The following is a 65,274-nucleotide window of genomic DNA, read 5'->3' as shown; positions in this document are numbered from 1 at the left end:
ATTAAAAAGCAGCAGCTAAAACTGCAGCTAGGGAAAGAAGGGAGATAAATTGTACCTGCACCCAACTACCTGGCAGGAGAAGGGCAGAGCCACCTCCCTCTGACCCTGCTCAGAATTGCCTTTCACATCATCTTTTCCCCTGTTGATACAGAAGTCTGAGACATTTAGTCATGAAAACTTGTCCTAGGGAATAAAACACAACTTAGATTACATTGAGGGAAGACAAAACTGAGTTCTCTGAAGTCATTCTCTCCCTTAACCTGAAGTGATTTAGCATCTTTGGGGAAAAACAAAATGAAGTGAATAAGTGAATAGGGCCCTCTACCCAAAAAGGCAAAGTAACGGATTACCTACAGGACACTTGGGGTTTTTCCTGTAGAGCTTTAGAAACTTGTATGGGTATGAAAATTATTAAAGTGTAGGTCTTCTCTTGACACCTTAGTTCAGTTCTTAGCATATCATAGCTTTTAGTACTCTCATTGAAATCGCATTGTATCGTGAGGATTATCTTCATCTTCAGGATCTTGTCAAAGGCTTCTGAATGGCAAGTTCTTGTAAATGTACTGTAACTCTAGAGGCTGAATTGCCCTCTTATAAGGCCTGTTTCACCTGCCATCAAAAGATGAAAGTAGAAATCAAAGTAGAAAGAGCATGTCTTGTAGAACATTTTACTAATTAAGTGCGTGATTTAGTAAAAACTTAAAATCTTCTTTTGCCATTGCTTTCACTGCAACAGAGTCACAAGCTGGGAGCACTGTCTGCATTCAGGCTGCCTTATACTCACTTGTTACAGAGAAGTGTCACTGTATAGGAGGAAATTTCAGAGCAATTATTAATCAGTGAAAACACAGAAAATACTAAAGTAATAGATTTTGTTATCAAAACCTCTTCACAGTGAAATGAGATTTCACTCTAACTGTTGAAGCATAATTTCCAAAAGCTCATCAGAATACCTGTGTGATGGTTTAGCCCCTGCCGGGGTCTGAGACCACCCGGCCGCTGCCCCTCCCCCACAAAGGGAGTGAAATACAAAGCCCCAAGACTGAGATAAGGAAAGGTTTAATACAGCAGTGCAACAGCAACACAACAAACAACAACAATAACAATAACAGTAATAGTGATAACAATAAACAGAGCAAAATATATACCGATACAGCAGTGAGAGAACCGGCTGTGCCAACCCAGGCGATCACCGATTCTTCCCACACTCGCGCCAGGATGTGATGTCAGCATGGCATATGAATAACCCAGCTAGAGCTTCCCCCCCACTGCTGGGGAAACTTAACCCTATCCTGGCTAAACCAGGACAACCCGAAATTATATTAGGAAGTGACTGGACCTTTGGTAAATACAATTTTTGCATTCTGCACCACCAGCTTTGTGCTTCATTCATTCTGTTTCTATTTTTACGTATTTTACATAACCATTGCAGTCACAGAATACACTTCCCATCACTTTGACGTAATCGTGGTTTTAAATGTTGACATAGTAAATAATGAATGCTTGCATGTGCACCGTAAAAGTAAAATTTTACTTAGTCCTGATTCTTCCCTGTGCTTTGTGGAGTGCAGAGGTTTCTCGCAGAGTCTGCAGAACCACGGCTCCACTATAAAACTGAAGGAATCTTGTGAGAGAAACTCAGGGTTTTCACTGAAGAAGTGAGCATTACAGCGCCAGGAAGTTTAAGACAAGGGAATGTAACGGAAGTACACTTATGTACTTTTGCATGCTAATAGCAACCACCACCACTGGCGAGTGAATTAGCTGGGTTTGTTCATAACAGTCTCTGTTAGTCAAGGAGCAGTTACAGGACACGTGCAGCTTCCTTTCCACCCCACAAGCAGTTCCTACCTGTGGTTTTTCATTTAATAATCCTGTACACTGAACCTGTGAGCGCCATTGCACACTGCGGCTCCGAGGCCAGTGTGGAGGCTGCAAAGAGGCCTCCTCGTGGGAAGCTTCAGTTCAGGTAACTGATCCAGGGGATAAGGAACATCCTCTGACTTTGTGGGTGACTGGTTTTGCAGTGTAGGCATTGCGATTGCAACCTACAAAAACCAAGGCAGTAAGCATAAGTCAAAAAACAACTACAAAAGGAGTTTCAGATTCCATACTGGATCACTAAGCTCCTGCATTGGGAAATTTTACATCAGTACTTTCATGTGGTTTAAAACACAGTCTCGAAAATAGTGGCTGCCTCAGGCTTACTGTACACGTACCTAATCAGGTTAAATGCCCATGTGGGAAGAAAGCACATTTTCCAAACTAGTTCAATATTAATGACAGTTTATTCAACCCACTTTGATTTCCACTGGAGCGCAGTTATTCGTTTCTCTGAATGGTATGTCTCCATTCTTGTCTTAAATCTTTTGAGGGGCTCTTGAAAGGGGAATGCTAACATTTGTCTTCAATACAAAAGACAGATATGATTTTGGCTGTACCGGTTTTTTAAACTGTTTTACTGCCATTAATTACATGGGCCTCTGATCTCATCAGTGTCACTGATGTTTTGCACAGCTTAATACTGTAAATGCTAATGGATGCTAAGTGTACACTGAGAAGGGACTAGACTCTTAACAGGAATATCTATTAAAATTAATTAGGAGATATTTAAACCAACGTTGAAGATGTATTTGCTTATTGAATTGAAAGTCTTCTCTCTCACATTTGAGGAAGTGGATAGCGTCCCCCACACAAGGATCCATCCATTTTTCCCCAACGTTTACTTTTTCTATTACTCGTAAGTCACACATTTGTTAGCTGCATTACTGGTTGCACAAACTAATCGTCTTGTCTGAGAGTTTTGGGTTGTGGGGGTTTTTTGAACTATTATTTCTTTGCATAAATGTAAGATTCCAGATAAATCTTTCATAGATGCCTTACAATGAACGGTAGGAGTACTAACAATTAATTCTGCAGTAAGCAGAGATCTTTTATTCTACAGTCACTTATAAAAAGATGTATGTGTATTTCAAGCTGCAAGGACAGTTTTCATCTGTCTTTGTTTCATGCTGGATTGCTCAAGAACATTCCTTAATTTTTTTTGTTTGTTATCTAGAGATGTCTAAAATTGAAGTTTCTGCAGGACTATGGTATCATTTCTCAAAAGTACATTAAATAACAATTTGAATTAAGACATAACAGATCTTTCTGATCAGCATTAGAATCATATGATTGAGAAATGGTACCATACTCCTACAGAAACTTTAATCTTTAGCTATCTCCAGCTAAGACTTAAAAAGAGAAGAAATTGTGCCACTTTTCTATGACATAAATATGCACTGTGTTTAAGTTGTGAAGTTCACATTGTTCTTTGGAGCTTGTTAATTGTCGCAATCTTAAATTTTGATGACACTTTCACAAGAGAAAAATAATTAAGTTTTAAGGCTGTGCATTAGTTTATAATGACCTTATAATACTTGAAAGGAAGAATATCACAACAACAACAACAAAAAGAGCATTTGGATTTACAATTCAATTCATATTACACATTCTAATGGTAACTCCAAACAGTTCTGAATCAACAGACTAATATGTGGTAGACATAAACCAGATGGAGAAATCTATAAAAATTTTCTGTAGTTATAAATTATTTTAGGAGGAGGGAAGCTTAGCTTAATGGTGTATAGGCTATAACTGTTACGTCCAAAAGAGTTTCCTCAACATGATAAGAATCAAATAACATAAAACAGGTTCTTGTGGCCTGAGCACTGGCTGAAAGAGCCTTAGAGATACGAGAAAAGAGTACCAATTTTTCTTACGGCTATCACTATTTCTGGTATTTCCTTCCTTCTTTACTTTCACAGACCCACAGTTTCATACGCAATAGAAAGAAAAGCTCTGCATATGTGTCTTAATAAGAATTTCTTGGGCAGTGAAATCTGGCTGCATCTGGGAGTATGGCTGATGCTGCAATGACACATGCCCTGGGCTGCCTAGGAGTGTACTTTACAAAAGCAGTCTTCAGTGACGAGCTGCAGATGCACCCTTCAAAGAGATTTAACAGTGAGAAGGAAAGGCAGTGGCTGTAGTTACATAGTTCATCTCACAAATATTGGTGTGATGGTTGGTGTCCAGAACAAACATTGAGCTTCAAATGAGGATGGCAACCTTTGGCTAGGAGGAAGGCTTTGATGATGATGGTCTGGTGACGCAGTGTCACATGCAAACATACCAGTTTGTCAGCAGCTGGGCAGCTACAACAACTTCCGCATTCCTCATGATCCCTCAAGGAATCGCTTTTGTCTCAGCCCTCTCCCACACATTTCAAATATCGGTGTCATGGATAATGTTTTAAAAGCTCATAAACCGTACACTGCCCAGAGTGTAAAGATACAACCTGAGGGGAGTCAGAAAGCTCCTCAGGGCAGTAACCCCGTACCTGCTGTGTTCAGCAGGCCTGGGTGAGGCTCAAAAAAATCAGGAATTAATGCCACAGCTGCTGCATCTAGCAATCCCTCCAGTGTAGATCAGCTCGCTAGAGTGAGTCTCCAATTATAATAAAGGGGTTTTGTTCATTTGAGCTAAATTGCTCTCATTAGTGGTGGACAAAAAGCCCTTTTTCTGGCCTGAGCACTGGCCACAGGTGTGTGGAGCACCATGCTACTCCCCATGTGTAAAGGTAAGGCCCCACCGGTTGTGGCCATGACAGCAAAGTCTATCTAAAATAAGCCACAGGCGGGTGCACGCCACACTCCACGTAATTGAATTTTTTGTCTCTCCTAGCAACCTTCCCTCAAGGCGAGGCAGAGGCAGATTGTGGCGGGAAAACCTCCCCCGCGTCGGGCCCGTCGGCGTCGCCGGGCCGAAGCCGAGCGCCAGCCTGGGAAGGTGCTGCCGGGTGATTGGCTCGGGCGCTCGCGGGCCGAGCCGCGATTGGCTCAGGCCGCACGGAGGGGGCCCTCGATTGGCGGGGCTAGCTGCCCGCCGTCCCGCCCACCCCCGCGCCGCAGCGCCTTGTTGAGGTCGCGCGGTGCGCACGGGGATTGGGCCAGGCCGGGCCGGGCCACGCCTTGCTGCGCTCTGATTGGCTCGGCCGGAACGGCGGCACCTGCTCCTCGGCGTCCGGCGCGCATGCGCGGCCGGCGGTGCTCAGGGAGCCGCGGCCGGGTTTGGCTAACGGACCGCGGAGGGGACCTCGCTGCCGGTAAATCCGCGGGCAGGGGCTGGGGTGGACCGGCTGCCGCTGCGGCCGCCTCTCGTCCTACGCCGGGGGGATGCTCTGTGCGTTGCGGTGTTTGATAACTAGGGCGGGGGGGAGAGCGGCGGCCGCCTGGGCCCGCGGCGGCGGGAGGGTGCGTGTGGGCCCCCTGCAGCGCCCGTCCCCTTCCCGGCAGGTGCGAGGGCGGGTGTCCGGCGGCGCTCCGCGTGTGGTGGTGGGTCAGCGGCCGTGTGGGGGCTCCTCGCGTTACTGGCAGCTCGGGAGGGCGGGAAGCGCGAGCCTGGGCTGTGGGCGCCTCCGGCTCGCCCGCCCCTCCCGGCCGGTGGCCCCGGCGGTGGGTTTTGGGGGAGCCTCGTCGGAGGAGCGCGGCCCCCGTGGCTACGCGGGGCGGGGGCAGCTGGAGGGGGGTGCTCCGGCGGCGGCCGGTCCTCCTTTCGCGGTGTTCTGAAAAGCCGTCCTCCTATAAAAATGCGGGAAGCGGGTTCGTGCTGAGCACTGCCTGAACGCCGAACGGCCGCTGGACTCAAACTCTTTTTGTTTTTTTGTTGTTTGTTTTTCAAATTGGAAAAACAGCCTCTTCCTGGAGCTTTCACTCAGATTAACTAGTAACGAAATAGCTTGAGTAATGGCTAAATTACACATTCATTTCAGTACAATGTTTTTAACGCTTCATCAAAAGATAGGAAAGTACAATTTTCACACAAAATAAAAAGTTGTGTAAGAACTCCTGGATGCTTTTCATGGAGCAGTTTGAGCTCGATGTGTCTTTGGTCAGGTTGATGCCAGTGCAACTCTGTGGGTGAGGAGTAAGGCAGCACGTGGTTATGGGTGGAACAAGGGGGGGTGTGTGTGGGGAAAACCCCACTTTCTGTTGCCCTGGATGGAATTGGTGCTTGGCCGTAGGAAAAGCCCCTGTGTTGGTACCGGATGCAGGAGCTTTAGACCTGAGTGAGAAAGGCTGTTAATGGCAGTGGTACTCCCTTCTGTTTGAGAACACAGAACTCGGAGAGAGTTTTGTGAAAAAGGCATGACCCTCTTCAGAGCCCAGGGAAAAGTTCTGAAAGATCCTGACCTCTGGTTAGATCTGCATCAAGTGGAATAACAGTGCCATTAATTTAATGGGTAGAATATGCAACAGACATGGTGCAGAGGTCTGAAGATTTGACATGCTTGCGCTGTGCAACCACCTGCAGAAATCAAATCGTTCTGGTGGGAAGAGACCCCAGGAGGTCTCTACTCCAATCTGCTGCTCTCGGCAGGGTCAGCTTGGAGGCCAGTTCAGGTTGCTCAGAGCTTTATCTCGTTGGTCTTGGAAAACCCCAAGGACTGAGACTGGGTGGCCTGTACCGCTGCTTGCCTGCCTTCATGGGGAAAAAAAATTCTAATACTCAGAATGTTCTTTCAGTTTATGCTTGTTGTCTTTTCTAAATACTAGTACGTGTCTCAGAAACAGTGGCTCGTTGCTTTAGGTGCAATATTATGCTGATGTTGCAGCACTGTTGCTGGTCCCAAGAGCATGCTTTGCAATAGTACTGCTGGCTCACATGTCTCTTCTGATGCATAGATGTGTGGTAGTTACCCATGTTCCCATGGTAAAGCGTGATCAAGATGTGCAAAAATTAAGTTTAAAATTACGGATCTGAACTTATATATATATATATGACAGAATTGTCAGTGTATTTATCTAGAGAAAGCTGAATATAAGCTGCCCATCCCAAAAGGAACAATTGGGAAGCCCGTTTTGGAGGTGAATTATTACTGGATGAATTTCTGTGACTCAACTTCTATGATTACATCTTTTCAAACTGAAGAACGGTTATCCAGTTCTCTCATGAGTCATACTATACCTATATCACATTCCTGATTGAAGCTACTGTCAAGATGTATGGCTTTACAATTACCTATTTGCAGTAGCTCCCTGAAGGGTGGTTTGTAAACATGTTCAGTGTTTGTGTGAGTGCCATAGACTGGAATAACTTAATTTGTTCTGCTGAGGAACTTTTAACAGTGGGGATCCTTATGGCATGTTTTTATGGACACCTTGAGTAAAGAATAAGAAGTTTTTCAGAGGTCTTCATGTGTTAATTAGGAAAGTTCAGTAGGTTTTAAAGACAATTAAATGTGTAGTGTGAAGTTCTATTTTGAGAGAAGAAACTCTTCTTCAGCTTAGTTGAAAGATTTATTTTACATTCTCAGACTGTAGTGCTGGCAGAGTTCACAAAAGTAAAAGATGTAATGGTCTTGTTTAAAACCATCTTTGCCTGGCAATTGAGTGATAACTGTAATTGTTCTTGATAATCCCAGAAACACTGAAATATGTTATTCTAAAAGTGTGTCAAAAAGTCAAAGATCAAAAGGGTGCCTTCTCTTCTTGGAGGGAAAATTAAGAGATATAATTGAAGACTGAATGAAATTAGGAGTGTCCTAGGCTAGGATTGGGGGATAGTGATAAGACTTGTCATGAAGTGAAAGCATTAGGAGTTCTGGAAGTGAAGTGCATGGAAAGGTGAGTACTAGTCGGATTTCTTGGATGCCCTTGCTAGTCTGAGTATGGGACAAAAGTGGATGCAGCTAATTACAGTAAAATTGTGGCTACATAAGTGAAAGGCATTTTGGATCGTATGCAAAATACACCTGAAATGTATTGACAAAGAAACATGTATCTCCATCTGCTTTAGGAGAAGAGGGGCAGATGATCTGCGTGACAAACTAGCTGAAGTAAGGTAGGCAAGTTTTATACTGAAAAAGCAAGTTTAATACCTGATTAATAAATGCCACTTTAGCTAAGAGCTAAGGAGTCCCGGAAGGTATTGATACGAAATTGGTCAGCTGTTTGTCCTAATACAATGATAAACAAGAAAATGGGGGTGGTGAAAAGAAGTGTGACAGCCTCCAGACAAAGGTGTTCAAAAGTACGCCAAAAGATTGAATGTTCACATATGATAAACTGAATGACTTTAAATCTTCAGGGCAAGATTATTTTAAGTTCTAGAATTGGCCAGGGAAGTCTATGAATTAACAATATCTGTAGTTTTTAACTAAAATTAAAAAAAACCCAAAAAAACAAAAACCACAAAAACCCAAAAAAACCCTAGTAAAACTTGCAGATAACTTCTGAGATGTATCACTGTAATAACTGAGAAAAGAGGGAACTATAGACTCCAGCAAAATGCATGGCATGGTGAAAAATGCTGCAAAGAATGACATGGACTCTGGATAATAGTGGGGGAGCAAAAAAAGAATGGTAACATAATTAATGTCGTTTTGTGGGAAATTGGTGTTTGTCCCAAGAAGGGAGGCATTTGATGATTTCCTAATCTTGATGTGTAATCTTGGTGTGTGAAACACTTCCTTGCAATACTTCTGGGTTTTGGCTCTAAATATAATCAGTGCAGTCAATATTGAACTAATAGATTTTAAAAGGAATAAGGAAAAAATAATTTGATTTACTTTCTGACATTTGTAGTACAGTCATACAGGGATGTGGGGTTTTTTAGCCCTGATACTGTTTGATCTCTGTATGTGTTACTTGATATAACTTGCAGGTGTTATAAACTGAATGATGAATAATTATTGTTGTGATTCTAATGTTTGAATTGCTTAGCAAATCTGACAAAGCCAGGAAGAAAGAGACTCACAGTTCCAGTATAAGGTGGTATCTTGAATTGCTGGAATATTTAGGGTTGTAGTGGTAAACAATTTAATCTCTAGAGTGATGATGTGACTAAGAAGGTTTCTGCTTTCTCAGATGCAGAAAGCACCTCAGTAGCAGAATATTTAATATGATTAGTAGTGGCTAGAAGTAATGCAAGGTTTGAGAATGTCTTACAATGGCAAACTAAATATCAGTATTTGCCTTTCTTTTTAAACGTACTATGGATAGAAATTAGTAAGAACCAAAGGATAAATACCTGTGCAGTGTTATCTAGAATCTATTTTCCTTCTATTTCCAAATTCAGGCAAAAGCATTTTTGGTAAGACCATTGAGTAAACTTGCGTAAGCATATGCTTGATAGTACACTGCCTCAAACCACTGCATACTCTTCATACAAAACTGGGTTTGTATATGTTACAGGTGTGAAGCAAAAAATACTGGACACAATCTACTCTTTTTTTTCAGCAGATTAGATTGAGAGGCTGGGGTAGGTACGTGCTATTGATACTAACACACAGATTAAAGATTTTTCAGGTTTCCCTGAAATTAGAAAAATATTTACATTTAAGCTTAAACTTTTGTGCTTACTGGGTAATTTTGAAACAAATATTTTCTGAAACAATCTTATACTTTCTTTTGACACTTACAGATGGAGTTGATATAAACTCCGCACTCATCTAAATGTAGGCAAGCCAAATACAAATGAGTAATTCTGGTGATGGGTAATAATACATCCTAAATTTATCAGTTGTCTTTTCCCTAATGAAAGGGATGTTACTTTTTGTTGCACTGTAGAGACTGATTAAATTTTATTAGTTGTTCAGATTGTTAAGGAATGAGAAAAATTAAAGCGGTCTTACTTAGTTCTTAAAAACGCTGTGGGAATACAATGGAAGATTGGTGATGAGGACTGTAAACATGCTCAAGTGACTTGCAGCTGGGTTGTCAAAAAATACATATATCATACTAGTTGTTGATTAGCCTTGTGTGCTTGATGGGTAGGATGTCTGCGTTTAGGTAACACAGGCCTGTGAGAGACTTGGAGGCACCTTATCGAACATCCTTGAGATTTCTGCCCTGCTTTAGGAAAGATAAAAGCACAGGGGAAAAGTACACCTGCAAAAATCCCTGATAGATACAGGTGAAAGCAGCAGGTTGGAGATCTTTCCTTTCTTCTCTTTCTGTCTAGCAAGGACCAAGCTCCACGGTGCCTGTGTGCTTCTGCCCAGGTGCTGCTGAGGAGATCTCCCAGGTTGTGAGATAACGAGAATAAATTTACTCTTTGCATTTAATCTGTGGTTTTGTGATTGTTCTTTCATCCTGCCCGTGCAAATGGTTATATACTGCAGTCAAATTCTTGCTAGATTTGTGGCCTGGCAAGATAAGGGAACAGGCCACAAGCACTTCCATAGGAACAGCAGGAAGAGAAAAAAGAGTCTGAGCCAGGGCTGTGTAGTAAGAAATTTTTCAAATTAAGATATAGCACTTTACTAAAATACTATAGTGACAATAATTTATGATATTTATTTCTTACTATTTTAATGCACTACTTCTTTTGTAGATAAAGTCTGGGGTAAAATTGAAATAGTATAGATAATATCCTTGCAATGATATTTAAAATTTAAAACTTTCAGTTCTTCAGATAACCAGGATGCACTTCCAGTGGGACTGGCTGTGCTTAGGTGTTCTGATAATTAGCTCAGTGACTGCAGAAACTGAAAACGAAGAAACTCTGGATGTAGATGTTGAAGTGGAGGATTTTGACAAGCAGTCTCAAGAAGCTGATATTGACAGAGATACATCTTCCTTAGGGGTAAGCTTGCAGAAGTCTTTATTTAAAGCTTGTTTAATTATAAGATATATGGTTATAACTAGTAGACAAATCTGTGGACAAATGCTTTTAAAAAAGAGTTAACACGCAGTTGACTGAGTGGGGTGTCAGACCCACCAGTTTGAGTTTTTCAGTTGCTGTGTGTGAGATGTAGGACAAGCTTAATGAATGATTCTACTATGCCAAAGTGTAAAATCAGATCTCCTGCCTGTGGTAGATAGTCACGAAGAAAGTTTTGCTAGTCTGTGCTTCAATCTAGATACAGAACCTTTTGTTGTAAGTCCTAACCTGAGATTTCTAGAGAAGAAAGCAGAAAGCATCTTGGTCTTACTGAGATTTTGACTTTAGACCACTTTCGTGATTTCATTCATCACAGCTGCCCTTTGACACCATCTTTATTCCCAGAAAATCTTTCTGCATTTGTTATGCTGTACTTCATAATAGATGTGGGCAATATTCATAAATTGTTTTTTCAACTTTTTACTGTGTAGCCCAACTGTAATGTGCTAAGTAGACAGGAAAACTGAAGAGTGGAAAACATGTATAGAAAGAAGTAGAGAGGAAGCAGAGAATTGGTGCAAGTTCTGTATTTTTTCTGGGTTTTTGTTACACACAAGATGTGTGACTACTTAAGTTATGAGCTTTGAACACAGGAAGCAATTTTTAAAATTTACAGATGTGAAATTGCTTACTGTTGGAGAGATGCACCCAAACTGTAGAAATGGTGGGGCGGGTACACAGGTGGGCGGGAAGGTGTTTTATGCTGCTAGATGTTTCTAATGAACAAAATCTGGTGATCTCTGGGTGGACTACTTCTGGAGGTATGATGGTGTATTTCAGATTTATGTTAGAGCATGTATCTGTATGTGTCTTCTAGATTGTGTACCAGACTCCTAAGCCAACTGGGGAAGTGTATTTTACAGAAACCTTTGATGGAGTATTGGCCGGGTAAGTTTATGCCTTAAAACTATACACTTCTACTTTCAGCAGTTTAGCTTCTAGTGGCAGGACTTATTTTGTATTCATTTTTCTGCTAGTATCTTTATAAAAATTAATTTTTACAGGGGTTAGAATTGGGAAGGCTGGTAATACTTGCTCCAGATGCATCATAATGTTAAGTCAGGCAGTTAACATTTCGGGTATGTTGCTATTTTTTGTCTTTTAAGGAAGCTTTTAATAAACTCTGGGTTAATGGACATTAAGAAAAATAGTATTATGTAAGGATTTGGCCAGCTGAGTTTAACTAGCTGCAAGGTGAATTGCGTAGCCATTACACTGCAGTCACAAACTCTTTCTTCCTCTTGACATGCGCTTAGGTGTGTGTAGGAAGGCAGCGCCTTCAGCGTTATAGATAAAACCTCTATTGGGGAAGGCATTTTTTAGCAGATATTTTATTAATTTATTGTACTGCCTCCCATACTCAATAAGAGTTAGGTATTTATGAGACTACTGAAGTGTTCCTAGGTAGTTTGACCTTACTGCATTGAAATTTTAGAAAAATGTTCAGGTTTATCTCAATTCTTAAGCCAGAAATTTTTACAAGTTTTCTTCCAACAGTATAGCGGTGTAAGGTGTAACTGTTACTGGGTGTTGCTCAATGAAAAGGTGTGTATTGTGAGCTATAGTCAGTTGCCACCAACACACTGTCAGTAAGAGTGAATATAATTTATTTCTGGAATAGACTTGGCTTTCAGTCCTCTTTCTAGCTCAGATGTGTAAAGGGTGTAGAATATCAAAGAAAATCAATTGAGTACCAAATGTCGTCTGCATGATCACTAACTTTTCTTTTTTGAATAAAGCCAGGTTGGCATACTGTCACTGGCTCAAGTTAAGTAAGCATGCATCCAGGCAGAACCTGTGAATGCAGTAGAAATCTCTTTAGTAAGATCTGGTGTGATGAGTTGTTAGAGTACTTTGTTGTTATGAGAAAAGGTTTTAAAATGTGAAAGTAAGTCTCTGGTTTTTAATGACAAATCAGGTCTGGTTACTGGTATATTTCTTTCCTGTATACTTTGGTGCTCTGGAACAAAAGGGCTATCTCCTGATTTGTGAAGAATTGTGAAAAAAGGTGTTTTCATATGTTACTAAAATTGATGGAAAAAACCCCTCTTTCTCCTGTGAAAAGCCAGAGAGGTGAAAGGAGAGGCAATAGGATATGTTCATTATGGTAGAACTTAAAGCTACCTGTTTTTTACTTCCTGTGAGAAGTCTGAGATCCAGTTACTGTAGGAGTGAGGTTATATCATCATAAGACATATTGAGGGTGCACAATTTAAACTGTAAACAAAATAACATGGTAGCTGACACCAGTAACTTTTGTAAGAGTGAATCTTCCTTCCTTTTTCTGATTGTTTCTATACTGTTCTCTTCTGTAGAGTTACAGGGAACTTCAGGCCACTGAACATTAATCTGTCATTACTCACATTTTTGTTCATTCATATTTTCTTATTTTTTGTTACATATTTAGACCAAATGTAGAAGGAAAATAAGTTAAGCTCCCGTCTTCAGTGTATCACTTGTCTTAATGATACATCACTTCTAAATGTTAAGAAGTGCAGTACAAAAGCAGTACCAATGATGACAGGAAAAATTATTAAATAGAAGAGGTGATAATGGTTGTTAAAAAAAAAAAAGAAAACCAAACAACTGAAAAACTTGTCTAACAAATGCAAAAACTTAACTGGGATACTTGAATGATATAATTCATCCCAACTTCTAGCTTTCTGAGATCTGTTCAAAGATTAGCTTGTCTTCCTACTAAATCTAATATTCAAAGCTGTAGCTACAATGCTTGGGATTTTTTGGTCTAGCTGTACATAATTTACATAAGAGTAACAAGTATGGAATGAAGATACATGAGAAAATAAGCAGCATGTTGCCTTTCTTCCCTAAAATTGAGAAAAAGAGTACATATAAATAGACTGAGTAAATCACCAGAATAGAGTAGCTTTTTTGAGAATGGACTTTGAAAATCTTCTGCACGACTTGTAGAGATCTTTTATTTCCTCATTGGTCTTTCTCCTGGTAGACCAAGGATCTAATGATGCCATTTATATTGTGGAGCTTTTCCAGCATCTCTGTTAACAGTGAACAAATCTGACTGAAATTCAAGCAGAAAAGATACTCATCCCTGAAATAGTCCATGCAGAGGATAGTTCAGAATGAATGAAAATAGTTCTTTGCAGAATTAATCATGAGAATGTAGTATTTTATGTGATAGAATGAAGAGTTCAGTGGCACTGTTGGCTTAAGATATTGCTGTGCAGGGCTTGGAATAGAACCACTGTATGAGCAGATGAGGGTGGATTGCCCTTTTTTCTGCCCCCCCCTTTTTTTTTTCCTCCTCCAAATCAACACTTTGTGTGTAGGGTATGTGCACATCTTTTTGGTAAAATCAATTTGGTAAACTGAGTTTGCCTTCTTCATAGTATCAAGAAGATCAGGAGTTTGCTTTGTTGGGATCCCCTACGTGCAGTATGACTGGAATCTGTTCAGTGCATAATTGCATTTGTCATTTGGACACTTGTCCCTCTTCCTTTTGTCCTCTGCTGTGCATGTGTACTGTTATGGTCAGATAGTGTTAAGGTTTCTTTGGGTGATTTTTTTTTTCTTTGTCATATTGAAGGTTTTACACTCAAACCTTGCTATTTTCTGTGTATCTTTGACGTTATATGCTTACATAATACTGTAACATTTTGCCAAACTTAGCTTGTATAAAAACCTGAAGTTTATTCAGAATATTTGAATTACTTTATAGAGTTATAATTGTATATTCGTTTACATGCTTAGGAAGTATTTTGAAATGCTATTTTAGACTAACTTATTTTAATTTTTCTCTTCATGTTCTTTGAACTACACACAGTTCCATGATGCTGACTGTCAAAATCATTATCACAGGTTCACAGCCTGGAAGCAAAAGCTGGTTTTGCTGTGCTTATTAAATAATACAGCTGTGCACAGATAGTTCAATGACTGGTACACTTTTTGATTTAGGTGGGTGTTGTCTAAAACCAAGAAGGAAGACACAGATGATAACATTGCTAAATATGATGGTAAGCAGTTTTAATGTTAACTTCCACTATATAGTTTCTGATGTTCTGTTGCTCTTTGAGGAATAGCTACCCCTTACACTGAACTTAGCTTTGAAAACCTAGATGACTTAGGTCAAAAATGGTAGTTTATATAATGACTGTTATCCTGACACTGAGATGTGAAATGTTGCTCATTGGGTTACTTAGCATGAGGATAATTTTTTTGTCATCCCAACAATCTATTGCAGCGAATGATACTAGAACACCTTCTGGCACCTGAACACTCAGTATTGATGGTTTATCAATAGTGCTTCCTGAGAACTACTTTCTATGAAATTGTCAGAGATTTACCACTTCAATTTCAGTTGTTAAACGTGTTTCTAAAGCAGCATGTTCCTACTGATTTGTGACTTGGTCTCCCAGGCTAGTCTCTGAAACAAAAAAAGTTAAACTGAATGATGTTTTTCTTTTAAAATACTTTTTCAGGTTTTCTGTGTTTGAATGTAGGGTTCTCCAGTGGTTCTTGTACAGTTTATTCCTACAGTAGTCTAAAAATAATTTGGAAAGTAATAATGAAGTTGTTTAGATGGTTTTTATCATTGGGGTTTGCATTTGACTTATAAATTCCTAGGCTAGCATTGCCTGCGTGAATGTAACTTTAAACCATTTGACAAATGTGTGATGTGTGGCAATAATTTTGCAACCTGAATTTATTTCATTCAAGAGAAAGTGGGGAAAACAGAAGAAGTTTCTGCTGCAAAAGTATTTCCTACTGCTCTTATGTCAAATCAGTTAATGTTAATAGAAAGTGGTAAGCAAACGTAACTTCTAAGAATTCGGTGTGCAAAACAACACAGAAGAGATGTTTTTAGGTTTAGCAGTTACCAGAAATATCTGATAAAAATAAAGAAGTTGCAGGGGACATATCCATACAGATGAGGTGCTTATGAGAACTGAGGTCTCTCTGATTACTTGACCTCATATTAGATAGAAAACATCTCTCATGTCAAAACAGTTGTATTTGTTGGACAATTCAACATGAACAAAGTCTGGGCTGAACAGACTTTTGAACTATTTTCCAATTTAATTTTTCTTTCTGGTCTTGTTGTTTTGTCTGGCATTATTGCTTGGTCTTAGTTTCCAGGAAGGAACACTACTGAAGAGGAGGGAATTTTCCTCCCTTGTTTAACAGTGTCATCTTCAAAATATTGAGAGCTAGCATTATCTTAATTGGCTAGAACTAATACCTTTCTGGTGAAATAGGAGAGTGGGCTTTTCTGTATAGAGCTATGCATACCCAAAGCGTAGGCATCTTTTTAATTATCTGCCAGTGTTTCAAGGCTGAAATAGATTTTTACAATAAAACTCATTAAATATGAAACAGAGCTTTGAAGCAGTCTCTATATTAGCAATGCAAGCATTAGGCTTAAATAAAGTGACATATCTAAAATGTATTGATTCTTTCATACAATATTGCAATTAAGCACAAATCCAGTGGATGTTCACACATGCTACAGGTTTGTGTAATAAACGTAATTAAATTTTGTGATGTAAAAACATTGTTAAATGTGTATGTTTTTTCTATTCTATTTCATTGTTTTATGGTGGATTATAGTAGGGATGTGGTTTACTACTTTGGAGTCCATGGCTGTTTGGTTTTTTTCTCAGTTGGAAAATTCTGTTTTACACCTAAAGCTGAGGTTTTGATGATTTTATTTTTTTGGCTATAACAGTTATGAAACTGGGATTTTTACTGCTGTAGAAACAGCTACTTGGGGAAAGAAAAAAAAAAAATAAGCTTGTCCCTTCTTGCTACAACTACTTGCACTCATTTTCCCTAAGCTTGCTTTCCTCCTTGCTGTCTGAGCCACAACATTGGGTTAGATGGATCTTTGGCATGACACAGTTTTTATTTTATCATCTAACTGTGGAGCTGGAATTCTAGTGGCTTCTAATACTTGAAGAGTACTGGTTAAAACATTCTGTCACTGATTTGATAAAAAGATGTGAGCAGCAAATTTGTGTACCATGATTATTTTTTTTGGTATTTGAGTGCTGTGGAGAATTAGTTTGGGGAAGTGTAAAGTGGACTTGAGTAATGTTTTGTAGCCATGGTAGAATTACCAGTAATGAATTGGATGATTATTGTTTAACTTCTGACATCAGGTGTCAAGATTTCTTCCCTGCTTTGGAAACTAGTCTTTATTTACTGTTAACTCTTTGTTTTCAACAAGGCTATGATTTCTTTACTTTAGCCTACATTTTTTATCTAAGACTCGTGTGTGTGTGTGTGTTTTAGGAAGATGGGAAGTAGAAGAGCTGAAAGAAAACACAGTGCCTGGAGACAGAGGATTAGTGTTAAAATCGGTGGCAAAGCATCATGCAATATCAGCTATGCTAACAAAAGCATTCATTTTTGATAAGAAACCTTTGATTGTTCAGTAAGTAGCCCCTCAGATTTCTTACTTAATATTTATTATTATTAAAATCTTTAAGTCAAGAAAGTAATGTGAAGCCATGTAGAAAATACTGACTTCTATATAGCATTGATCTATCATATTCAGAGGTATCGGAACTGTAAGTATGAATGATTTAATAATCAAGATTGTAGTACAGATGTTAAGAATTGATATTTAAACTCTTTTTGAAATATTTTTGGACAGAAATCTAGTATTTTACAAGATTGCTGAAAAAGCTAATTAATTTTCATTCTTACTCTAAAAGATCTAAATCATATGTAGTTTGAGTACAGTGTTTTTTCACTTACAGAATACTTCTGCGTAGCAACTTGAGTCTTGAACGTGTTATAGCACTATTAGTGATGATGAGCACCATGGCAATATGACTAATTTTTTTCTCTTATTCAGACTTGCTTTGTTGTACTTAGACACATCCAAATAACTCTTGTGGTTAAATTCAGTGTGTCATATGGGCGGTTTCAAAGATGGCACAAACTTTCTAGAACTCTTGCCCATTTCTACTTTGCTTTGATGTTTGCATGTTGGTTGATACCAACTTGAAACTTTTCTTACTGGTGGTACCAACTGTAGCAATTGCTACCATGGCATCTTTTGACTGACATTGCTGCTGTATCAGCTTGTGTGTCAATTAAACCTTTTGGTCCTGTGGAAGTGTTTTGACAGTAGTGACTTATACACAGGCTTAATGTATTCACGATTAGAAGTTAATTTGTCTGATATTCGGAATGTTTTCTTTAACTTGCTCTTTGCCTAGATACGAAGTGAATTTTCAAGAAGGCATTGACTGTGGTGGTGCATATATTAAACTTCTCTCCAGTAGTGATGACTTGAATCTGGTATGTCCTCTTATTTAACATTTGCTATCCGTGGTTTGTTTGAGGAATGCGTAATTGTTCTTGTGAAATGTCAATAAGAAATTAATTCCTAATGCATCCTAGATTCTTAAAAGCTTCTGGAATGTTTAAGCAGAAGATTGGGCAAAATAATAATATACATATGATTGATTATATATACACAAAACCTTTGGAATTGTGCATTTTTTACTGGTGGAATATTTGATAATGTTGTTATTGTAGTAATTTCCATTTATTTTAATGAAACTTGTAGGTAGTCTAAAATTTAGAGTAAGCTATTAAGATCTATATTCACACAAATCTCAATGTGAATTTCAGAAGGTTAGAATAAAGAGTTTGCTGTGATTAACGTACTCCTCTTAGTTCTGCATGAGTAATGTCTTATATTCAGGACAAAGGACTTTTGTATCTGTTTAGTCTGACTATCTGCAATAATAGAAGCCATAGAATCTCAACTTGTAACTTGTGAAACAATTTTTTTTTACTGCATGGCACACAACATGGCACCTTAGAATGGGCCATGACTTGGATTTAGAAACTGAAAGTGATGGAGAATCTCTGTTCCCAGGAAAAGGTCTGAATGATCAGGTGTGAAAAATCGTAAGTGCCTTAGTATGTTGGACCATTCTGTAGACTGTTTCTTAACATGTTCATGTGAATTTGCCTGCCCTTTCCAAACTTGTCTGCAAGACTCTTTATAACTATGCTGGTGCAATCAGGTATTTCTGGCTTAAAATGCTGCTTGTTTGGCACATGCAAATTGGTTGCTTTTAACGTTTCTGCCACTACATTCGGGTGTAGATGTAAGCTGTCTAATCTGTGATGGAGGGTATTTTAGCAACTTTTTTTTTTACATTCAGAACTGGCAGTGATTTGTGGCCTAGGAGCTTGTGCAACACAAATGTGTTGACAGAGAGGGATGGTTGATAAATAGAACAGTTGCTGCAGCTTATTTGATGGGAGCTGGTGCTATCGGTACATATCAGCAGTTACAGAATAGGATTATGTATTTGGACAGACTTGGAATGACCAGAGTGGATTCAAAATGTTACATCGTGAGCTAGGAGGAACTTGGGTTGACTCAGCAATATAAACATGAAGTGATAAGGGTACTTCCAATCATGAAGCAGGTTGCTGTGGCCAGCTGACTACCCTAACTGCTACAGGTTTGTGGCTAATTGGTGGAGTTGAGCCAACATTCAGTAGTATAGTGACAGAAGTTTGCAAGGCAATCACAATTACAACCTGTATAGGCTACAGGGGTTGTTGGGTTTGAGATGCATCAAGCTGTACCATTTGCTCACCAAGATTTGGTAAGCTAGAAAGGCAAGCTTGTGGAAAAAACAATAGGGAATAGTCTGGAAAAAACTTGTGACGGGAATGTGGGCAGAATTCATCATTTCCTCTCTGGGTAAGATTTTTTTGTCTGTGCTCTTGTTCCTGAGACGTCTGTGCCTACTGCTACTGCCTTCACCCATGAGGTCATAAGCTTGACTTTAAAGTACTGAGGAGAACAGCAGTGAAGTGTGATGCCCTGTGTACGTGCAAAATGAAGAGGAGATTGCTCAGGACAGGCTCAAGACAGTGCTTGACCTGACCTGCAAACCAGCAGTCACAGAATCATCTAGGTTGGAAAAGACCTTGAAAATCACCTAGTCCAACCCTTAACCTAACATTGACCATTCTCAACTCCACCATATCCCTCAGCGCTGGGTCAACCCGACTCTTAAACCCCTCCAGGGATGGGGACTCCACCACCTCCCTGGGCAGCCCATTCCAACGCCCAACAACCCCTTCTGGAAAGAAATGCTTCCTAATATCCAGTCTAAACCTTCCCTGGCACAACTTGAGGCCATTCCCTCTTGTCCTATCGCTTGTTGCTTGGTTCAAGAGACTCATCCCCAGCTCTCTGCACCCTCCTTTCAGGGAGTTGTAGAGAGCGATGTGGTCTCCCCTCAGCCTCCTCTTCTCCAGACTAAACAACCCCAGTTCCCTCAGCCGCTCCTCATATGACATGTGCTCCAGACCCTGCACCAGCTTTGTTGCCCTTCTCTGGACATGCTCGAGTAATTCAATGTCCTTTTTGTAGTGAGGGGCCCAAAACTGAACACAGTAATCGAGGTGGGGCCTCACCAGTGCCGAGTACAGGGGTAAGATCCCTTCCCTGTCCCTGTCGGCCGCACTATTTCTGATACAAGCCAGGATACCATTGGCCTTCTTGGCCACCTGGGCACACTGCTGGCTGTCGGGAAGAGCCACTTAACAGTAAGACTCTTAATGGAATATAAGGAATAATATGTACCTCTGCAAGGGTCTAGGAGATGGCGACATGCATAGGAAGTTGCTTGTAAGCATTTTTCCTAAAATTTGTGCCAGTTTGTGTTTTATGCTCAAATAACTTGAATACTTATAGATAAGTGTTAAAAATACAGACTGTAAGAAAACTAGAGGCATGACATCTTTCATAATGGAAAGAAGTGTAAATCATAGTAAAACTGAAAAGTTTTACACTTTAAAAGAAGGTGTGAGACCAAGATATTCAGCTCAATTACACATGAAACTGTAATTCTCCAGTATATGTCGTCTTACTAGAAGGTAAACCAGAAGACAACAAATGCAAAATTTGCCTGTTTGTGGCCTGGCTCGCAATTCATCCTGTACTGTTTTTGGAATTTCACTGTCTGTGTGATGAAGTAACTTAAAAAGAGTCAAGGTGCTCTCTTTCTTGTTTTTTTTTTTTAACTTGAAAATTGGACATGTCTCAATGCTGTATATATGCTTATTGCTATTAGAATATTCAGTTAATTATTGTTAATTCTTATCAGTGACATTTTCCTAAAACTGTTCAATGTTGTAAAAGGGACCAGACTTAAAGTACATGCACTTCTGTAGTGCATAAAGAAAAAATGTTCTACTTTCCATTAAAAAAATTTAAAAATACAGACTCACTTCAAACAATACATTTATGTCAAAATATATTTTTCCAGAAGAAAACTTGCAGAAATCAAGTGGTCTTCTTCCTTCAAGCAATTGCTTGAGAATATAAGGCACTATGTTACTGCATATTCCAAATGCAAAAATCATATAAATAGTTGATAAATACTAACATATCTAAACAGCTTAATGCAACATACTCTGAAGGAGAATAACTATATCTGGTGTTTTCAGGGTTGTTTATTATTGTTGCTGTTGTTGTTAATTACTGTGGAGCAAGAAGACTGATAAAATACTGGATAATAATATCCTGAGTTTTATCTTTATTGAAAAATAGAATTGTTATGAAGAACAGTAGCTAGTTCCCTTCCATCTTTTAGTACAGTGTTTTTTAGAAACATACATTTGGGTGATTTGATTTATGACGGGCATTTCTACTTAACGTAAGGGTAAGGTCTAAATAAATACATTAATCTTCCTTGAAGAGGCTTAAATGATCTTTACGGTTAGTGTGTTCCCTGAGAACAGAAAGCACCCAGCAACTCAAGAGGACCGTTCAATTCCTTTCATGGTTTACACTACCAATTTTCAGTTACCTTTTAGAAAAAGGTAACTACGCTGTATGCCACAGCATCAAGGAAAAAAAGTACCCAAAATGACTTCATAAAGTGTTCTGTATAACACATGCTCAGCTTTCTTGCTTCTACAGGAATACTTTTTTGACAAAACACCTTATACTATTATGTTTGGACCAGATAAATGTGGAGAAGATTACAAACTGCACTTTATCTTCAGACATGAGAATCCTAAAACTGGAGAATACGATGAAAAACATGCAAAACGTCCTGACATAGACCTAAAAAAGTTCTATTTGGACAAGAAGACGCATCTATATACTCTTGGTATTGTTTAATTCTTATAAGTTTAAATTGGAAAGGAGGGATTAAAGATGTGTTTCTGTCCACGGAAGCTTTGTATTTGAGTCTGCTTTTTTGTTTGTAGTAGTCTCTTAATTCTGAGGGATGGTTGCTTAACGATTTGGGCTTAAATGATTTAACGACTGGGCTTAACTGCAGGACATAAGTGGCCTTCAAATGCTGCTGTTTAATATTCAATTACAGGAAAAAACATATCAACCCTGGACAGCTGTTAGCATGGAGAATTGATAAATACTTTCAGTACTTATTATGGTAAAAATATTTTTAAGATATTAAAAAACACACAACTGTCCAATATTCTAGGAAGGTGTCAGAGTTCCCAGGCATTCAGTTAAATCTGCAGCATGCTGCATGCCACTCCTCTGCATGTTAAGAGTTCTCACTAACACCTGCAGCAGAGTGCAAGAACAGATATGTTACGGTAATCTCTGAAGATGAATGAATATGGGCTGGTTACAATTCATGTGACATCTCTTTCTATACCAATGAATAGAATAACAGAGGTGAAAGTTTAATTTCTTAGTTCTTTTCTCCCCCTTTTTCTAATTTCTGAGGAAGAATAAACAATCAGAGAAAAACGGACTAATCTGCGGCATACTGCAAGTCTGGCAAAATTGACTGTGCTTTTGACCTTCCACTAAATAATAATGGAAGGCATGTTCAACTGCTGTGCCATGGGAAAACTTACTGGGTTTTAAAATAGATTACTGTAGTGTGCCATAGCAAACTTTCACTTCTAGGTAATAGGACTAAGTGAAACAAAACACTGTTCTTGTGGTAAAGGAATGCATGTGTTCCTGTATTTGGGCTGTTCGTTAGAAATTATGATTGAAGATACTTAAACTCTGATTGTGTTTATTCTGTTACAGTTGTTCAAATAGACTCCATAGAGCTGCATGACTCTAATGCATTATGTGACTGATAACAGAAGTTTAAAAATCATTTCTTTGTATCTAAAGCAATACGAGAATTTAATTTTTGCATTTATGCATATTTTAATACTGTTGAAACTTGCAGGCTGCACGAGCATCATTAGATGTTATCAGACTGTCATAAGTCTCTGGTTTTCATGACCCATCTTTATAAAACTGTCATAAAAGTGGCATAGTATTTACTTTGAATTAATAATCTGTGTTGAATGGACATTTGAAGATACTTGTTAAGCACTTATAAATGTGCTCACTGGGTATTAGAAATGGATCTGGATACAGTGTCTGTTGCTGAGTCTGACACTGCTCAGTTCCATGACCCTTGCTTCTCAGTTACTCACACTTGCTAAAGTACTTAAACATTTGAAGAAAATTTTCTATATTTGCAGTCTGGCATTTGAGGGAAATGGCTGTCAGAGATCTGAATCTGAGAGAAGATATTGCTTTGATCCTTCAGCTATGTATTGACGCAGTTCTTGTGTTTCCATGCTTTCAGGTGTGAAATTGTAATTTGGTAGCAGAGATGCCTTTTGGGGCAGAGGTTTGTCTTTCATTGTCAGTGTGTTTTCACATAAATAAATAAATAAAGCAGAATTTTGGCCAGGTGGCAGGTTTTTGAAAAACCTTTTAGAATGTGCTTGGATATGTTTCAGCAGTTGAATTTGCTAGAGGCTTCATTTTTGGGGGCCTGATGCTGGTCATCCCTGCAGTAACAACTTTAATGTTTTGTGTCTGGATCCAGTACCTGAGTGGGGAGTCTGCCTCCTGCTCTGCTCGTGAGGATCCTGTTTGCTATTATTTGTCTAAGTCTGTGCTTATTATATAGCTTTTGTTAAAGATATTTGTAAAATGAATGCTTCCTTTGTTTAATACAAATTTCTTCAATTTAGTGCTAAAGCCAGACAATACGTTTGAAATGTTAATTGACCAAACAGTTGTCAGTAAAGGAAGCCTTCTTGAGGATGTGGTCCCTCCAGTAAACCCTCCCAAAGAAATAGAGGATCCAAGTGATAAGAAGCCTGATGATTGGCATGAGAGACCAAAAATACCTGATCCAAATGCTGTCAAACCAGATGACTGGTAAGGAGAATGTTTTTATCTGTACAATACCTTTTACATGCAGTTTATTAATTTGAAAGATTTGACTGGTTTTATTTTGGTTTTTGCTAATGACGCTTGGGATATGTTTCACTACGGAAAGCACTGAAGTTTGAAAACATAATTGAGGTGGAGACAAGGATCTGCTACAAGGACAGAAATAAAAGTTGTGCTTTTTGCTGCTTTTGCACCCTCTGTGGTTGCAATTAATAACCAAGATTACTGTACCTGAAAGATTAGGAAGAGGGGTTTTTAATCACCCCATAATCTTAATTTACATTCAATGAGTTCTACTTCCTCTGTGTGAACTACTGTTCATATGGCAACTCAGGAAGAGGAGGAAAAACTTAATGGGAAGACCTGACTGACACCTGCTAATTGATGGCAGCAATTTCTAGGCTCAGTAGTACTCTGAAAGAATGTAAGTATCATTCAGATATTTATAAACAGATAATTGGATGTCTAATTCTCATGATCAGTGTGTCTAATTCTGTTGTGCCTTTAAAAATGATGCCTTTCATGCCAGTTACAGTCCTCTGAACAGAACATTGGTTCCAAGTCAGGCTGCTGTATTTTCTAACATAAGTCTGTAATTGAAGGGACGAAGATGAACCTTCCAAAATAGAAGATCCTGATGCTGTTAAGCCTGAGGGATGGCTTGATGATGAACCACAGTATGTTCCAGACCCTAATGCAAAAAAACCAAAGGACTGGTAAGAGCTTGATTCAATAAGTGCAGGTTGTTAACATGCCTTGCAGGTAAACCCACCTATTCTCTGTGGCAAATTGTGAGTTGCGGATCAGAAGTCAATCCAAATCTCATTGGCTTTTGAGGTAGTAAGTTGTAATGTGCAAGGTATGGCCAAATATTTGTTGTAGGGGCTGCTTTTAGAAGAACGTGAACATGTCCATTGCCTTTTGTTTTCTGAATATATAAAAACAAAACAAGAATATGAAGAACTTTTTTGAAAGATGTGCTGCAGTGTTAAACTATGAAACAATTAAGTTGGTAACTTGAAATCATGGTATAGTAGTCTTAAAGGGATCTATAAGGACCTTATGGAGAACTGTTTCAAGCTGTCTGCAGACACAGGAATATAAATGCATTCAATCAGGCTGTGGTAATTATGAACATGTGACCTTTAAAAAAAAAAAAAGTGGGTTAGTACGCCTTAAAAGTGTTTATACTGTTGGGTAAAGTTCTGTGAGGTGGTCAAAATTCTGAGGTGGTTATAGCACAATATGTATGGACCCTAACTTCAGGCTGACTGCTAGTGTTTAGACCAGTCCGATCTCAAATCAGTTGTTTGTAATTTTTTTTTTCTGTAGGGATGAAGAAATGGATGGGGAGTGGGAAGCCCCTCAGATCCCTAATCCAAAGTGTGAGACTGCACCTGGTTGTGGACACTGGGTGCGTCCCATGAAGAATAACCCAAACTATAAAGGAAAATGGAAAGCACCTATGATAGATAATCCTAACTATCAGGTAATAGCGATATTGTAGGTTGTTGTTAAAAGATAGAGTTCAACAAAACAGGCAAGTCAAAGTAGTATATTTTTCTAGGCTCTTTTACAGTGTATTTTAGAATGAGTCTCAACACCCTCACTAAAGACTTTGAGATTTTGTGTATTTAATTTGCTTTTTTTTCTTTAAGTATACTGGAAAATGGAAATGCTTCCTGTATTACAACAATTTTATCTGTTAAAAGTTGCTTTTGCAATGATTTGTCGTGGTACCGCTTATTAAATATGTTGTGTAGAATTGTATTCTGAATACGTTATTTAATGAAATATTTCTCTTTTGTTGGGGCTTTAAGTGTGGGACTTTTAAATGAACACTTTTTTAGAATTAAAAAAATGAAACATTTCAGTAAACAGATTGACTTACTAGTTCAATTTTAGTGGAAGCATCAATTTTGGATAATCGAACTCCCCTCCTCCTCTCCAGATATAAGAGCTAATCAGTTGGATATTAAAGAGACTTACTTTGTATTAATATTATAGCTGGGGAGTACTTGAATCTGATTTCTTTGATCTTAAGATCCTAAGCACATTTGTAAACAAAATTCGTGCAGGTATCATAAGGCTGAATTTCCCTTCCCTAAAATTTTTCCCTAACACTTCTGGTTACAGTAGCTGTCGGTTTGTTTATATGTACTGGAAGGGACCATGTGGATCATGGGACATAGTTCCCCTGCAGCCTTAGGCCACCAGATAATAGATGCTTACCTCGAAAGAGTCCATCACTAGCTACAAAATACTGGCCTTTCCCTTAGAAAAATGTATATGCTATATTGATGAGCAAAAGCAAAAATTATATATTGCCCAAGGAGAGACTAGAGAAAGAAGTAATACTAATGCCTTATTTTTCTGCAGTACTAGGAAGTTTGTTTCCTAGACTTACTCTAAGAAGTTTACAAAGACTGTGCTTGGAATCACTAGTTCTAGGAAGAATGGAGATACTTTGTACAGTCAGTTATTACTGTAATCATATAGGGACAAAAAAAAAAGAGGTCTGCCCTAAGCCAGAAAATTGAGACCCATCTGTCAAAATCCTATAGGCTGTTTCCAATTCTGTTTTTATGTAGGTTAAACTCTTCTGCTTATCTTGTTAAGGAATGCATTTTAAATAGTCAGGGAGTTCTAATTATTTTAGAATTTGTTTCACAGTTTGTTTTTTACTGAGGTACTGGTAATGTGATTACATTTTTTTTTTTTTCCTTGAAAGGGAATCTGGAGCCCTCGGAAAATACCTAATCCAGACTATTTTGAAGATCTTCACCCGTTTGAGATGACCACTGTCAGTGCTATTGGTTTAGAACTCTGGTCTATGACATCCGATATCTACTTTGATAACTTCATTATATGTTCAGAAAAAGAAGTAGCAGATCGTTGGGCAGCAGATGGCTGGGGCTTGAAGAAATTAGTAGCAAGTGCTAATGAGGTATAAACTTTACTGTGTTCTTGATAGCCAAAAGTAGTGAGGAAGATGTGTTGGAAGAATTTTCTGTCTATTAATACTGACAAAATATTAATTTGTCTGCAATTAATAATCTTGATAATTAACTCTGATAGGTTTTTTCTCATAGTTTGGTGCTTTACCTTTCCCAGATCAATATCCTCTTGAAATTAAAAGGGTGCAACATTTTACTTCAACACTTAGTGAGAAATTTGCTTTATTATAGTTAATGACATTGTCTTCTGCTGTTCACAGTGATACTAGAAATTCATTACCTGTCAGCATATAGAAGCTGAGTGAGTTACGCTCAAAGACCTCTTTTTTCCCCCCTTTCTTTTCACTTGTGGCTAATTCTGTTATACATGTTCTTTAGATGTTTCCCTCCCATGAAGAGTGGATAAATAGTCATTTTTTTTTTCTGTTTAATAGTTTTAGGCCTTTGGCTGCTTAGATGTATGTTATGCAGCTCTAAAAATAGTGCACGTATGTTTATGGAGCTGCATCTGTTCTTCTGTTTCTATGTGTGCATCCACACTTTGTATACTGCACTTGGCCAGCTGCCACTGGCTTTTTTTCTAGATCTCTTTCCTGTGCTGTAGGATGAACTTATCCTGACATACAGGATCATGAGCCCCTCTAGTGGCTGCCTTTACTGACTACAGTTTCTTTTGAACAGTTCTACGTTTTCTTTGAGTGGCAAGAGCAGGCCTGCAATTGTGGGAAAGTTGTGGTGGCAGATGTGGCCGATTCCTGACAGCTGCTGTTTGTCACAGGATGAGCAAATAGCAGCAGCATATCTGCCTGTGTGATTAGGAAAGCCACCTCCTCCCACAACCTTGTCCTTTTCTGGAATGTCTGGGTTTATGTCCAAACCTGCATCTATACCTGTACAAAACAGCAAAAAATATTCCCTTGAGTCCCCTCACTCTACTGTGCCCCTCAAAATTCCTATCTTAGTTGCTGATGTACCTTTTGGAGAGGGCTTACTGGACCAGGCACTTGTCTGTCTACCTCTTCTGTGTAAGTCAAAACTGGGCTGGGAGGACAGTTTACTCCCTGGATAATTGGCTGTCAAAGAAGAGAACATGGTAGTACAGATAGAGCAAGATATTGCTCTTCAGGAGGCTGGCTGCTGCTCTGAGGTTCTTGATGCTTTGGGAGCTTTCAGTTGAGTTAGCACAGCATGGGGAAAAAATAGAGTAGCTGGGATGGGTGTAAAGTGTGAGGTTACCAAGACTCCAAATGTTGCTTTACAAAACTGAGTAGTGGCCACTCTAGTATGTTTGGAGTACCAGGTTTGTTCCTTCCTACTTAGCTCCTGCTATTTCTTTGCAGTCTGTCAAGTTGTTAATTTACTAGTATTGAAATCCAGTATTGTTTTAGTCGTTAAAAAGCAAAGGTAAAGAAAGGTTTTCTTTGGGCAATGTAAAGCTTAAAATGTATACAGTACACTTTATAAAATTATCAAAGTGTTGAGAGGGATGTAAACACAAAATCTTTCAATTTTTTAATTGTTTTTAATATAGCCTGGTATGTTCAGTCAACTGGTGACTGCTGCCGAAGACCACCCATGGCTCTGGGTTCTTTACATCTTGACGTTAGCTCTCCCTGTTGGTCTAGGTGTGTTGTTCTGCTGGCCAACAAAGGTTAGAGAAATTTACTTATTTTTAATTGGCTTGATTCTTAATACCTTATTTGAAAACTTTGAGGATCTGTGCAACAATATGCACTTTAAATGTGCCACTGATATTACTTAGCTTACACCGGTTGTTGTGTTTAATTCTAATTTGAGTTTAAATATAAACTGATTTTTAATTTCTTGTAGAAAACTGATGAAGATATTGACTTCAAAAAACTTGATGTATCTAAGCCAATTCCAAGGGGAAAACTAAAATACGAGAGAGATGAGTTAGAAGATGATGAAATAGAAGAAAAAGAAAATGAAGACACTGCTGAAGATGGTAAGATGAGCAAGCCAGCTTGCAGTTTGATGAAATGTGAAGACGTGAATAGGACTAGTTCATGGATTGCATTGCTAATAACTACAACCAGTTATCTTAGAATATGCAAAATCTGCCTTGCTCTGAGCCTTCTTTTTCTCTTTGACAACCTCTAGCAAGTGGCATTCCATGGCTAATAGCTCTTTGATAACTACAAGCAGAAAGTAAGGTTTTCCTCAGTATTTTTTCCCTTTCAAGAACTTAACATGCTTCCAACAGTCTCTTTATGTTTGTAGACAGTGATGCATATTTTCTCCCTTCTAAATACTTCATATATTGAACACATTTGAATGGTTCAGATATATGTACCTGAAGTGGTTAAAGTCACATTGTTGTCTTCAAAATGGGTCTGGAATAGTTTTAAGTCTTTAACGTAAGTCTGTCTGCTTGCTCCTCTGTGGGAGGGTTGTATTTTGAACTATTCTTTTGGTCACTGATTCTAGTAACTCTTGCTAAAGCCTGAAAATAGAGTAGACTCGAAATCCTGAAGTCTGCTGCTTCCTTTGTGTTGCATTCTAGCAATGCATTGCATGCCTGCAGAGGCCTGTCCTGCTGCCCCAAGGGAGAAATTCGGTAGGTTGAGCTATACTTTGGCATCCAAGGATAAAATCCTCTTGTGTTACTCTATCAAAGATTACTGGTACTATTCAGCTATGGCTTTGATGTTCTGTTAGCAATTCCCCGAGTCTGTGGTAATGAATAAAAAGCAAGTCACCTAACTTATAGTACATTATCTTGACTTCTGTGAGAAAATCCTTAGCCTCAGACCTCTGCAAGATTCTGCCTCTTACTTCACTTTTTCGTGGTAGGAACAAAGAAAGTGACAAGTGATGGGCATAGAAAGTTAGAAACCTAGCAGACATTCATGGTTGACATTTTGTTTGTTCTTAGTACTGACATCACTTTGTAATGCTGACTGAAACTTTGTGGGTTTTGTCTGTGTCTGCACTATGTTCCATGAGTGTTGATGGCTTCTGCCTGTATGATTTAAAAGCTTACTCAGCATCAGATGTTGCCATGCCAGTACTTACAGAACTGAGTAGGTGGTTGGCATGATGCTTGCCACACCAAACTTAGTCCATCTGCTGTGCCGTTCAAGAGCCTTACCTAGGCATTTAATTATTTTAGTTATGCTACATACAATTTATGCTAATGTAAAAAATGTAGATACAGTATTTCAGCATTGTATCTTCCTACATTTTCTTTCTGACCTGCTTGTTGCTTCTGAATTACAGAATCTGTCTCTCGCAGTCTTGATGCAGAGCATAGATACATTTTGTACCTATATGCTACTGTTGCAAGGCCGAGGTACCTGAATGCCATTATTCTCCTGTTAAGTCAGTCATTTAGTTAATTACAATACATCACTTAATATGTTAAAGTGTGTGTTTGAATGCCTGGACCTTATTTCTAACAATGTTGGAACACTGAGGAGGAACACTGTTTAGCTCCCACAACTTTTAAAGAATTCCACTTAGAACAGCTGTTTATGATGTTTCAAAAGTAGGTTCCATTTTAGACCTTTACTTTTAGTTACTAAACTGAACACAGAGTAAAACTAATAGCTTTTGTATGACTACTCCAAGGTTTTCAAGTAAACTCTAGGCTTCAGGGGGAAGGATTGCACTTTGCTGTCATATGACTTGCCAGTTTCTCTTTGTGTAAGAACTGCTTAGCTTCTCTTAGATTCCTGCCACCTTTTACATTTGCAGGTTGAAATCTTCCCTTTTTTTCTATCACGCTTTTGCCTCTTCGTATCTGAAAGCCTTAGAGAATTTGTCTTCTGCCTCCTTCTGCTGATTCTTTTTGCTACAGAGAGAAGAGAAATGGAGGAGACAAAAAGAGAGCTTATAAAGGATACAAAGAAGATGGGAAGGGAGGCTCTTCCTTCAGGTACTGGGAAAGGGAAGTAATTTGGGCCAGGTCTTGAAAATGGTGTCTCCTTTCTGGTTTTTGCCCTCTGCATCCTTGATAGTAGAACTTCAAATTGGTGGATGCCAGCTTTCATCAGATATGGATGTGAGTTTCTGTTGAGATTTCTCAGTATGGTATCTGTAGTCATAAATATTTTCTACTAGTCTCTTTGGATCCTAATAATTTTTACAGTTACCTTATAGTTGTCATCTGCTTTTTTTGTTTTCTGGAGTTGAAGGTAACAGGGTTTGAGCTGTGGAATACTGAAGGACTTGACATTCACATTTTATTATAGGGCCATTAAAAAAAGAAAAAAGTGGCACGATAGCAAATTTCAGAAACACTTGTAGATTTCTTTGGCTCCAGTGAGAATGGGTTGCTGGCAGACTGCTTCTTGAAGGACATTTTCCATGGGATTTACTGTTTTATTTTGTTCTATGTTCATTTTTGTGGCATTGCTAAAGGATGATGTGTTCTTGACTTGTCCACTCATCTGCTTTGTCTCCTTGCTTTCCTTGCCCTCTATAAAAATATTTCAGGAAGTAAAAGAATGTCGCCAAGAAATAGAATTTCAGGGGGACAGTCTGAACCTTATTTGTGAAGTTATACGTTAATTTATATGAAATACTGTTTAAATTAATTTTAGACTAAATTCAAATTAATAATTTTTAAATACTATAGTTGTCCACTTCTGGCTTTTACCGCTTCTGATGTCTGAAGTGGTTTGTTTTGGTTTTTTCCCATCTATTGAAATTAGTATTTATGGGAGGTGCTGGATTTGTATCATTTAAGATTTCTGATCTCTTCATCAGAATATGAGCAAAGGCTTTGTGAATTTTTGCCAAGCTCTTCTGTTAAGGGCTTATTTTTGGAACAGAAATCTTTGTCTACATCTATCTAAAACTACAACCTCCATTTTTTTGGTCATATTTCTCCTTTTGATAACAATAGCAGAGACATTATTGTAGACATGTAAAAGGTATATTTACAGATGGAAGACTAATTTCTTAGAGTGTCACTAATTGTTATAAACTATTTGGCTCAATTTATAGCTATGCTGTAGGCAAAATTTTTGATACTCCTACAGAAGTCTCAAATATTTTAATAAATCAGGGTTTTCTAGTTTTTCATCAAGAATCAGGAGAGTTGCATCTTGTATATGACCACCATCTGAATTTGTGGTTACTTTTGTTTCAGTTTTACTGAGCTGAAACAGAATTGGGCGTGTGGGTGTGAGTGTTGTCTTTTTGGTTTTGTTTTTTTAACACTGAAGTAGTGCTTATGAAATGTAGGCATGACCTGACAAGGATAGAATTGAGCACTGCTTCATTACTGTGTTTAACTGAGCCACCAGCAGACTGTTAAGATATAAAATGCCATCTTGTATCCTTTCTATCAGATTTTTAGATCTGATTTCTTGTTTACTCTTGATAAAAAGTATTGCAAAGGGTACTCAATTTCCAGAAATTCTCACTTCAAGACCTCAGTTTGAAGTAAAAGAAGAGACTTGCCAAACCCGGGTAACTTTTCTTTGAATCATGCTGTGGTTGCTGAGGTTTAGTTCTTATAATGAGCATGGATACCTAAAATGCAGGCATGGGAGTGCCAGCTTGTAAGTACTGAAGCCCAAGTGGAAATCAAAACAGTTGGATACCTGGCCTCCTTCACAAAATATGCAAAATATAGAGAGTTGGTTACCCTACAAGTGCAACCTATGTGCTGATCAGAGAGCAGCCTAGAATTCACAATATTTGGTGCATGCATGCACTGCTGTTTAGTGCAGTGACATGGCCACAGAACATAGAAACCATCTCTGTGTTGCTTAGCCTATAGTTTGTCCGGGAAATTCTGGAGAGTAAAAAGGTACTTTCTTGGGTGGTTTTGTGGTGGGTTTTTTTTTTCCCTCTGCAGTCCCTTTTAGTTCAAAGGTGTAACTGACACTAGGTCTCATAGAAAGCTTACTGCTTATGTGAATAGTTTTATCCTAGTAGTGCAAGCTGGATGTACTTTGAGTGAGCTGAGGGGAGTACGGTGCTTTTCTGACCTGTTTCTGCATTGCAGTAAGGCATAAGAAGGGGGGTAAGCTCAGAGCTGCTTATCCCTCAACCAAAACAGTATGCCAAAAGAATTCCTTGCTGGAAAAGAGAGTGCCCTTGGGATGTAGGCATCCCCCATGGTGGATGACTGATATCTGCAATATTGTACTTCACTATCTAAGTCAGATTTGGGATGCCTGAGTTGTTCTGTTTTGGACTCCGATCTCAAAACTGCCTAATACAATACTTGGATATAAAGACTTCCCTAAAGGAAACCAACTTAAGTTGGTTAAGGTTGACATTTTAGTCAGTCACAAGTCTGAAGAGAGTATGTGTTACTGTGAAAAGAGGCTAGGCTGAAGCTGTTAAAATTGGTGATTAATTTCTACTAACTCATAAGAATTCTTCTCTCTGTATCACAAAGATGTTTTTATGGGTTATTGTAAACAAGCAGTTTATTCTAAGACTGAAAACAGCTTATTTTCCTTACTAGTGTGTGTGGATATAGTTCATTTTGAATGTAGTTCTGTTTACAAAGGAAAAATTAATTTCTTCTGCAGAAGGTGAGGTTGAAGATGATGAAGATGAGGATGAAGTTGCAGTTGGAAGTCAAGAAGATGTGAAGTCAAATAAATCTGGTTCAGAAGATGAGGTAAGTTTGGTTTTTTTCCCCTTATTTTCTCCTTGCCCTTGTCCAACATCACACTTCTAACTAAGCCCAGTTACCTACAACAAGAGTTTTGCTTCTGTTGAGCCATGAAACAAATCGTGTTTATATTTGACACCTCAAATGCTCTATATAGATTTGTGAAACATGTCTCTTCCCATGTAACTTTGGCTAGGACGTGATATTTATTGTAAAATACAGGTATAGTATGGAAGTGATTGTACAGGTCTCTAAACAGGAAACTTTTTCACAGGAGTATAGTTTTCAACCAGTTATTAAATGAATTGCAAGTCTTGAAAATTTGGGTGCTGCAGTAGTTGTGCTTTTTATCGTGCAACTTAATTGATGGAACATGTGCTTCTAACAGAATAGCCTTTCAGTGAGACCTAGAAAAACCTTAAGCTTTCAGTTACCTTTTTTGTTTTAATTCCAAAATAAGGTTTTAAGCAAAATTTACTATACTGGTTCTGAATTCAGCACCTGCAGTTTCATTTTTCTTGTGCATATCAATCCAGTCACCAGATAATCTATAAACTGTTTTTCAGAAAATAACACTGTAGAATGGAACTTGCACGTGCTTTTCTTGCTCGTCAACTACTCATTATCCTTTCATTTAGAAACTCTGGTATGTCTGAAATGCTTTAGATCCACCCACAGTATTTCTGTTGGTCATTTTGTGCTTGTCACTCCCTAAATGAGTCCCTTCCCAGATTAGGAGAGTTTAATGTAATGTTCACTTTTCGTATAAAACTCCTCTAGGAAACTGTACCTTGCAGGAGGCTGCATTGAATATAGGGAGGCACTACAGAGAGACTTGGATAGATTGGATCAGTGGGCCAACGTTAATGGGATGAGTTTCAACAAGACCAAGTGCCAGGTCCTGCACTTGGGCCACAACAACCCCCTGCATGGCTACAGGCTTGGGGAGGTGTGGCTGGAGCTGTCTGGAAGAGAAGGATCTGGGGGTTCTAATTGACAAGCAGCTGAACATGAGCCAGCAGTGTGCCCAGGTGGCCAAGAAAGCCAACGGCATCCTGGCTTGTATTAGAAATAGTGTGACCAGCAGAAGTAGGGAGGTGGTAGTCCCCCTGTGCTCTGCACTGGTGAGGCCACACCTGGAGTATTGTGTCCAGTTTTGGGCACCTCAGTATGAGAGAGATATCGAGGTGCTGGAGCGAGTGCAGAGGAGGGCAACGAAGCTGGTGAAGGGCCTGGAGAACAAATTCTGTGAGGAGCGATTGAAATTTGAGGAAGGGAAGGCTGAGGGGAGACCTCATCACTCTCTACAACTACCTGAAAGGACACTGTAGAGAGGTTGGTGCTGGTCTCTTCTCACAGGTGATTAGTGACAGAACAAGGGGGAACAGCTTTAAACTCCAACAGGGGATGTTCAGACTGGACATTAGGAAAAAATTTTTCACAGAAAGAATGGTCAGACAGTGGAACAGGCTGCTCAGGGAGGTGGGGGAGTCACCATCCCTGGATGTGTTTAAGGGTCGTTTAGATGAGACGTCGGGGGATATGGTGTAGGGGAGAACTTTGTAGAGTAGGGCTGATGGTTGGACTCGATGATCCCAAGCGTCTTTTCCAACCTGAATGATTCTATGATTCTGTGATTGTTTCAGCACTGAAATTCTTCATTAATTACCCCTTATTCGGTTCTTCGTCTTGTTCCTGTAAGAAGCTGGGTTTTTTTCCTTGTACATTTACCTAGGAATACAGTATCTGATGAACCCTATTAAGATGCATGTGACTCCCTGAAAGTGATAACAAGATCTGAATGCCTGTATGCCATCACACAGTATCACAGCAAGGTTATGGCTTGCTCTTCTCTGGGTGTTTTCAGGGTGTACAAGTTTCTGTCATGAGTTAGCTAGTGACCTACTTGGGAGATGTCATGTATACCACGTCCTCACTCCGGTTGTGCCACATTCTGTGAGCTGTTCCTCCAGGATGAGGTGCTTGCTGTTAGGTGAGGCAGGATAGTGAGGAAGCAGTGCACTGTCTGAGAATGGAGTTCGTTTTGGGAAGGTTTTTTCATGCACTTCCGTAAACTTATAGCTTTTAAACTGAGAAGAACGCATCTGATTTAAGAACAGTTTGTTCTATTTGTGGCTCTCCAACGGCAGTAGTCAGAATGTTTTAAATACTTCTTACTTAAGAAGTGGAAATTAAAATTGGCATAAGATGCACTTTAAGGATGTTGCTAAATTCATCAAAAAGTCACCACTTTTAAAACAGTGAGTAGATGGGCAAACCCAAATTTCTGACATCAGTTTAGATGTACTATTTCTTCCTTCTGAATATAGAAAGGAAAAGTCCTCTACCCACTTTATTGTTAGATTAGTATTGTGGAAAAAAAAGTCCTATCACTTACGTGTTACGTTTAGTGATATGATTGGGGTGGTCAGGAGGCGGAATAAAGTAACATGTCAGTTTCAATAATTAAATTAAAATTGGTTTAAAATTTTAATGCAGATTTTTTTTTTCTTCCCTCAGGTGGAAGAAGCTGATAAAAGCACAAGTTCTGGAGATGGTCAACTGAAATCAGTGCGCAAAAGGAGAGTACGAAAGGACTGAGTTACTTCCAGCTAGTATTTTTAGGTCTAAATAATAACTTTTGGTATGCCACTTCAGTGGACCTGATGGCATGCAAGTTCCTGAGATTTGAAGGAAAAAGGGGGACTCATTGGTACTTAACCTTCTATTTTAATTCTGTAACCTCTTTTAACCTTCTGAAACTTCTTTGATTCCCTTTTTTAAGGAGAAATAATATCTGTGAGGAGTTAGCTGATGTTTCAAATTCAGAATAAAAGTGAAGTTACAAGTTGGCCAACTGATTTTAAGGTGAAGATTCTTAAGATTTGAAGATTCCTAGAAATTAGTATTAGTTGGAGATAAACTTCCTCTAAATATTTTTTAAAAATATGAATAAATTATAATATTTTTGCAGCTCTAGCACAAAATTAGCTGTTTACACTTTTCAGCTAAAAGAAGATGATAGTATAGCTGTAGCATCTATAGCAGTTCACGCTGCTATGAGAAAAGGTATTTTCTGTGCAGAGCTAAATGCAATAATTGTTTTTGTATGGTGATTTAGTGCTAGCAACAATTTTTAATGTAAATTATTTATTTTAGTTGACCTTGTTACATGGGTGGTCACCTGTTCACTTTAGACATTGGTTACAGTAATTTATTTTTAAGATATATTTTAAAATAGAATACTTATAGAGCAAGTGGTAGTTTGTGACTTGTTTTACTTTTGAATGCAGGCATCAAATCTGCAGAAGTGACATACAGACGATTTTTTCAAACTTTTATAGTTCTCATGTTCCAAGCCAGAGTTGTATAACATCTGTTTATAGAATACTTGCTATGTGTACATTGCCTCCTAAAAATATTTAATAGTTCTTGCTTAACATGAAATTTATTAATATAGATAAGAATTTTTGATGGATTAAGTTTTTTACAGATGTGAGTAACTGGGCATTCTCATAGTTTAAATAAACGGCATATTGTAAAAGAAACTTTGTTTTTGTTAAAGTTCAGCTGTATATTAAAACAGACAATAAAACTGCAGTCACCAGAAACCTCTTGCTGCTTGGCAGCTGCCTATACTAGTAGGATGTAAAACGCTAGCAAAAGCAGTCATACATTAAAAACAAGTAGAAATACATTGATTCATAAGGAACCTAACAGATTTCCTTGTGCCTGGCATGTTAGTTCACTTAAAGTAATATTTTCACAGGAAACTGAGTCAGCAAAGATTCCATGGAAGTCCCTAGCAAATGAATGCTTAATTAACCCTAATGAAGAAGCCAGTGTCTTCAAGTGCTTGTGCTGAAGTGTTCAAAAGTTAATTATAATGGACCCTATTTTGTGTGAACTACATGGAAAGGCCTCTTGTTGTTTGTTTAGCTTTTGGGTTTTTGGGAGGTTGTTTTTAAAGTTAAATGCAAGTTCCCTCCTCTTCTATTTAGGATCTACATGCAAAAGGTAAGATGTGAAGACTCCAGATTCCTCTTCCTACCTGTGGCCTCTCAGCAATAGACAGAAGTTGTTACCAGGGCAGTATCCTGCTAGTAACAGCTACTGAGTGCATTTCAGTGCTGCTTTTGAAAGAATCTTGTCTGAGCCTCGTAAAAGGCTTTTGGAATTATTACAATATTCAGGTGTGGTTTGGGGTTGTTTTTTGTTTTGGGGGGTGTTTTTGTTTGGTGTGATACAGTTACTCCAAGGACTGGTCACCCCATAGGGGGGATGCTAGTCTTCCCTTAGGGTTTTGAACTTAAGGTTCCCATAAAGTCTCGATTTAATGCCCCATCAACATCTTTGCTTGTACCTCACTTCAGTAGATAAGGAGCCATTTATTATGGGTAGAATGGTCTTGTGAGGCCACGACTCTGGGGTGCTGTTTGCAATAATACTGACTGTGTAAGGTCTATCTCACTTTAATACTAACTTAAGGTCTTCGATTACCTGGAACCCGGACTCCAAATCCCAGACTGAGAATTTTCTATATTCAGGGAAGGCTAAGTAGGACTGAGGCCTTTTTATTTAATTACAACTGAAGCTACTCCTCAGTTAGCATCCACCTTCATGAAGGTATGATGAGGTAATAATTCTGGTTTCTGTCTAATGTGGAGCTCATTACCTACACTGTGTAGGAAGAGGTAAAATCTCTCTGTTCTAACTTGGCTTAAAGTTCTTTCACTTGGAGAGGTACAAGTTTTTGCTTTGACAACACTGGATGCAGTCTACCAATCTTTTTCCTTTAGCCAGTAGAAAAGTATACAGAAATGTAAAACTCGCAGGTAAAAATACCAAGTGAGTCTGGAACTGGAAGCTTGCTGAAAAATAGGTTGGTTAACCCAGGTTTAATCTTAATACTTGCTAATTACATCGAGTCTTTCAGTCACTTCAGCTATGCAGAAATAATGATGATGATGGCAAACCCTACTACTTTTCCACCTTTTGCCTACAAATAGTTACAAGAAGTTTTAGGGTTTACAAATGTTAAACCAAACTGAGACAAATCAAAAGTTTTTATTAGTGTAAAGTCAGAAATACAACATCTTTAAAATGTTCATAAGTTAAATGAAGGCCACAATAGTGGGATGTAAAATGGTACATCGATGAAATGACTACTATATACATACCAGTGGATAAAATATCACTATCCAATCTTACAATACAAAGCCATGATTTTAAAACTACTTGATCTCGGGCAATTGCTGAAGTCTAACAAGCGCATGCGGTGTTACTTGATCTCCTACAGTGCAGGTGGAGATGTGCAGCTGACATGGCTTTAAAGCTAGGATGGCTGTGATGCTGTGCAGTCTTAAGTGCTTGGCGTGATTGTTCTTTTTTTTAATGCTCAAACCCTGGACTAACCATGTGATCTACTCTACCTACTAGCAATTCTTGGATTAATTTAGAGTTCCAGCTAGGCAGTAAAGTGAGAGACTAGTCCATAGAAGATTAAAAATAATTCTGGATGTTTACAGGACCCCATGACACAAATGGTATCAGCCATTTGTGCCTTGGTGGGTAAAGCTTTTTACATCTTCAGGTTTCTTGACTCCAACTTGTGAACAGCCCTCAAGACTGAACTTTTAGTGCTTTGTTTGCAATCATTTTCCTTTGCTGACACTCCAGTGAGTGCTGTACAGTCATCTTAAATAGGGAGAAATGGGAAACCTCTACTTTGGGAGGGGGAACCTCACAATGTCAGCTTACACTTGAGACACAGTAGTGCTTAGCTGCCAAGAAACTTGGGGTTTGAGAAAGATTTATTCTATCACATCCACTCATTCAGTTCCTGCAGCTTTATTTTATGTAATTCATCACAGCAAGGCTGAAAGAGATCCTTGAACTACTGGTTTCCTTTTGTTAAAAGGTAAAGTATAATGGCTTCATGACTGAAGAGACAGACCTCAGTTCTAGGTAACATCCATAATTAAGTCTGCGATGCTGCTGTATGGCAAGATGAAATGGATGCAACTGAGTACTGCTAAAACTTGCATCGTTTGTATTTCAGCTTCTGCTCTCCCTTAATACTGATTAATCTAGACCTGCTGCCTCTATGGGAAGTGCTCAGGCCCATAATCTGGGCTGAGCTCCTTTACAAAACCTGCTAACAAACAGCCAAGCCAGTAAAAAACAGCACACCTTGGCACTGCTCAGAGCAGCACAGATTTAAGAGGCAAAAGCCACCTTTGTTCCACTGCAATCTTCTGCCTCAGATGTTTTCATGCAGTGCCTCGAGGTACTTCACAAGCTTAGGCTCTGGGGCAGGAAAGCAGATGCTCTAAGGCCTGAAGCAAAGACAATTTTGGCACTTCAGGAGGAAAGTAAAAGGTGGCAAGGAAAAACTTGCTCTCAGTTCCTCACTGCTGACTGGTTATAATGAGCACGAGGAACGTTGCTGACCTGTTTCTGTAAAGCTTACTACTCAGGTTTTTATTTAATTCTTCATCACACAACTGAAAAACTTCAGGAAGATCATACATCATACTGTGCCTGATCACTCTTTGAGGAAACGGGAAGGTGAAAATGGTATGAAGTGTACATCTTACAAACTACAAACACTGGTACTGCATCAGTTTGGTACTTCCCTGATGTAAATTGCTTATCCCTATTCCTCTTCTCTTACCCTACCCCTCCCCAAAAAATCTTAAGTGTTTTTCTGTACACAAGCCCTGCAACTAATGTCATACTATTATTACTTCATAGAAATTCTTAACTGGTTTATAGGTTTTTGTTTGAAGTTGTTTTGCAGAGCTATGGACAGTACTGTGCAGTAATCTAAATGTATTTTAAGTGAAAAAGGTGATGCCATTAGACTTTGAATATTTTTACTAAATAAGGTTTCAACACAATGTTATAACTATTATTCTGCTAGTCAAGAACACTACCCTAAGACCTCAAAGAGTGCCAACAGATTTTTGTTTAACCTGACAAACTGAATCCAATTTTTTAACAAGATAAGCTCATTTTTAAAACAAATATGAAAGTTTAGTAAGTCTCTACACTACAGTTGCACATTGCTTAATCTTAACAATACACAAACTTATGTCTTCTGTTCATGACAATGTTCTTAATTCTGTTTATCACCAAAGTTTATAATCTTCAGGTATCCAGTAAAGCCACAAACTAAGGTATTTTAGCTCATGTAGCCTATGCCAATTAAAACAAAAAAAAGACAGCAGCAATACAATGACATCATCTGTGAGTCAACCCTTACTTCCTTTTGCTTTTTGTGTCAGTTGTTTGGAAAACACTAGATGCTGACATCAGATTTTCTATATACTGTCCAAGAACTTGGTTTTCTGATTTCAGTTTCAAGTTTTCTTCCTTAACAGCATCTACTCGTGCTGAGAGATCTGTGAAGGTGATATTATAAGAAAAGTATTAGACACTATTGCATACAGTAATGAATGTTCTATGTGCCTATATCACACTTCTCTCACTTTTAATGCAGGAACACTACCATAAGGTATTATCTTCTAAAACACTGTGCTACCCACAAGTTTTATCTAAAGCCCATTTTTCCTGTATGATTTTGCAGTATAGTATTTTGACAAACTTGTTACACAAACTTACTGTTAGTCTGTATCTTTATTCTTTTCTTGAATTTTTGAACTAAGCTATTGCAAACTAAACTATTTGGAAACAAAAGTTCAGCGATGAGCAGACTCAAAGATGTATGTCAACTAATGAGCCTGGGCAAGTTAACTGTATTGCCTCTTCTGCTTGATGTGTATTATGACAGTTGAGCAAATATTATGTTGCATAAGAAAAAAAAATAGTTCTGAGACTTTATGTACCTTCAACAGTGTGACATACTTCTCGATACTTTGACTAAAGTAGGGTAGAACAGTAAGGTTCTCTTTTGCTTATTACTGTGTGCTTGTAAAAAAAATCTGATGTGTTAAAACTGCTAACCTTCAAGTGTGTGCTGCAGTTCCAAAACTTGATTAATAAGCCGTGTTTTCTCTTCTAATTCCACCTGATTCTCAGCCTCAACAGCTGCAATAAATCACATGAGTTTTAATGCAACCTCTGTAACACCTGGAAATTATATTAAGTAGAAAAAAATAAAAATGAAGAACGAGAACATTAAGAACTTATACCATCCATGTCAGCATTCATCATTGTAGAATGGGCTCTTTCCACTTTTGAAGAGAGTATTCCTGAGAGATGCTCTGCTTAAAGAAGAAAAAAAAAAAAGATGATGACTGAGACAAGCATTAACATAACTGTCTTTATATTTGCATTTTAGATGCATTTGTCTAATTGGTGTTGAAAAGCCGGCACTTAAGCCTAAGGCAGAACATTTTTTTAACATTCTTACTTATTTTTCCTAGAGCTTTATGTGGGATGTACATAGGATTCTTCAAGCAACTATGCTTCAGTTTACAAAAATAACTGATCTAAATTACTAATGCATAAAATAACCCAATGTTTCAATGATGCAACTGCCGCCTTCTCAGCACCGATCTTTCTGGAATTGGCTATTAAAGAAATACAGAAGCAGAGGGGCCCCTTCATTGTCCACCCCCCTTCGCTGTTATCACGGGCAACCGCGTCGCGGACGCCAGGCCCACGGGGACCTGCGTGTTTCGGGTCCCCTGCACCTCACAGCGCCTCCTCCGCCACCCCACCTCAGCATCCCCGCCCTTTGCTGTGGGACGGAACCGCAACGGTTAACGGCAGCGCCTGGGCGCCGGACCCGCTACCGGGAACCGCCGGCCGGGCCGGAGGGTGAGGGCGGGGGGGAGGGGGGTTGTCAGCACCGCGAAGGGCTTCGGCGCAGGACCCTCCGGGAGCCGCCGGCAGCCCCGCGGCCTAAAGCACCCTCCCCACAGCCGCCAGGGCCCGGCCGCCTCGCCCCGTCCCGTCCCGTCCCGTCCCGCCTCCTCACCTGCCGCCGCCTCCCTGCGGGCTGCGCCCCGCGCCCCGGCCCGGCCGCAGCTCTGCGCTCCTTACTGCGCATGCGCTGCCTGATCGGCGCCTGCCCCTGCGCGCGCGCGGGCGCGGCCGCGCCGGCGTTAGCCAATGGGCGCGGCGGGGCGGGGCCCCAGCACCGCCCTGACGGGGGAGAGAGACCCCGCCCCCCCCAGCGGCCGGGCCCCGCCCCGCAGCGCTGCCCCTTCACGGCCCCGGGAGCTTGTGGCGCCTCAGCCCGCCTTTAGGCGTTTCGTTAAACCCTACGCGGTCCTTTCCCCCTAAGTCCCACTGAACTGCAGATGAAGTGATGGAAGTAACTAGTAAGTCCGCAGTTAAATGAATATCAGCGTTTCTGAAGCACATGTCTTACTGAGGGAACTGGGGGGGTTTAGTCTGGAGAAGAGGAGGCTGAGGGGAGACCTCATAGCCCTCTACAACTACCTGAAAGGAGGGTGCAGAGAACTGGGGATGAGTCTCTTTAACCAAGTAACAAGTGATAGGACAAGAGATAATGGCCTCAAGCTGCGCCAGGGAAGGTTTAGACTGGCTCTTAGGAAGTATTTCTTTCCAGAAGGGGTTGTCGGGTGTTGGAATGGGCTGCCCAGGGCAGTGGTGGAGTCCCCATCCCTGGAGGTGTTTAAGAGTGGAGTCGACACAGTGCTGAGGGATCTGGTGTAGTTGGGAACTGTCAGTGTTAGGTTAATGGTTGGACTGGATGATCTTCAAGGTCTTTTCCAACCTAGATGGTTCTGTGATTCTGTGTTTTTCTGTTAAAGGTGTGTTGTGCTCATCAGTGAGCGCCACTGTTAGCGTGGTGGCCCTCAGCCCCTGGGTGGTCGCTCTGTGTTGTGTTCTGGTGTTCTCCAGCGTGTAACTCCTGCGGGTTTAGGCAGGGTGGCAAAGCCTGAGGAAGGTTCAAGAAAACCAAGCATGTGTGTGTGTGGTGGCAGTTCACCCTCAGGTGCTCTCAAGTGGAGCTCCTGGAGAGGAGACTCCCAGCCAGAGTCCAGCAGGGTTTGCAGGCTCCAGCTCAGCACCCCATAAATCTGGCAGATCAATAAACCTCCTGCACAGCAGCGCCTAGACTGAGAAACCTGTGATTTAACGCCTTGCTTCTGGATCTTACAGCATTAGAGATCATACCAAGCGACTTTGCGGAGTTGCTCTCACCTAGCCAGGCTCAATAGCTCCAAACCAATGCTTCTGCCTGTCCTGCTTCCCCAGTTCCTGGGCAGGAACAACCCTTGCAGAACATGGTGCACAGGGTGCTGTTCCCTTTGAACCTCAGGATGGTCTATGAGCCACACTAAAGGCAACATGCAGGACCTGACCTAATTTTAGTGGCTTCGCTGAAGCAACTGCACCACATAACCTGTAGTATCTTTATAGGTACTATGCAGCTTGAACCGTATGTTGCAGTGAAATATAGCCAAATCGTATCTGTATGTTACAGGAATATATCCAGCTATAAATAAATAATTTCATCTGTGTAGACCCTCAGGGAGATAAGGCATTTCGGAAGTGTGCCCTCTGCTGTATTTTTTTTTAATATGCTGCAGAAAGTATGTATTTCTAATATCTACATCTTCTGGGTGCCTCCACAATATTATTAACATTGTGTTAATAACATTTTTAACCTCACAATCAGATAAATTCAGATTAGACTGGATGCTGTTCAAGTTATGAAAACCTATTTTAATTAGAGCCCTGCAGGCTGTTTGTACTGGAAAACAAGTCTGTTGTTTTCACTTCCCTTAGCTGTTTCACTTAAAAGTATGTCACCTTCTCTACAAAAGGCATTTTTAACTTAGTCATCCTCCGTATCCCTGCAGGCAGTCCTTCCAGGTGGTGGCTGGGCTTTAGGAGCTTGTTAGTAACTCTCCTTGATTGCTGTTTTAAAAATGACAGGTGTTTCTCATCCTGTTACAATCTTGCTTGCTGCACTCTTTAGGTGGCAAGCCTGGTAACCAACAGGTTCTCATAATTCTTTCTAGCAAGACAGTCTCCAGCAGCTGATTGATGGGGAAAAAATATGGCCAGAGTCTGCAGGTGGATACAGGTAGGTGGAAAGCTTGCTTACCTGGTGAAGAACTTGCTGTGTTTTATACTATAAGAGGGGGGGGGAAAAAATATTGCAGGCTAATCTTGGGGAAATTTACCTCTCTGCTGCAGAAATTCTACTTTGCTCACCCATTACATTTGCAGGTTATTGTCTAAACTGTCCCAAAATGAGCAAAGTTGGAAAATCCTTGATGTTAAATTGTGGGATGGCATGGAAACCAGACATATTGGCTCCTATGCTGTTGTAGCCAAAACAGAGTAGTAATTCCAAGAGTTGCTGGTTTACCTACCATTTCCTTTTTGGTATGTATGCTGTTGAGGGTTCATTCTACTTTGCATGCTTGTGGTTTCTCACTGTGGTATTTTCTTTTGATTCTTCACTCTGGTGTTTGAGCTTGAGCACCAGGCTGAAAGTCTTTTTCAGAGGTTAACCTGTGTGAGAGTTTTTTTGGTTTTCCTTTAGAGAAAATTGTCTTTATCTGAGCCCCTGCTGTTATCATTGCAGAGGGGCTGTCAGCAGAGAACAGATGGTGTCTTTAGTCTACACGGTGCTGTCTGTGACTAGGTTAGTGTTAAACAGTTGCACAGGTGCTTCCTTAGGTTTGTACCATGGTGTACGTGGATGTATTGGGTCTCCCACAATGCATCTTCCTACTGTAAGTGCCTGCTATGAATCCCTTTACCCTAATATCTGAAATTGTGCAGCTGGCCTGTGCTCCTGGGCCCCAGCATTTAGGAACTGTTTCTGTGTGACCTGGTTATATCCCAACTCCTTATCCTGCCAAGATCCATGCATGGTACTTTTTTCTTTCCCTGTCCTTTGTCCCCGGATTTCCAAGGCAAGTATACCTAAGTGCTGAGCTAGCAGGGAGCAACCCTGCCATGCACAGCCCTGGTCTGCCCAGTCCAGGGACCAAGACTGTTGGATTGATGCTGCTGGGTACAAATTCCACAGAGAGAACACCTAGCTCATCTTGCTTTCCCTTAAAAATGTTTGCTTTCCTAACCCTCCCTCTATTTTCCAGTGCAAAGAAGCCAATCCCAGGATTCTAAATATCTGATGCATTGCCAGATATAAACAAACAAACAAACAAAACCAACACACCACAGAAAAAAAAAAAAAGCCCACAGCCCTAAGTATTTTGTATGAGAAATCAACCAGAACAACAGAAGTTCAGCATATCACATGACTTGCCTATTTGTTTTTCAAGTTCCTTACCTCACCTGCCTTGCACTGGGTAATATATCATCAATGAAATTTGTTGTGCGCTTTAAATTTGAAGCTTTAGGGATTTAGAGTATATCCCAAACAATAAGATTCCTTTTATAACACAGAATGTGTCCCAGGGAAGACATACCTATGCATGTGTGTAGAGTAACAAAAGAGTACCTTGCATTTTAGGGGTGTGCTTGGTGTCCCCTTTGGCTGGAGGTGGCCAATCCAAGCCCTTGTATAACAATTCTTGCTTTTATCAGCCTGTAGTATTTTGTTAACTCTTGTGTTAGAAATTGTAATTTCTTTGTTCTGTAAATTGTTAGCATGGCAAGTCTTGTCTGGGAACTGTTCCCAGGAGAACCTGAAACAATCCTTCTGAAGACTGGCTTTGGTTTGACAGGGATCTGGCAGCATTTGCTTCTCTGTGGTTTCCCCACTCACCAGGAGGGGCAAAATTAGTGGGGTAAATACTAATTACATGTAAGTGTGAGCAATTCAGTCAACTTTGCTATGTGGCTGATTACTCTGAGTCTTTGGAATATGCAGCTCAAGGCTGAGAGACTGGGCACAACCTGTGTTCACAGAGGTTTTTTAGTTTTGTTTACAAACTCACTGCTCTCTACTCTAGAGAATGTATACCTTATCAAGAAAATGATGTAATATTCACAAAGGCTGGAAATTGATTATTTTCTTCTGTGGAGCAGCATAACAACATCACAATAGCCACTCTGCAGTTTAAAAGAACAAATAAGAGAATTCTCTTCATTACTGGAAATACTTATACACCGTTCCACAGTTTGGTTTATTCAACTGTTCTTACATTACACACTAGATCACTTGCTTCAGGTAAGCGGATTTTCTGAATGCAGAGTTATAAAGAGAGCTCATAGTTTTCAGCAATGTGTCAGAGCTCCCAAAGTCAAAACTGACTTGGATGTCACTACGAACAGGTGCTAATCCCTTTCTTTCTTACTAATTCAATTTATATTTTCTAAGGCATTTAGTTAAAGCAGAGAAGGCATTCATAATATTGTCATCTATATTAAATTTATAGGAACAACACGTTTCACTTGACAAATGCAATTATCTATACTTGTATCCTAAGTTCCAATTAAGCTTTCCTAAAACTAGCTGAAGTTGAAGGCAAAAGTAATTATTCAGTTTCACTGAAAGAACATTTTTTGCTTAAAATAGCAACAATCTGCCTGGGATATAAAGCATCACGAATAGTTTACCTGAATGCATATGTGTGTACAGTTACAAAGCTACAGAAGAGAATTTTATTACTCTCTACTCAGATTCTAAGTCATTGCTGCTAATGACAAACATTTTCAGACATTTTATTTCTAAAATGCTGGTGTACACCCTGTTTTCTCCATGGTACACAGTGCAAACCAACAAGCCTTTCACTTCCTTTCTGGCAACGTTACAGGCGCTAGAGGCGCCTGCGTAAGCCGACTGATGACAGAGGCTTCACTGTTCACCACTAGAATAGAAATGTATTCTCCTTTTCACTAACAGAAGAAGGTATTGTACGTATTTCTGAGATGAGTTTGCTATTTGAACTGTACTGTTTTCTCCTTTAATTATTGCCACAAAGAAAAAGACAAAAAGGAATACAAATGGCTTAATTCTTTTTCCTTGAGATACTAACTCGCAAGACCCTTTACATCAAATCTTCATCACTCTGTTTCTCCGTGGAAATGATAGACAGACTCTGAGAAGTTTTTTTCAAGTAATGTTGCTTTACACCAGAATTCTTTGCAATTCTTGTTACTTTTTCCAAGTAAGCTCAAAAGTCTTTTGTGGCCTTGTACACATCCTTGTGCAAATTTACAGACCACTGTCAAATGCAGAATTTGAGTAGTTCTTAGTTTGCCCTTTTTCCAACCAAATCAAATTATACAAAATGAGCAGCTATTCTGTCTTACATTGGTCTAACTATTGTCTGTGTCCTTACTCATTGTGCATGTTTTGGTAGTGCCTTAGGTCCTGAATGAGAATGGCACCTCATCAGACGACATAACCTGTGAGCATACGGTTGGGGAAAAAAATCCAGTCTCTTTAGAAAATATACAAAAAGAAAGCCTTAGAAAGTCATATTTTCTTCTTTAATCCTGAAGAGGCCTGCCTTCTAATGTAACTGTGTCCTATCTTTCGCAAGATTTTGCATGAGTGCAAATGCTCTTATTTCTACTCTGATTCCACAAAAATTCATTTTTTAACAGACTGAGCAACTGAACTCTTTGCAGCTTTAGGCTGCGGATATCAACATATATGACATAATGTTGTCCTGTTAACAGTTTGATCCTCCTTGTAATCATCAGCTATAGGTTTGCCACCAAATTTTGTGGAAGGACTTCTTAGCAAGGTTACATAAAGCTTTACTGGTAACTTAATGAGATGAAAAACTGTTTTGGCTTTCTGTAAGTTAGGCCTAAACATTTAGAGGTTTGTATCTGCTTTTTGAAAGGAGGGTTTTATGTGAGAAACGTAGTCCTTAATGTTGGCTTTCAGGAAAGCGTATTTGAGAAAAGAGTAAGAGAATTTCTATGTTCTTTACAATGAAGAAAGAGAGCCTTGATTTACTTACAGAGCATTGATCAGAAGAACAATACAGAAGTTTCTGCAGCTGTTGGGCATCATCTCACTGGTTTGTTTTATTTTTGGTTCCATTTCCTCTGAGTTTTTGTTTGAGTAGTTAATTTTTTGAGGGAACTTTATCAAGTGCTACGAATTTCTAAATGAAAAGGTATTTCTTTCATTAAAGGTGAAAATATTTTCACAAATGCTGTTAATGAATGCTTTCCTTGATTCCATATGCTTTTGATATTGCTATTAAAATACTTAGCGAGAAGTTTCTGTCTTGCTAGCATTTTGTGTTCATCTTGATTTGCATGGAAATTATTTATTTTTAATACCTGTGTACTTAATAGGGAAACGCTGCTGTTTGAAAGAGCAGTAGCTATTAAATATTCATGCATCACACTCAGTTAATCAGGCTCAGTAACCCCTGTTGCTTTGCCACAATGGCTTTTCACTGTACTAAAGAAACTTTGATGTGAAGACTGTATTCTGATTATGCTTCAGACTGTACATACATAGTGTGTTGTTCTACTTGTCTGTTTAGTATCCTTTCCAGTACATTTTAAGAAATGGGGGAAAGCCTTATGCAATTACAAATGTACTAGAATTCATTAAAACCAGTGCATCTTTGCGATCCTACTTAAAATTTAATTACGGAACACTTGTTTCTAAAACATCAGGTCATCCTCAGGCAAAGTCCACTTATGATCATCATATTGCAAGTCTGGTTTCCTTATTCCTTGCTTGAACTTGCTGTTGTCCACCCTAAGGAATCTTTTTCTCTCTCACCATGTAAAAGTTTTTTTTTATTTTTTCTGCTCTTCTGGAATTGATGTTCTTCTGCAGCCTTACAGTTAACAGCTATAAGGCCCATTCTGTCTGTTAGTTTCTGTGCTCCGGTTACTGTAATTAGTCTTAACTTCAACTGGGAGAGATGAGGAAGACTGTTTCCTACAAAGTATATGATAGTTTCTTCCTATTATAGGTTAGGAATTTTCTTATAGGTTTCTCTCCTGCCTCCAAGTGTTGCCCTCTGGCAGAAGAAATGGACCAGGGTTACCATGTTCACCATGAATCTTACTGTATTCTCCCTCTATGCCTTCAAGCTAAAAGCTTGCCTGAAAATGTCACTCGGTTACTCTGAATTTATCTCTCTACTTTTGAGTGACTGTCCCCACCTCTTCACTACTACTCTGATATTGGTAGCAGATCTTGCATAAAGAAGCCTTGTTTATAGTCTTCTCTGTGTTGTGAACATGACCTTTCTCTGACCTTGGATGTGTTACTGCAGTCAAGAGTCTAGTAAATTTGAGGTGCTCAGTTTCTGAGGTGGAGTAGTCTTGTTTGCACTGTTGCTGAGCAGCTACTTTTAAAGCAGTGACATCTGTCAGGGCTTGCCATTGGTGAGTATCAAGCCCTGAATGCCCAGGTTGACTTGGTATCCAGTGTCAGTGCCTGAATGAGAGAGTTTTTAACTTTATGCCTCTGTTTTCTCACACATATTAACATTTTTCAAGCTGCGAGGGTGCTGAGGTTAGAGTAGTAGAGGAGTCTGGTGGGTGTTTGCCTCCTAAAGAAAGCGACTTGACATCTTCTGAAAGACTGAGAAAGCAATATGGCAAAACCACCCATCTGTACGAGAGAGCAGATTCAAACCCATCCAGTATTATGGAGTCATCCCTAACTCAGCTACTTCTGGATGCTGTACAAAAACTAGACAATCTTGCCACTGTATGCTGCCCTTCATCTGTTCTTGCCGCGTTATCAGCTGTGCAGCAAGTCATGAAACAGTTCTACACCTTGCTACAGGGAAAGAGTGAGATTCACTGTCAAGAGAACCCTTCATTACTGCACAACTGGGACCAAGGTCTGCCTGTTTATCTTCTTGTGAATAGTTGAGGTCAACCACATTTTGGTGTCATTAGGCTATATGCTGTATAAACAAAGTGCATTCAGACATGCAGTTCAGCACCATCACACTAATAGGAAATTGCTAGAAAATACTGTTCTAAAAATAAGATCAACTCCATGGGTGTTTTTTTGGTATATGAGGTAAAGACAGCATGTACAAAACATTCTTTATGCTGAAAAAAAAAAAAAGGGGGGGGGGGGGAATAGGACTTGTATTATCCATTAATAAGCAATCCAGATTCCTAGGTAGTGTAAATTAGCACAGCTGTATGGCAGCCATGCTGACATGATCAAGTTGATACTCTGGCCACACCTTTCTAAATAATTTATTATCAATTCATATTAACTTACTTCATTTTTCTAGTATGTAGAACTATCCTACTTCCCATTCCAAATAATTTTTATTCCATAAGCTAGAAGGGCTGGTAGGGGAGAGTCAGTTTTTGCTTTTGTAGTTTCTTTTAACACAATTAAATGCTTAATAGTGGGGATCTAAATGGATCAGCTTATTTCCATTACCAATTAATTTGCATCATTTCTTGTGAGCTCTCACTAGAGTATGTCAAAAAGATTATCATTCCATATTCAGGAGGAAAGGCCAGTATTATCTATATTTTCTTTGATAGTAGTAACTACTGAGTAAACATTTCTGTAACTTTTTCTTTCTGAAGGGTGAAAGGCTGTATGTGGTCAGATGACAAATGTATATAACCACATGAAAGCTGTGGTAGCCTCCATACCCCCAAAATTTTAATTCTTAACTAATCACAAGGCTTATTCAACTACACAGATAGAAAAGTTTACTTGAGGGCATTTGCTAAAAATACATTGTACCTGGTAATTAGGATCTACATATTCATGTGCTCACCCAGTACTATTATTCACCCCGTGGAATTTGTATTGTATCGGTAGATTACTGTAGTTTCTTACCTGAATCATCTGCCAAAGAAATGTTGGTGAAAGTGCCATCCTCCTCATCCAAAGGTAACTCCATTGTGCTTCCTTTTTTCAAAGTTTTTGAGACGTGCATTAAGCATGGCAGTTGTCAGCCATTTTTCAGTGTGCACGTGACTTCTCTGGTTAAATCTTTAATGAGTCCAACACACAGGTGTTATTGCATACTGTTGGCAACTACGCATGTCTTACCCTGTGTGGTATTTCATCTGAACCTTGAGCTCTTTTCCGGAAATTGTAAAGCTAGAAGGTTTCTGAGTTCTAACAGCTTCGTCAGTCATGTGCTGAGCAAACACTGTTATTGCGGGCTCTTTCTGTGAAAGAACTGTGTATTCACCTAGCTGGCTTCTTGTTGTTCTTGATTTTCTCTAGGGCTGTGTATGGGTTCCTGTGGGAGGTCTTTTTGATAGAGAAAAGAGGGAAAGTAACTTAGTGTTAAAAAAATGTCACTTACAGTCCAAACAAGTGCAATGGGCGGATTTGGGAGCAGCAAATTTAAAATGTAATCTTCAACTATGTAGGAATGTGAGTAATTTTACTTACATGAACAGTTGCATCAAAACCAATCAGATAATGTGAACAAGTGAAGTTAAGTAAGTGAGCATGTGACATTCTCTGGCAGTAGATGGGAAGGAGGAAAGAAGAGAAATCGAGCCCAAAGAAAACCCCATTTTAGTCTTGTTTTGCTTCTTAAAAAAACCTGGACATAGTTTGAACATATAAACTAGAAATTCATCTCAAACTTCTGAACTCTTTAGAACTAGCTTTCTTTTGTACTCCTGAAATAGATTTTTTTTTTTTTTTTTGCAATTAATTTAAAAGTATAAATGGCCCTGGTCTTGATTAAAGACAGTATAGTGAAATAGTGGAACCACTTCATTTTCAGGTGGTTGCAAGTTCAGAATTTTTTAATTTGTATTCAGAAAAAGGCTCTAAGTTTAGGATGTTGACAAATAATTTTTTCTTAATTGTAGGTAGGAGCCTCTCTGAAGTCTCACTAAAAAGTGAATCTTAGTTTTGTGAAGAAATGTTCAACTATAGAATGAGATAGTTCTCAGAATTTAGTTTGCCTTTCACACTTTTGGACATAATCTTGATTTGGATTCCTGAGACAGCTTCTATTTACAAAGGTAAATACAATACGTAACTTTGCAGGACAAAGGGGCCTAAGACACTGAGCATTGGAATTGGTGCAGCTTACAGAAATGATAAATGAAATGCTGCTATTTAGTTTTGTCTTCTGATCCTTTAACTGCTTAATTTTATTTAAGTTTTTCTGTTGGTATCAGTGAAGTTACTGACAGCTACCTTCAGAGATTACTGAAAACCAAGCACATCTTACATTTTCAGAATGGTGTTGAGAGTTACTCATTTTTGCGTCACATCATTGATCAGAACCAGTTCAAAATTTACCTTATCGGTCTTGAGTAGTCTGTATAAAGAGACCTACTGGTTTCATTCCAAATCCTTGAGTATCCCAAGGAGGGTCTGGATCAGGTTGTTTGGGTTTTTTTCCTGCTTTTAGTGATGCAAGAGCATGCTTCAAAGCTCTCATGATGATAATAATAAAGCTAGAAAACATTTTGATCTTTTGTCTTTATTGTGTCTTTTATCATTCTCAGACATGTTATGTACAATGGAAGCATTTCAACAACTCCGTTTGGAAGGGCAGATCCTAAAAACACGTGCAATTATATAATCTGTTACCTCTGAATTTTGTAAAATCATAAGCCTGTGGAACTAAGGGTTTTATCTTGTCTGAACTCTGTAGGCCTCATCTAAAAGATTTAATTAACTTTTCTTGCCTGTGTCAATATTGTTCTATTATATTGGCCATACGGGCTCCCTCTGGTAGATACAATTTCCATGTAAATTATTAGCTGGTTTTAGACTCTCACAGTAGCCTAGGTGAATACGGATCTTGTACAGTTGTTATTCATGTCTACATCAAAGCCATTAGTGAAAGCGATGCAGAGTAAAAGCTCTATTTTAATAAGAGCCAGTAAGAAAGACTCCTCAGGGTGAAGGAGAATATGATTCAGGGAGGAGTTTGGCTGCCTCATGTGAGGTGTACTGATGCCTGCAACACATGGAGTCAGGCTCTTGCCTTTGTGCCAAGTGCAGTCCACATGGCACCGAAGAGCCCAAGGAGTTATTCTTCCTGCCCTACAGAGTCAAGGCTCCAAGGCTCAAAAAATAAGGCTGCTCTGCAAGTGTTTCAGAACTCATTAAAGCTCCCTTTGAAAGGCAGGCCTTTGGACAGATTGCTTGCTTCGTTTCTTCAGTCAGGGACTCTACCTCTGAAGAAGGAGAGAGCAGAAAGTATAAATACATGTGTTTGGGTGCAGGTATCTAGTGGTGAACATGTGTATATAAACAAAGACCAAGGGAAGCTACATTGCTTTACAGAAGGCCTTTGCCTTTCGTGAGGACCCTGGGAATCAGTTAGGTTTGTGGGAGACCTACACAGCTTGTTCATGGAAATGGAGACTTATTTACCAACAGAGAGGTTTGGGGGTTAACTAAGAGGACTCTATAGACATGATCTTGTTTCTTTCTTGCCCAAAAGATTTTTCATGCTTAAATGTACACCTGTGTTCTATAATTTTAAAGGCACTGTAGAATTATGTCTGTAGCTTGTTTGATTTTGTGAGTGCTGTGGTAAGAAAGATTTCCTTTGGTGGTGGCCTGATATTTTATTAGTGAAATGAAGTCTTTGGATAAGAGATGCCATGTAAATGTAAGTGGAAGTACCCATTCCTTGCTCTCATCATGTTTGTTTTATAAGAAAGAACAGAAAGGAGCAGCAGCAGACAGAGGAACTCTGACCAGCTTAAAAGAAAGCTGTGTAATAGAATTAACTGTCAGAGCACAATGAGTTTAGTTCTTTCCATGTGTGAATTATTTTCACTGGAGTAATGGACATTCATGTAAAAGTTAATTTGGTTATAAAATATCAGTTCTGAGGGTTTCATTACTATGTTGAACAGAGGTTGTGGAGTATACAGCAGCTGTCTGGCTGCCTTTTAAAATAGGTGGCATGAACTGTCTGAAGAGGTTGAGGGTAGGGGAAGTATGGGGACAGCCTCTCCTACAGCCACTCCTGCGAGCCTTTTGTTTGACTTTATAGCAATCTCATCAGCTGATGTAGCCGTGTGCTAGCCCAGTTTTGATGAGTATCGATAACAAGCGCATTAGCAGATCACTGTCTGGATGGGATGGTCATGAAAGCAGTAGATAAATACCCAAGAATGTCTTCAGGCTTGGCACTGAAGTGATTCTCCAAGCTCAGGACTTTTTAGTTGTTCAGGCAACTTTGTGTCAAGTACGCCATTACAGGAGGGTTTAGGTCCTTAGATTTAAAAAACCATAGCTAAACCTGCCTGGTATTTGGTTCACATTTTTATTACAGTAAGTACTATGTAACTATTTCCTAATTAAAATGATTTAATAGTGACCTGAAAAGGAAGTTGGCTCAGAGTTAAAACCTTCCATACATCTGTACTTACCTAAACCACAGCACGTGCTGTGACTCCCATTTATACTAACGGTGTAACAGCGCTTATAGTGCGGTTGAGGCAGACTTCAATACAACTCATTTTTTGTAGGGTTCAGCCTTGCACGTACGAACTGAGCTACAACATCAAAATGTTCAACAGCCCTTTTCACCTGCTTCCCTTGTTTCCTGTTACAGTGCTAATTTGTTATCTCTGGGAATCCACAGCTGCAGTACCTTTTGGAAACACTTTTCAGTGGCTCTATTTCAAATATTTTCCTAACCTGGAAAGGCAAGAGGAAAGAGTGGGGTCAGAGACAGGAGGTTAGTCAGTTGAGAGACATTTTTGCTGTCTGCACCACCTCGCAAAACCTCACTGACCCCTGTTCCAAAGGTGTAATTGTATAGAGATACCTGCTGCTCTGATACTTTCTGAGTATCAATAATAGAAAAGATTATTTTTTTTAAGTCAAAAAACCACACAAGTAAAAGAAGGTTTCTGTGACTTCAGAGAATACTGGGACAGAGTCAGAGTACTCTGGGTAGGTTAGATCCTTTTTGCAACACAGGTGTGATGGTTGATCTTCCATCAGGTTGCACTGTACAGTCTTAGTGTGTTAATCTGCTCTTGTTATACAGTGGTTTGAACAAGAGTTCAATTCGAAGACAAGTTTTGCAAATGTGAATGTATATGATGTAAGCAATGCAGTATACTAAGTAAGCCACTAAAGGATTGTGAAATAGGAAAGCTGTGTTCTGCATATTTAGGAGATATTGTATCCTACTGCTTTTAGTCATCACATTTAAAAAAAAAAAAAAACAAAAAACGCAAATAGTCCTTTTGATTTGTATTTTTTTTTCAAGTAAGACAATAAGCTCTGAGTGAAGAGTAGAATCCAGCTCCAACTGTACAATTGGGTAATATACATTTGTATAAACTTGTGGTACTTTCTACCATGCAACAAAGTGTTTGGAATTATTTTTCTTACACAAAACATTATAAAAATGCATCCAATGTATCAGTTTCGCACTGTATATAAAACACAGAATTTTAAAAATATGTGCCTTGTTAGGAAATGACAGCTGCCAGTGCATTTCTGTTTTAATGAACTTTGACAGAAAGGAACTGTGGCACGTGTTTAGTGCATGCTAATAAAGTGGTAATAGTACTAGTAAATTCACGGCATGTTCAAAGCTAGTCTGACTGACACTGTATGACAGTAACCTACTTGCAGAACAACAGTTTACTAAAGTGGTGACAGAAGTGTATTAAATGTGTCATTCACAGATTTAACCTGTAAACTGAGGTGTGTTTATACTTGTCAGTACATCTCCTAGGTGTATATTCTCTTCCCCATGCTTCCCTCCTCGCTCACCACTTACCAGTTTAAAATATTTACAAGCCATGTCGTGGCTGAGATAATCTTCCAAATTTTGAGATGCACTGCGAGGGCATGTTATGCAAATGAGCATCATTATTTGCAAATGCTGCTTCTGAAGCCACATCCAAAACCGGACACCTGGAAACCACCCACAACTGCCCACTTGCGTTTGGATCCACTCACTTATTACATTTAATTCTGATAAATGCATAGATTTTGTTCTTTTCTGCATGAGTAATTTTTTAAAAATTTGGATCTGAACCTCTGCTGTCTGAAAATGAGTGACTTGTTCATAACATCTGGTACGTATGACTTAAAATAGACCCACTTTCCTTCACACTTGTCCATTCTACTCTCAGATTTCCTGTCGTGCGTCTGTCTAAACTTGGAGAACATTTGCCTGCTAAATAAAAAAAAAAATCTACTGCTTCAGAGTACTTCAAATACTCCTTAAAGTTTAGTTCTATTATGATTCCTGTAAAACCAGACAGTGACTGGGCGATGGGTGAGCCTATCTATATTTTACTGGTGTGTCCTCTATCATTTCCCACTCCTTTATTTTTCATCTGATACATCTTCTCATAATTCCTAGCCAGGTGACTCGACATGTGCAGCAGAACAGGACTCTTCACCAGACTTTGGAATGATCAGTCTGCTTTTCCTTCTAAATGAAAGCCCATTCTGCTACTTCATTGATCTCTAATTCTAGAGATGGCAATAATTCAGGAACAGCATTGGCTCAAGTGATTTCTACATCTTTAATAATTTTTCATTGTGTTCATTCAAGATATTAGGAAATTATTGGTTAGTTCACTAGATGTACTAGTGTCTATACTGATAAGGCACTGGTTTTTCTAAGATGTAAGACACTGTTTTTTTAGTCATACTAAATGTTTCCTCTGCCTCTTTGTACTACAGAGATGCAGAGCTCGGCAGCACACACCCTGTCCCAGGGTATGTGTTCCTTATGCCTCTCTAGTGTGTCAGGCCACTGGCATCTTTCTGAAGTGAGCATGACCAGTCAGAACACAGGAACTTTTCCTTCTTCTTGGTCCTTCCTAGAGCCCTCCAGGTCTGTAACCAACTAACCCGTGTGTTTCTTCTGTTCCACAGTGCAGTTAAATGCAAAGCATTTCAGATTTAAAATGTGTAGTCATTTGAATTGACACTGTTAAATAGATGGGGGAGATATAATCCAATGAAAGTTTGTTAATTAACCAACAATTAAATTCATACAATACTAATAGATTATACTTTGCAAGAGGATTGCAAAAGTGGGTGGATCTCAACACAGCCATAGAAACTTTCTGTATGATAGTTCAGGTGCTGAGGTAAGTAGTTTGAGTACTTCAGCAGTCTAGCTCTAACAACACAGATTTCAGTGCTAGCTTCAGGAGCAGAGTAAGTTGGTTTCCATGAGCCCTGTGCTGCAGCAGCAGGGCGGATATAGGTATGCAGTCCAACAGCTTGGCAGCCCACCGGCTCTTCTGTATCTTCTCTATGAATCTTAGCACTTAACAGGGAAAAAAATAGGGGAGATATTTTAATGTATTTTGCCATTTCAAACCTTTTTTTAAAAATCAAATGTGATCTCTTCATGGCCTGAATTCTGCCTACCCTGGGCTTGATCAGCTTCATTCCAAGTACTCTGACTGGGATGGCTGCTGTTGCTGCAGGCTTTGAAAGACAGGGTCATGTGCAACTGGTGAAGAGAACTGGGTTTGGAGTACCAGGCAGAATTCCAAAACCCCGACGATTTATTATCTAAAACAAATTTTGCGTTTGTCACTTTCTCCGCTGCTGCCTGCCTCGTGGTCTGTCATGTATCTGAAACACTGGCCAAGGTGCATAAACAGGCTGCTGCGCTTCGCCTGCTGAGCGGCCAGGGGAGCACTCCAGAATAACGTGTCAGTCAGCAGTCAGATACTAAAAGGCCAACAATGAGAAGGACAAAGTCTATGCATGTATATATATTTCTTCAAAGCCCCATACTTTAATAAATATTACTGACACTTGCATAGGGATGCCCCATTTGAAGATCTCGCATTTCCTGTTGTCACATACCTGGTTTCTAGAACTCTGAGACATCCCCCATGGAGTGTAACCATGTGACATATTTGCTCGATTGTTTGTGTCTTGCTTATTCCTGGATGTTGTCTATTTAAGCTGCAGCTATGCTGGCTTTTCTTCAGTATGAGTCTCCTGGAAGGTTATTGCTGATGGCATCTGTGGCTGAAGCTAGTCTGGAGAGATGAATTATTTAAGGTGACTAATGCTTTTAATGGACTTGATGATCAATAATGCTTATAATAATACAATACCAGAGAAATCTCAGTTGAGAGAGATCTCACGTATGAAAAAACAGTTTCTGGAGGAGGAAGGGATCTTTGGGCACATTTTTGCCCCTGTAAAATGGGCTATTTCCCAGTGACTTTAACGGAATTGTGTCCAGATCTTAGTTTTATCATGAGTCTTACAATAGTTGGTGTTTCCTTAAAAAAAAAAAAGTATATCTGAAATTATGTGAGAATCTTTTTTTTTTTTTTTTTTTTTTTTAAATTTTTAAAATGCAAGACTTGTGTTAAGGAATGAAAGTTTAAAAGAATGACACCTGTGAACCCTGGCAGAAGCTGAACACAAATGTGAAGTGTTTCTTTAAATCTAATTCCTTGAGTCACAACACTTAAATGGTGGAGTACTTACTTTGTTCCTGTATCTCACTTTACAAAAATGTTTTATCAAGGTGGTGGTTTTTTTTATTTAGGATTTTTTAAAAAAAATGATACCATGGAAGTGGTTGTTACAAGGTATTATCTCTTATGTTTGTGTTTGAGTGGCTTCCCTTGCCAACTTTCCTGGGTGGGAATTGCATCACACTGGAGTGAAGGTTCCCAGTTGTGATTTGGGAAAGCTGAAAGCAGAAGGGGAAAAGGGAAAACAGTAAGTGTGTAGTGAACAAACTCAATTTCCAAGCCAAGTAAACTATTTAAGAAGGAAAGAATGAAGCTGTGACAGTAATGCCAAACCCAAAGATTAAAAAATGCTTCTCTGTAAATGGTTCAGCCTCAAAAAATAATAAATACCAGGATTGGTTTATTAGCCTTTGCATTCTTTAGCCATGAGCATTAATGCTTCTAACACCTCTTCAGGCCCAAACAAATCTTTTTTTTTTTTTTTCTTATAGAGCATCAAAGCTAAGATGTTATGAAAGTATATCAGTTCGAGAGTTGAGACTCAAATACACCGTGATGTTAACACAGTCCAGGGTAAAATTGCAACAGTTGTAACAATATCTCATTTAGTGAGAACCAGCTGCAAGGCCCGTGCAACAGTAACAGTACATATTGTATGTGAATGTCTGTTGTCAAAAAATTCAGCAAAAGCCAAGAAACAGAAAAGTTGCTCTCAGATGTTGCAAGTCAAGCAATGGAATTATCTGGCATGGGCCAAAAACTGGATCGGGTGAAGCAGCAGCAAGAAGTCTTCTTCAGTCTGTGCCCCAGTTGAAGTTTCTGTATAAAGTGGGATGGACCTGAAAGCTGTTCTCTCATAGTGAAAAGCCAGGGACAATGGCAGTAACACATCTGTCAGTGCTCCATGGCGTCAGGTCTCCCCTCTTTCACTTGAGGAGATGCAGTTTTAGCCACTGAGGGGAATCTAACCTTTAACACAGTTTCACAGGATTAATCACAGAAGAGCTTTGTACCTACGCAAATACAAGGCAGCCCTGAACACTCCTAGTTTTATGTGTCTTAGGGAAGAATATTTCTGTAGAGTAAAGCAAAGCTGTGACATCTGTCTTTTTCTCCCTTCCTTGCCTCATTCTGCTGCGCTTTCCTCCTCAGTATCCCAGCTTCATGCTTCCTCCCCAGCCCTGCTCCTGCTCCATCCCTCCTTGTGTGTACCTTTACTTTTCTTGCCTCCTCAGCCCTCTTTACTTGATCCTGTTTCTGTCATAAGTCACTTAGTGCAAGTCCTGACTCCTGCTGAGTTCTGGTAGGCTCGGTATGGTAGGCTGCCTCCCACAGGGGCACATTATTATTATTATTTGATGGGCAGTAGCTCACGTCTGTGCTGTGGTTCACAGCTCCCTTCTCTTTGGTCATAAATACAACGCAGGAGTCTGGTGCTTGCTCCAGTGAGTGGGGGTGGGGTGTGTGTGGAAATCTGGCCTTTTTTTAAGGAAAATTATACTGAACAACTTCATAGAATCATAGAATGGTTTGGGTTGAAAGGGACCTTAAAGACCATCTAGTTCCAATCCCCCTGCCATGGGCAGGGACACCTTCCACTAGACCAGGTTGCTCAAAGCCCCGTCCAACCTGGCCTTGAACACTGCCAGGGAGGGGGCAGCCACAGCTTCTCTGGGAAACCTGTGCCAGTGTCTCACCACTCTCACTGTGAAGAATTTCTTCCTTGTATCTCATCTAAATCTACTGTGTTTCACTTTAAAGACGTTACCCCTTGTCCTATCACTACACTCCTTGATAAAGAGTCCCTCCCCATCTTTCCTGTAGGCCCCTTAACATGAAATAATGCCTTCATAGTGGAAAATGAAGAATTGCTTTATAATTATATTATCATGAGTTTTACCCTTTGGGAATGAAATGCAGTAACTTCAGAGGCAGCGTCCAGTGGAACAATTTCAGACAGAAAGTGAAGATTGAGTCTGCATCTACAAGAAATTAATGGATAAACAGCTTTCCTAAGCTCCACGGATTCTTTGTAAAAAAGGCTTCTTAGTTCTCTACATCCAGCTAGTGTATGGAGAGCCAGATCCTAAGATGCCTACTCAGTTTTCCTTTTGACAAACTCTGAGGAAGACTTGTGGTTAAAAAAAACAAACAAAAAAGAAGAATTAAAAAAACCCACCTAAGCAACCTCTCAGGATGTGACTCTTAACAGTACTTTTTTCATTAGTCACATCAAACTGTCAGAGGGTGTATTTGCGTTACAAAGGGTAAAAGAAACATGTTTTTTCTTAATACTTTTTTTCACAGGAGTCCCCTTTATCTGTGACTTTCCCAATAGACTTCAGTCCCTTTCCTTGAATTTGTTCCCAGTGGAGTGGTAGTTCCACACTCCAGCAGTGTTCTGAATCAACAGCCAGTCTTCAGTGATGAGTTTGACATTCATTAATGCTAATTATTCATGCTCTGTGTGTTGTATATTTTGCATGTGTATGAAAACCAGATCTCTACAGCTATTTTGTTTGATTAGCTGAGAGTGCTACCTATGTGTTTTCTAAAATCCCTTGCTTTGTATGCAAATTATCCTCTCTACTGAAAGTAGACCACTGCATAAAGTGTTAAATTTAATAAATATTCCCATCTTCAGGTCCATGGCAAACATGGCATGATAAGTGTGTTTTTTGAGGGTGATATCTGTAGGTAAGATTTTAAATCATGATTTTTTTGCTAAGTTTTTATCACTGATAGTTGCTCTGAATTCTAATTTGGTTAATTATGGTTTATCTAGCATCCATCTTTCACCTGATTTTTAATGACCTTACATAAGCTGTATTTATTTACATCTCAAAATAGCAGGCAAAAATTCTGTTTGGCTATGCCACTTACTTTTCTCTTCAGGTATGTCTACAACTTTGTAAAAACTATTAAAATGGTTCTCAGTCTCATACAAAAGCAAACCTGCAAGCTCTTTCACCGTTTGCCTTAAACCACAGTGCCATTGTGCTCTGGTTTTTTAGAACAAAATGTGGTCCATGGTTTGCAAGGTCTCTTCCAAGATGGACCTTACATAGGGATCAGCTAAAGGGTGCAATACTGAACTTCACTCCACAGGAGATTTTCCTGCTGTATTCTAAACTGAAGAGCGTTGGTGTCTGATCCAAAGGAGGGCAGTGTTTTCTTTTTTTTAAAGGGAAGCGTTTCTTTTGGTTTGTTTGAAAAAGAAGTCTGATTGAGAGACTTTTCAACTTTTGTTTTTAATTGAAGTTGCTGTGACAGTTGTTGCTTGGGTCAGCAGAGAGCATGGTCAGCTTCCAATTACCAGCAGCTAATGGAGAAATACATTTTGCTAAATCATTGCGCTGATATAGTGCCATTGATTTTAAATTATGGATGAGGCAATGAGTATTTTCATATGCTCACAGAACAGTTCAAAAAGGTGAGTTAAGCTAACGCATTCTGCAATATAGTTGTGACATACTAGGAATGCATCTATCATCAGTTACTACAGCCTAGTTTGGAAAATCCAAGGGTAGTTCAGTTGTATTTTATTCTACTAAATATACCTAATATTTCTGTAATGGTTTTGAAAGTATTGGTTTTTGTTGGGTTTTTTTGTTTGGTTTTTTTTTTTTTTACAGCACGTATTTCTGAGTAGACTAGAAAGTGGAACTAAACAAACTATAAACTATAAAAGTTCCTGCATTTGAAGGGATTTTAGGGGTGCCAGAGTAATAAAACTGAGTAATAAAACTCAGCAATGAATTCTTATACATGCAGACCAAGGAAGTCAAACCTCAGCATTTCTAGTTCTTCTTTTTGTTGTTGTTCACCCCTAATTTTAGCACTTTTATGCTGTGAATCTAATATCCACAGCACACATCCCTAATTTAAATCAGTTTTGTGAGACAAGGCTCAAGTAAGCAATGCAATTGTCGTCAGTGCACAAAGATTTGAAAAAGTGGGCCTTGGGACAGATGAATAAACAACAGGAATTCAAGCTCTTCTGGTGGCTAAGCAATAAGCATGGCAACTAAGAAGGTGTTACTCTAATGGTGGTAGGACACAAAAAGCTGAGTTTCTGTGTAAAGCCATGGTTGTTTACTTGCTGTAGCGTGGTAGTGTCACGGAGTCATATCAAGAGCATGGATTACTCACAAGAGGTAATTCAGTGGAGATGCACAGGCTCGCTTTCTGCCTCTTTCTGTCTGTGTGTATGTTGAGGCAAAATATTCAACAAGTTGTTGTCTTTATATCCGTACTCATTGTAAGACGTTACAGTCACACATAGGTCATCACTGTTGGGTCGTACCAGATCACTACATACAGGACTGCACTGTGGTGCAGTCTTCAGGCAATCTTGCAGTTATTTTCCAGGAGCTCAAGCATATGGCCATTTGTTAAATATGGGAATAAATAATGTACAAATCTCTTAAATGCCATGATTTTAACCTAGTTTTCCTGCGATCTCTTTTAGGAGGGCAGGTGGTTTCTTGTCTATATGCTGACAGTTGTACTGTATGGAGATTCATTGGCTAGGTATTACTTGTAATATGGCAGTAGGATTATCTTTTAGAAATAATTTTAGTGATATTTGGAGTCTTATGTCAAGTAACTTTGGACAGTATAATTAAAAGGGTACTTTTAACAATATTCTTCCTTTTCTGGAGCAGCAGTAGTATGCTAAAGTTAATATGTCTGATAAGAGTGTGTTTAGAACAGAGCTCAGTAACCTGGCTGATTATGTTAGAGAACCATGTTAGGTTACGTCAGAATGTTTCTAACACAGTAGCTCAGTAGAGAAAGGCATGCTGAAGAATACTGGATACTTCAGCTTGTTCTCTGTCCCATGAGAATAGTAATGGCAAGGGAAGACTGGTGAGAGGTAGGGAGAACAGTCATGATACGTCTTGGAAAGTCACACAGTGCTTCATGTAAGAAAAGAAAGAAGAATGCTGAAGTTAACAAGGGATTTGAAAAGAACTCATGTGGACTTACAGAACTTTGGAACAATTTCTGTGAGGGGAGACATTTGATTTGTAGGAATTCCGAAGCTTATTGAGAAATGTTTCGGTTAACTTTGAAATTATTCCTGAACTAATACACCTTAGTAGATAAGATGTGAAGTCACGGACAAAAGGATATGCTGAGTAGCTGGCTGGTTTCTTCCTGTAGCAAAAGATAAAGCTGATGAATAAAGAACACTGGCAATATTAAAAAGTTGCGTAAACGTTAAAGAACATTGGAAATATGCAAGGTGTACTCATTCAGCATGCTTTCTTTTGAGCATAAATAGTCAAGAGACAATCATTAATTCTCTTTGTACAATAGAGCTCTTCCCAGAGTGGGCCTTTGAATAGAATTGTGGAAATAATAATGAGAAGCAAATTCAGTATGAATGTTTAAAAACAAGTTTGGACATTTTATCTATATCTTTTATTTTGATATTTTTCTAAGTGTGCCCAAACTAGGTAGTTAAAAATCACAAAAAAAGAGAAGCTGTATTGATATCACTGATGATCTCCCATACCTCAAACTCTACCAGTTTTATTCAGATTTCATCATTTTGTATGAAGTGCTTTACAAACCAAGCTGATATTGTGATCCCTGTTTAACAGAAAGGAATATAAAGAATTCCTCCCTAAATTGAAGTCTAGCAGCAGAACTGAGAACTTATCATGAGTTTCCCATGTCCTAGTCAGTACTAAATTTATTACGAAACACATCCTCCAAAGAAATATTATTTATGAGGAGAGATTAGATGAATTTTATGGTTTTACCTTAGCAAAGCCACATGCTTTTGTACTAGGTAAGTAGCAAGGCTGTAGCAAGGACAAGGTAAGTAGCAAGGATGGAGGAGAGTTATATGGAGTGGTATGCTACAATTAAAGGAATGAAATTTAAAGGGGTAAGATTTAGTCCAGATTAGGCTGTTTTGACTACAGAACAACTGTAGTCAAGTTGTAACAAGTGTACAAACATGCTCAATCACCAGAAACTCTGAGAACCAGGCTGGGTAAAATTATAGAAAATATACTTTTGGGGAGAGCTGTACTGGGTTGCGTAACTGGGTGTATTAAATTCATTCGCATGGAACAAAGAATAAAGAAAAGCTCTGCAGATGGACAGGTGAGATGCTTACCTCAAATACTTGAATTCATGAGACACAGGGGAGGAAAAAAGGGTTTGTAATGCTGAGTTTCCCTGTACCATAGTTGCCTTCATAATAAAATTTACCTCTGGATTTAATCTAGAGTGCAGTAATTCGTGAGCTTCTTGCTTACAATTGCGCCAACAGCCTTGACAAAATGCTTTTCCCTCATTTTTTAACTCTAAAATATTTTTGGTTTCTGCCAACATATATTTTAAAATAACATTTTGCCAGAAACGCTACCTAGAAATATTATGATGTCCTTTAGAAATGAGAAAGTGTGCCAGCATAATTTACATAAATGTAGTCCTCCTTACAAATACAACTCAAGCTTACTGGCAGCTCCTCAGGCTCTGCCCTGCAGTATTTTCTCAAAGAAACTGTGAACCTC

The 65,274-nt window shown here is 39.2% G+C and overlaps 2 protein-coding genes across 8 annotated transcripts; one reads left to right on the top strand and one right to left on the bottom strand.

Annotated features, from left to right (window-relative positions):
* Nucleotides 1–5,064: 5,064 nt before the first annotated feature.
* Nucleotides 5,065–37,378, top strand: CLGN (calmegin). 4 transcript variants are annotated; one of them, XM_074823695.1, is made up of 17 exons: nt 5,082–5,146; nt 7,840–7,884; nt 10,451–10,629; nt 11,525–11,595; nt 14,641–14,699; nt 16,978–17,119; nt 17,913–17,994; nt 21,656–21,848; nt 23,704–23,893; nt 24,511–24,624; nt 25,241–25,397; nt 26,640–26,855; nt 28,397–28,516; nt 28,696–28,831; nt 30,686–30,763; nt 33,381–33,472; nt 35,987–37,378. In XM_074823695.1, exons 3-17 carry the CDS (start codon nt 10,468–10,470, stop codon nt 36,065–36,067), a joined length of 1,893 nt encoding a protein of 630 aa, XP_074679796.1. In that variant the 5' UTR covers nt 5,082–5,146; nt 7,840–7,884; nt 10,451–10,467; the 3' UTR covers nt 36,068–37,378. The 4 variants fall into 4 exon arrangements, with proteins under 4 accessions (XP_074679794.1, XP_074679795.1, XP_074679796.1 ...); XM_074823693.1 differs by lacking the exon at nt 7,840–7,884 and having other exon boundaries at nt 5,065–5,146; XM_074823696.1 differs by lacking the exons at nt 5,082–5,146; nt 7,840–7,884 and adding an exon at nt 9,278–9,303.
* A 1,136-nt stretch (nt 37,379–38,514) lies between these two features.
* SCOC (short coiled-coil protein) lies at nt 38,515–51,278 on the bottom strand. Of its 4 annotated transcripts, none has more exons than XM_074823699.1 (4): nt 51,144–51,278; nt 41,623–41,694; nt 41,435–41,518; nt 38,515–40,872 (listed from the first exon to the last, which is right to left on the bottom strand). In XM_074823699.1, the coding sequence occupies exons 1-4, from the start codon at nt 51,241–51,243 to the stop codon at nt 40,730–40,732; spliced, it is 399 nt and encodes a 132-aa protein (XP_074679800.1). In that variant the 5' UTR covers nt 51,244–51,278; the 3' UTR covers nt 38,515–40,729. The 4 variants fall into 4 exon arrangements, with proteins under 4 accessions (XP_074679800.1, XP_074679799.1, XP_074679801.1 ...); XM_074823698.1 differs by having other exon boundaries at nt 41,623–41,697; nt 51,144–51,222; XM_074823700.1 differs by lacking the exon at nt 51,144–51,278 and adding an exon at nt 42,414–42,497.
* Nucleotides 51,279–65,274: the final 13,996 nt, after the last annotated feature.

The sequence above is a fragment of the Strix aluco genome, chromosome 4, assembly GCF_031877795.1.
Source record: "Strix aluco isolate bStrAlu1 chromosome 4, bStrAlu1.hap1, whole genome shotgun sequence".
Taxonomy (NCBI): domain Eukaryota; kingdom Metazoa; phylum Chordata; class Aves; order Strigiformes; family Strigidae; genus Strix; species Strix aluco.
This window is presented reverse-complemented; position numbering and strand designations above follow the sequence as displayed.

Coding starts and splice junctions, on each gene's coding strand:
- SCOC (XM_074823699.1), bottom strand. CDS start 51,243: ATGCACGTCTCAAAAACTTTGAAAAAAGGAAGCACAATGGAGTTACCT. Junction 41,695..51,143: donor TTCTTTGGCAGATGATTCAG/GTAAGAAACTAC, acceptor TTCTTTAAGCAG/AGCATCTCTCAGGAATACTC. Junction 41,519..41,622: donor GATGAATGCTGACATGGATG/GTATAAGTTCTT, acceptor GATTTATTGCAG/CTGTTGAGGCTGAGAATCAG.
- CLGN (XM_074823693.1), top strand. CDS start 5,074: ATGCGCGGCCGGCGGTGCTCAGGGAGCCGCGGCCGGGTTTGGCTAACG. Junction 17,995..21,655: donor GTAGTGATGACTTGAATCTG/GTATGTCCTCTT, acceptor TTGCTTCTACAG/GAATACTTTTTTGACAAAAC. Junction 26,856..28,396: donor TAGTAGCAAGTGCTAATGAG/GTATAAACTTTA, acceptor TTTTTAATATAG/CCTGGTATGTTCAGTCAACT.